We start from the raw sequence: 57507 nt of genomic DNA on the forward strand, positions 1-57507 counted from the left end.
TTCAAATGCAAGGCCTGTTTGCAGGGAGAGGAAACACTTCGAGGAGGAGGTTAACAGACCCTGTTGTACCCAGACCCAGAGTCACTGCAGGATCTGCACCAGAATCCTGGCAGTGGCACAGGGAAGAACGAGAGCAAGAGGCAAGAGTGAGAGGGCAGAGCAGGGCTCACCGTTGGCTAAGCCCAGGGGTTTGAAGGATGCTGTTGGAATAACTGTGTTGGTTGAGTCAATGAAGTTGAGAGAAGCACAGAATATTCCCGAGAGGATGTTGCTCAGTTCTTTCCAGGCTTTGTCAACACTGTGTGAGAACAGATACCAGAGATTGCTGAGCAGCTCAAATCCTTGGAACAACAAGCATTAAGTCAGTAACATTCAATAAACAGGACACTTGTAGGGAAGAGAGAGCTCTGTGAGTCCCCACAGAGCTGCTGCAGCTTGAACAGGGGCTGAGTGCTATGGGACATGGTGACAGATACTGGATGGGAGTGAAAGGAAGTGAGTCATGGATGAGAGGTCAAGATATAACCCCATCCCATTAGTGCAGTGAGGGGTTTGTCAACACAGAGCCACAAAGGAATTACTTTAGTGCCCTCAGCACCACATCCTGCCCTGTGCACTGAGTGGGATAAGTTCTGCTTTTTTTTAGAGCTACTCCTGGCATTCCGGGCCCTTTATTCCAGCAGATATTTTCCACCCAGGAGACCAATTCACACAAGGCACCTGCCTCCTGAGAGACGAGCCACAGCTCCTGGGATCAGGGGCCATGGAAAGACCCAGGGGAACAGATCCATGGCTGGGGTACCTACTCGGTGACCGTGGGCTGGAACCAGACCCAGAGCTCGGCGCCGGCGGGTGCCTGGAGGGGCGGCTGCCCCCAGAACCGTGTGCGCCAGAAGCCCTGGGTGAGGGCGAGGTGGAGTTCCCGCACACCCAGCGCCGCCACCAGCCGCCCCAGCGCCTTTGGGAACAGCCTGTAGTGAGAGACTGTGTGGGCAGCATTAGTCCCTGCCTGCGTCATCCCCCATCCCTGCCCCTGACGTAACACCAGGGCCTGGCCAAGCATGACGTCATCCCCTGACACTGCCCCTGCTTTCACTATCACATGCAACTCACTTGCACCCCCCATCCCAAGCCCCCTGGGGGTGTGACGTCACCGCAACTCTCGGCTTCCCCAGTCCTACGGTGCCCTGCCCTGCTAGCCTCTGACGTCATTCGCCCCTGACGTCATAACCTAATGCAAACCATCACACCGCCGTGCCCCGCCCCTGCGCCGCGCCCCAGCCAATAGCGGCCCGGTCCGCCCCAGCGCCAGCCAATAATAGCCCGGTCCGCCCCCCAGGTCAGCCAATAGCGGCCCGGTCCGCCCCGGCGCGGCACGCCCTACCTGCGCCCCGCTGCAGGTCCGCGTCCCACCGCGTGCGGAACTGGAAGGTGGCGGCCACGTCCCCGGTGGGCAGCGGGCTCAGCAGCAGCTCCTCCCGCAGCTCGTCCCGCCGCTCCCGTCCCGTGCCCGCCCGCCCGGGGCCGGGACACGCCGCCAGCAGCAGCAGCAGCACCGCCGCCGCCGCCATCCCGCGGCCCGCCCGCCCCGCGCCGCTTCCGTTTCCGCCCGCCAATGGCGCCGCTTCCGGCGGCCCGTGGAGAGTGGGCTATGGAGACCATCCATCCGTCCGTTCTCCTTTCCTCCCTCCCTCCGGGCCGCGGCGGCTGCCCCTGCCTGGGGCCGAGACCGGGGACCCGCCGAGGAGCTGCCGCACGGAGCTGGAGCCTCCGCGGGGGAAGCGCCTGCCTGGCTGTGCCTGCGCCCGCCCCCCGCCCGGCAGCGAGCGCCGCTGTTTGCACAGAATATTCGGAGCTGGAGGGACCACAAGGATCACCGAGTCCATCTCTGCTGGTCTAGGGAGTGCGAGGGGCTCCCGGGGGCTCCCTCCCCCCGCCTGTGACGTTGGTGCTGCAAGGGCAGCCCCTGAGTTTGGGGTTCCCTGCGGGGGCTGTGCCTGTCCCGGCTCCCTTGCTCGTCCCAGCCCTTCCCGCTGCTGGCGGCTCTCCCGCTCCGTGACGGCTCCTTTCCGGAGGGCAGCGTCTATCTGCGGGTGCAGAGCCATCCGGGAGCCCCCCCCTCCGAGCCCGGGGCCACCCCAGGGGGAGGAAAAGGGCAGCCACAGCAAGGCAGTGACAGTCCCGTGGAGCTCACACCGACTCCCGTTCTGGCTGGTTATTCCCCGTGATGATTTGAGAGTACTAATGGTTTGCTCCGGTAGGAAATAAGCATAAAAATTGTGACAACATGGGGTTGTCACTTACCAGGTGCCACACCTATTCAATTACCCACTTACTTGCTTAGATCTAAGGTCCTCATGCAACATTAACTTGGAATCAAATCCCATTGACTCAGTGTTTGTAAAGGATAAGGAGTTCCTTTATAGCTCTTTTTTTTCCCCCTCTTGCTTATTTTACAGCTTTTTTTTCCCCTCTTGCTTATTAGGGGCATCACATGAAGCCAAAAAGGTAGCATGCCCAGAAAAAAAACCAAAAAAAACCAAAAAAACAAGTCAAATTTCTTTACAATGTTGCTTGTTGGGTTTCTTTTGTTTCTTTTTTTCAAGCTGGGCAACTCCTTGCAACAAGATACTGGTAAGTAATAAAGGTTTAGATGCATTTTGGTAGGTAATTGAAGGTAAAAACATCCAGCCAGAGCTATTAATTACCCTGTACCTACTTTGGGAGTCCCTGTGGCAGGACCTGAGAAGTCTTGAAGCCTGGCCCTTGTTTCTCTTTTCAACCAATTTCCCATCTAATAAACAGCTGAAGGCAGAACATGCAACATATTCATGCTGCAATATAGACATGGAGCACTCCAGCTGGTGTCAGGTGGGTTGGCTGACAGGAGTGCAGGGGTGTCTGAACACACTGCAGGAAGCAGCCAGGATGAGGAGCATTCCCTGGCTCCTCTTGCTCATCTCCCAGGCTCCTTTCCCGGTAACTACGGCTGTGCTGACACAGCCAGAGCAGGGACAGCCCTTTCCTGGGCTGCAGCCACTGATAGTGGCAGTGCCAGCTTTGTGCCCAACTCCTCTTGGCCTGGCCTGCAGGGACCAAGCTGCAAAGTGGCTTCATGTTGATGCTGTTCCTTCACTCCTCCCGAGCAGCCTCCAGCCAGGGCTGCTGTGCTGGGGGAGCAGCAGCGTCTGGTGCTGCGTGTGCTGGAGTTCTCCACTCATCCCACCTGTGTGGGAGATCCCCAATGTGCTCCTGGTGGGTGGTTCCAGGTCACCATCCCCCCAGCCTGCTCAGGTTGTGTCTGTGCTGGCTCCCTCCCTCCTGGAGGCACAGCCCGGGTTCCTCAGCAGGGTGACCTGCTGCACTTACAGCCCTTCTCTGCCAAGGTCTGTGCTGTCTGCTCAGGAACCATCCCTGGGCTGTGCAACAGGAGGTTTTGTGTGCTCCTGCGTGGCACCCTTGGCACGCTGGCTTTGCACTGCTCTCCCCCCTGTGATCCCCTCCAAACCCTCACCCGGCGCTGTTCTCTCCCAAAGACACACGCACCCACTGCTTGGTTAGATCAGTGTTATTTCTCTGTGTGCAGTGTTATTTCTCTGTTGTTAAGTGCTTGTCTGGGAAAAACCTTTGTCAGTAGAACAGGGGGAACTGGGGTCCCAAGGGATGGCTTTCTGGGAATGGTGGGGCTGTGGGATGCTCAGCATTTTTTGGGGGGGTGAAGCAAGGAATGTTAGCAGCAAAGCCTGAAGAGTTAATTTTGGGAGCTTACAATACCCCTTTCCTTCTCCTTTTGGCTGCCAGGAGAACCCGTGGAGGGAGAGGAGGGGAAAACCATCTCTCCCCTCTGGCAGGGCAGCAGTCCAGGAAGGGGTTTGCTGAGCACCAGCAGCTTTCCTTCCTCTGGGCTGGCAAGTCCGTGTGGAGGAGGCTGGGAGCCGGGCAGAGCTGCCTGCTAGCTTCTTGCCACCTGCTCTTTGGAACTGTCCTCCTGCAGGTCCTCCTCATCCGACTGCACCACGGGGGTCTCAGCCCCCTCCTCACTGGTGTCCAGGCTGTTCAGATCCGTGGAGGCCGAGGACGTGGAGGAAATGCGAGACTTGCTCTCGGCTGCGTCGGGCACTTGCAGGGTGATCTCCTCTGGGCACTGGCTGGCATCTGCCCCTGGAGGAGAGAGCAGTGTGAGAAACAAAAAGCCTTCTGGAGGTTTATTGCTCCCTAGGCTTCATGGACAGCCCCTCCAAAACGCGTGTTTTATTCCTCGGCAGGCTGTGCATTCCTGGCTGCTCCCCGTGCGGCCGCTGTGGCCGTTCCCCACCTCACACCCCCGGCTTGGCTCGGGCAGTTGCTGCACATTCCTTCCCCGGTTTTGGCAGTGGAGCCGTTTCCGTCTCACATGAAGCACAGCTCAGAGCTGTGCTGTGTGAGGCTGCAGCAGGCCAGGAGATGTTTGGCCTGACCTCACTGACCTGTGTGCGTGGAGGAAGGTGCGGCCACCCTGGGCTCTCCCTGCCCTCTCTGGGGTCTGGCTGGGGGGTGGAGGGGTCCTGCAGCTTTCCCACTCAGCACAGTGAGCTCTGCAGCACAGTGGGGGCCTGGGGACTCATGACTAAACACTGGCTGCTCCAGAGGCGCTTCAGGACAAGGGAATTTGACCCATGGACGAGGGAGGTGCCTGGGCTCTCCTGTCTTCTGCAGCACAAGGTTTTTACAGGGGTCTGTATGTCTGGGCTGTGGAGCTGGATACTGACATGGAGCAGCCCGGGGTGAGATCCCTCCAACCTCACAGACCCCAGCACCAAGTGTCTCCCTTTGGGTGGGTGTGGATCTGCCTGCAGGGTGGCCAGGGCTGAGGAACCAGCCAGTGTGGGCACTGGGGGCAGGAAGGGCTTCCAGCCTGGCCCACAAAAGGCCAGGACTGCACATACCTGGCAGGGATCCAACAATGCCGCTCTCCTCTGTCCCACAGCCCAGAAACACATCCACTGTGTCCTGGTCTGACAGGTCCATCATGTCCATCTGCTCCAGCATGTCCACATTCACCTCCATGGAGGAAATGCTGCCTAAGGGAGCTGCAAGAGATAGAGTCCAGTGAAAAGGTGGGTGCTAGTGCCAGGTAAAGGGCACCATCAGCACTGTGTAGGCAGGACCCTGAGGAGGGAGACTAGCCTTGCCACGGGGAACTGAATTCTACTTGCTGGTAAGGGACCCCCAGGAAAATCATGTTTCCTTAAAACATCCCTCCTGAAGCCCCTGCTGTCTCATTGCAGTCCTTGTCCCTGCTCCAAACTGCTGTCTGGAGGAGCCTGCCCAAAGCCAGTGACTCTGCAGGGTACCCATGTGTGAGTAATGCACAGCACACCCACACACAGCCTGTGTGGTCCTGTCTCGGTGCAGGACATGTGTGTCCCCAGTGCCTGGGGATGTCCCACCCATCTCTAACCCCTGTGTCATTGTTCCCTGAAACCCCCCAGCCCTGTGCTGCCCACAGCACTTACGTCTCCGATGCTCTATCTGCAGGTGAGACATCGGGAAGAAGAAATCCACATCATGCTGGAAAACCTCCTCAAAGAACTTCTGCCGGTCCCGTAGTTTGAGCTGCTGCTGCTGCATTTGCTCCGCATCCAGGCTCCGCTGGGCCTGCTCCATGTCGGCTGGGGAGAAAGGGGAGGAGAGTCAGGCCAGGCAGGGCTGTCTGAGCCCTTCTGTGCCAGCTCACACCGTACAGCTGTGCTGGGGGGCTGGTGAGTCCCCTCTGCTCTGCTTTACCAGCACGCACTGAGTTAGTCACCGTGGGTAGATGTTACACACCGGCACAGCAGCGTCACCAGCACATGCTGTGCTGGAGCCTCACTCAGATCCTGCTCCTCAGGTGCAAGGCAGCCAGGAATAGGGAGCTCATATGCTCACGACTGCTGGAGGGAATTATCAGGGGGGAAAGGGTGCTGGTGTGAGATGAGCTGCGGTTTGCGCACATTCGAGTTTCAGTTTCCTTGCTACCCAACCAAGGGCTGTCTGTGAATGCTAATGAGCAGGGGAGCTCCAAGAGCAGGGGAGCTCCAAGGGACGAGAACTGGCATTAGTGCTCCAGAGTTTCTGGGCTGAGGGATGCATAAGGAACAAAAGCCGCTCGCAACCCTGTCACCCCTGCCCGTGCACACCCCCGCCGCCACCGTCGCTATAAATATGCTGTACCCACGCTAGCAGGCTCCCACTCACATCCCTGCTCACAGCCAGCTTGGCTTCTGCCTGCACAAACATTTTCATTCCTGCAATTCCTCACGCAGTTCACCGCCGGTGCCTGTGTCCCTGGCTCACTGGAGGGACTGGTGGGAGCCCTGGGGCTGTTGCTGAAGGAGCTCATTGCTCATCCCTGGGCCTGGTAACTCCCTTTTGGGTTGAGTACCCACAATAGCAAGGACCCAAGTGGCACAGAGGGTTGTGGCTGGTGGCCCCAGCTGTTCCCAGGCTGGTGTTTGACCTCAGCCATTCCATATTTCCTCTCTGCTGGTCTTGGCCCAGCCGGCACAAGGAAAATGTGATTACTGGAGCAGGCAGTGCAGTAACCAAGGAAACCAAACAAACATCCTCTGCTCTGCCTGAGCACGGCCCAAACCCTCTGCTCCCCCAGGCTGGGGAGCAGCATCCCCACCCTGTCTGGCAGGAGCAGGGGCGAGCACAGCAGAGGGGCTGGCTTTCAGCAGCATGGAGAGCACAGGGCCCAAATGGGAGAGAGGCGGTGAGCCTGGTGAGGTGTCCTGGAGATCAATGTCACATCTTCCTGAGAGCCCTTCCAGGGTTTCTCTGCACTCCGTTTCTGGAGCATCCTTCAGTGAAACCCCATCATCTGCAGGTGGCTGCCCCTGCGGGCTGGGTTGTGCTGGCAGCACTGCGTGGGGATGCACCATGACTCAGTGCCAGTCACCATCCGCTTTCTGGAAGAGGCTCTGGTCCTCCTCTGGCTGCTCAGCGTCTTCCTGCACTGCCTGGGGCAGCACTCCTGGCTGCCTGAAGGGCTCTCTGCCTTGGTATGTCTGACCAAAGCAGTGCTGCCGAGGCTTGGTGTGCTGTGCAGGACCCGGGGTAAGAGCCGTGGTGCCAGGGAAGCTTTCCTGCCGGGAAAGCTGCCTCACTGTCAGCAGCAGCCCAGTGCCACTGGGGTACAGCAAACACCTCTGGCCACCCTGTGCCATCTGCAGAGCAGAGTAGGGGACAAGAGGGGCTGATCAAGGCACCGATTACAAAGCTGACTCCCTTCAGCAGCTGGAATCAGCCCTGTGCTGACTGTCCCAGGCAGAGCTGTGTCCCCAGGCCCAGCTGTGCTGAATCCATGGCAAACTTCCGCAGTTCACCAACTGAGGAGAGCCCTAGGGAGGCTGGGCTCAGGGCACAGGCTGTGCTGGCTCCTGGATTCAGGGTGACACACCAACTCTTCGTGGGACACCTTGCCAAAGGGACCCCAATGTGAGGTAAGGAAAAGTCTCTAAATCCTCCTGCAGTGCAAAGACAAAATAAACCCAAATGCTCTCAGGTGCTGTCCCAGGTGTCATAAGTGTGTGCTATTAATGTTCTCACTGCCCGTGTCTCCCCAGCACGTGACCGATACTCGTAAAGGTGCTTGGGGAGAGGGAGGACAGGCAGCTGGAGGCAGCATTCCTGTGGGCGCCAGGGTTTCTCTAGAGGGAGAAATTAGCAGGACCTGTTTATGAACTTGTTTTCGAGCTGTCGCCGGGGAGTTGGGCACGAGCACTGAGATCCCATTATGTAAGGAAGGCCGGCAGCGGGAGGCAGCAGCTGGGGCTGTGCTTGGCCCTGCCTGACCCGTGACCGCGGTAAGAGCCGGGGACGGAGCCTTCCCCCCCTCCCGGGGCTCTTCCGGGCCCCGGGGGAGCGAACAGCCCTGGCAGTGTCGCTGCCTCTCAGCAACCCTTGCCGGGGAAATAAAGGAGCACGGCATTCCCTGCCGCGGCCCTTGCCCATGTGACGGCCGGTCACCAGCCGTGGGGATTGCCTCATCCGGCTGGCATGTTCCCACCGCGGGACACGTTCGCACACACAATGCGGCCCCTGTGCACCGTGGGGGATCTGTCGGTACCTGCTGGTGGCCTGGCTTTTATTGCTATTGTCATGGTTATTACCACAGCCCGCTCGGCCGGGGGGCTGGAGGCTGATCAGCATTCAGAGCCAGGCTCTGCCCCGCTGGCTGAACCGCCCAGCGCGGGCACCGAGACCCCGCTGCCTTCAGAGCCTTCCGGCTCTCACGGCTTGTTAGCCAGTGCAGCTTGGAGAGGAACCGGGGCCAAACACTGCTGCAGAGTTTGGGTGGGCAGGGCAGGGCAGGATCCCCACCAGGAAGTGCAGGTAGGGATTTCCTTCTCACCTGCTCCGAGGACGATGGCCCCGCTGGCCCCTCTGCCCTGCCAGGGCCACCCCTCACGCAGTGTGGGCTCGTGGCTACGCTGTGGTGGGGAAAGGTGTGGGAGGGCTGGCTGAGAAGCAAAGCTCTGCAAGCTGTCCCATCCACACCCTCGCCCGAGTGGGCTGGGAGAGGAGCAACTCCAAGGTGCAGTTAGCACGGGGCAAGGGTCAGGCAGGGCTGGAGGGTGCAGGGAGCACCAGCTCAGGGTGCTTCTGACCCTGCATCCAGGCTGGGAGTGGAGCACGTTTCAATCATCTGGCTGTGTTTCCACTGGGAGTGGATGCTCTTTTCATTCCTCCTTGGCCCATGGGATCCCCCCTCTGTGCTGGTAGATAGGAGGGGTGTATTTGGGGGGGGAGAAAGCTTGTCAGTGGAGGCACAAGGCCAAGAGAGGATGGGGATAGCCTTTTCCTGAGGCCACAGCTCTGCAATACCTCACAGAGATTTCAAAGGATTTAAAAATAATCTGGGCTGTGAAAGGGACAGCGGGGTGCTGGGGAGGTGAGCAGAGTTTAAGTAGTGGGTTGCTCCAAGCATGGGCCAGTTCCCTGGTGAATGAAAGAGCTAGAGTAGGCTGGCTTTTGCTCTTCTCCCTGAGCTTTCCTGGAGCCCAAACCTTTGACTCTGCTCCTCCAGAGAAGCCTAGAATGTCCCACTGCTGCCCAGCTTGGCAGAGTGCACCTTGCCCTCCTATCCCTACGTGCAGGGCTGTAAGGAGATGGCTGGGGGACGATGCAGCTCCTCAGCTGCCACAGCATCCTCTGGGAGGCTCTGCAGAGATGGCCTTTCCCTGTCACCCTGCCCCAGCACAACCCCCGTGGGACAAGGGTAATTCCCAAGGGCTTTCAGCTCTTTCAGTCTTGGAAGAAGTGGATGGTGTGGAGAGCTGGGAATGCCCTAGAGAATCACTCGGGGCCAGGCCGTGCAGAGACGGGATTCTGGACGCGCCGGCTGCCTGAGCGTTAATTCCTTGCACGGTTCTCCATCGGCACGTCTGACCTCGTGTTGCAGCACAGCAAAAAATAACCGTAGCCCTGGTGAGAGGAAATGCACCAGGCGAGTGCGAGGGAGGCAGTGGTTTTGGCAGAGCTGCTTGCCGGGAGAAGTGGGAAGGGGGGAGATACTGGAGAGGGAGGACATGGCACCTCGTAACCCCTGTGTGTGCCGCGGTTTCATTGCCTGCACTCCTCCGAGCGATCTCCAAATCCCCTGCGTCTCTGCACTAAAAATATCCCTCCCTGCCGCCCGGAGCTCCTTCCCCGGCAGAGGCTGTGTCATAAGACCCTGCTATTTGCGGGGCGCTGCTTCCTTTCATGCGAGAGAAGCGTGAGGACGGGGCAGCCAGGCGGGCAGCGCGGTGCCCGAGGCACGGCGGGCATGACCCGGGCACCGTCCCTGGCTGGCTGGCCCCCAGCAAGCCCCGGTCCCCCGGCTGCCTCTCGCCCCGCCGCTCGCTGATGGCTTTGCTCTGCTCAGCATCCTCATACCCTCAGCCCCGCGGGTGCGGGGGGACCCGCTCCAGCCGGGAGCCCCCCGCTCTCCGAGGGGTGCCGATGCCACTCCGCAACAGGTCCCCGATCTCAGCCCCTTCCCAAGGAAGGTGTCCCCCAAATCCCCCCGTTCCCCGAGCATCCCCGTCCCGGGCACGGCGCTCCCCGGGCAGCAGCCCCCGGTTAAAGCCGCCCGGGCAGCAGGTTGGTTCAGCGGCGGCTCGGGGCGGCCGGGCCGGAGGCTGCGGGGACGGCAGGGGGGTCACAGCGGCTTTGCGGAGCCTCAGGTAGGAGCTGCGGGGGAGGCGGAGGGGATGTGGCACCCGAGCCCTGCCCGCCCGGTTCGGAGCCCCGCTCCCACCCCGCCGAGCCCACCCCGCGGCCGGCACTTACCGGGCAGCCGCCGGCTGCGGCTCTGCGCGCCGGGCCCCGACATGCGGCTGCTGCGCCCGGGCCGTGCCGGCGACGGGGCTGGGCGCGGGGCTCGGCCGGGCCCCCCCGCCCCAGCGGCGCTGCGGGGCGGCGCTCGGCGCTGCGGGGCGGGCCCGGCGCGCCCATCACCGCGGCACCCGCTCCGCTCCTCCCGGCCGCTGCCCCGCCGCTGCCGGAGCCCCCCGGGAGTCCTGCGGCGGGGATGGGGTCTCCGGTCCCCATCTAGGATCACAGGCGCCCCGTGCGCGGCCCCTCGCCCCCGCGGAGAGCAGGGGCCCCCGTGCGCGGTACCCGCTCCTCGCGGAGGGTCTCCACGTTCGCCGGGACGCACGGAGAGCCCCCGGCAGGGTCCCTGGCCCCCAGGGAGGGTCGCTGCAGGGGGGTCACCCCTCCACAGCGCCTCGGGCAGAGCTCGGTACCCGCAGTGTCGGGCTGCGGGTCTGGCAGGGGCTGTGCCACGCGTGGCAGGAGGTTGGTGGGGGGAAGGCGGGGGGAGGCAGGGGCTCTGCCTGGGCAGGGAGCACAGTTACCATTCATGCTTGTTTTTCCTTTGCTTTTCTTTACTTTTCTTCTCTGAACGCCCAACTCACGCGTTCACACGGGAGAGGACAGCACACTGCACGGATGGGTAAGGGGCTCCCTCCCCAGCTCACTCATGGCCTTGTGAGACCCTCATCCCCAGCAGACCCCACTCTGGGGTGTTTTCTCCCACGTTCAGCCCTGCACATCAGGGCTGCTCCTTGGCAGAGGAGCGGACTTGGCCGCCCGCCTCCTTCCTGTGTCTCAGCAGGGTGAGTCAGTGCCTCGCAGTGCCCAGCGCCAGCTCTGCCCACTGCCTGGTCACTGCCAAGCCGGGAGGGGGGGGCATCCACTGTGCCCTTTTACTCTGACTGGAAGGGAGTTTCCAGTGTCTGTGGCGTGTCCCGCCTGTCCCGTTCTGAGTGTGTTCCTCTAACTGTCTGCATAACAAAAGATAACTCGGTATTGTTTGTGTCCCAGCTCTATTTTGGCTACTGTTGCTTTGCTGTCCCCCTCTACACCCCCAGGACCTTCTGCTGCCAAAATCCGGCTTTGTGCTGGGGACCCGGAGCCTGCACCCTGTGCGCTTGCCCGTAGCTGCTGCCTTCAGCAGGTGGTTTTGTCCACCTAAATGTTGATCCCTATCTATAAGCACCCTCAGATCTGCCTGATGGTTTCCACCACAGTGTGGGATGCCAGCACTGTGGCTGGCGGGGACCAGGCTGGTGTAGCAAGAGTGGGGATTTATGGTCTCTGAGGAGCTGCAGCAGCAAATCTCTGCTGGGTACCTGCCAGCGCTGGCTTGCTCACAGCTCCCTGTGGCCTCCGGCTTCCCCACCGTCCCTGCTGCCCCCCTGCCCTGCCCTGCCTTGCCAGCAGGGAGGCGAGCAGGCAGGGCCGCGGGATTAGCTCAGGTCTCTGCTATGTGACATGTCTGTGTCGATTGGCACCGGTTACTGCTGCGAGGCGTGGGGGCTGTTTGTGCACACACGAGTTTCCGGAGCACCCCGAGTTCCCTCGGGCTCACTGCATCCCGAATCCCCGCTGTGGGGACAGCACATGAGGGTGCTGCCCGTGCAGAGTGACACGTTCCCAGGCCCCTCACTGCTGTGGCCCCTCCGTCCTGCCTTGCTGGGAGGGTGTTGGAAAAGCAGTGATATCATCTGCACGGAGCCTGACTCATCCTGGCTCTCCAGCACAAGCCGTGCCGCTCAGCGGGGCACACATTTTATTGTAATTAAACCATTGCAGGCAAGCCAGCTCCACGTAATGATTTTTTTTTCCCTCATAGCAAAGCGTGCCTGCCCCCGGCCAAAAGGTGAGAGGGGACAGAGGTGACACTGGAGTCAGTGGAGAGTCTCCACTTCTGGTAGGGAGCCCTAAGAATAAGCCTTGCCAGGTACCTGCAGGGTCTGTCTCAGCTGCTGCAGCATCCCTGCCTCCCTTGTGCCTCCAGTGCAGACTCTCAGCACTGTCTTGTGTCAACAACCCTCACCCTAACCACAAGTGTTCAGGTCCTTGGGTCACCAGCCTGGGTTGGAATGACACCTATTGTCTCCACGACACAGAGCCCAGCTCCTGCCCATATCCCCAGGGGACCAGCATCGAAGTGCACCTGTCATCAGGAGAAAATGTAAGGTGACATGTTCCTCCTGACCTTCCCACTCAGGTTTTTCCCGTCTCTTAGAGGTTTGGGAGGTGAGTCAGGAGTTGTGGGGTGAGGATGGAGCTGGGGAGAAATTGGCTGCTCAGGGAAAGGCAAACCAGTTCCAGGCGCAGGTGAATCATTTGCTGGTGAAAATAGATCTTATTCTCTAGGAGGCGTGCGTGGACGGGGCTGGGATTGAGCTGCAGCTTGACTCCACCAGGAAATTGTGGAGTCAAGAGAAAAACAAGGGGCAAGGCAAGGCAAGGCTGCTTTCCCAGTAAACGAGGCGATACATCTGAGGGAAGCAGCCTGCAGCAGGCAAGGCTCCAGCAACTCGTGGCCCTGTGGCTCCCTTAAAAGGGGCGATTTCAGCCTGAGATGGTGGGGAGACAGAAGAGCCATAAACACCCTTGAAGGAATGTGGCTGCTGAGAAACGGAGCATCTCTGCGGGTGAGGAGCAGTGGGGGGAGCCTGGATGGCGTTCACAGCACCGCCCTGTGCCAGGAGCCAGCCGGCTCCTTGGCCATGCCCTGTCCCAGGAGAAGGATCCCAGTCCCAGTGCTAATGGTCTGGAGCCTGGGGGAGGCTCCTGCGAAGCCCTGGGATGTCGTGTCCTCACATCCTGGGGCCCCAACCCATGGTTGCTGCTGGCACGGGAGCTGCTAGAGCTGGGAGGGGGTGTGCAGGCAGCAGAACATCCAGCCCCAGCTCTGGGTGAAGAAGGGGCATTCCTGGAGCACTTGGGCAGACACTGAACAGAGTGAGGGAAGTCCTGCATCAGGCTGGGCTGAGGGAAGCCCCCTTGCCCTGCACTCTTGCCTTCTTGCCCCATAGTTTGGGCAGGCTGGCTCCTTCCCAGCCATGCTGCAAGCCATGTTCAGCGGTGATGTGTTTGCCCCCAGTAAATGTACCAACTTCACTGGGCCAGGCAGCTTTTTTTAATCCTCCTGCATCAACAGAGGTGACAAAGGCCTTGCAGCATGTCAGTGGCAGAGCTGGGGGTCACCTGTTCCAGCCCTTCCCAGCCATTGACCCCCTTTGTTGAAGAAGTCAGGTACTGATCCAGCCCTCAGGAATCCAGGAGCCACTCAGGGCTGGCCAGTTCTGCTCTGCAGGAACATTTGCAGGGCTCTGGAGTTGCTTTGGGTAACAGGGGCTGTGGTAGTGCAGAGGATGGTGGCTTGTGTTGGGAACTGCCACATACCCTGCAGTGGCACCTCTGGGTCAGACACTCCCCTGCATATCCCAGGCTGGTGGCACATGGAATGTGCATCAATAGCCTGACTGAAATAACTGTGCCACTTGCTTGTCTTCCAAGACCAATGGAGATGGGGCACGTGGTGCTTGTCTGTAAATAAATTTTTGCCAGAGTGACACGGATGCTGTGTCCCCATTCCAAGGGTTTGCTTTGGAGCCTGTGCTTGTTGGAGCACAGGGATCTCTGAGCTGAGATGGGGGATGGCCCAGGCACCCCATGGAGCAGCTCCAGGGTGGGTGACCAGCCCCTGCAGTGAAGCCCCCAAAGCAGGCAGGAAACCTCGTGCTTCCCTTCCTGTGGGAGCAAAGGGGACTCCTGGGGTGAGAGCCGGGATCAGGCCAGGGGGATGCAAAATCCCAGTGGATGCCCGGAAGGCCATGACAGCCTTGGGAATGGCTGGAGGCAGGATCTGGACAGAAGGTTTTGGAGCTGTAGGTGCTGATGTTTAAGGCTTTGAATCTCCAAGCTCTCCGGGCTTTGCTTCCCACCCAGCATTGACTTAACCTGTGCCAGTCCAGAACCCAAAGCCCAGCGAGGGATCCTTGCCCTGCCCGGATTCCTGCTGCTGGCAGCGGGCACGGGCCCATGTCCCCCACTCGGGGGGACACGTGGGGTGGGCGGTGCAGGCTGTGATGGGGAGGGGCCGGGGGGCTTTGGTGTGAGGGTGCTGTTTCTGGGGTGCCATGGGCCCCATGGGTGCAGGGTCCCGGAAGGGGTGCAGGGTGTGGGAGCCGTGGGTGCTGCAGAGAGTGCCGGGGAATGCGATGCTGGGAGGGGCAGGGGTGCGGGATCCCGGGGGTGCGGGGGCTGGGCCCGGGGGTGCCCCCGAGCGCTCGTTAGCCTCGGCCCAGCCTCCTCCTTAATTAGCCGCGGCCGAAGCCGCTTATTAGCGGCGACCGGGGTCGGGCGCCCTCCCCGCGGAGGCGGGAGAGAGGGGAGCGCTGCCGGCCCCGGGGGTGCGGGCAGCGGCACCGGCAGCGGGGCTGGAGCCCGAGCCCGGGCGGAGCCGGCGGCGGGATGGGGCAGCGGAGGGGTCCGGCCGTGCTGCTCCTCGCCCTGGGTGAGAGGGTGTCTGGGCTGTCCGGGAGGGGGTCGATGCCATGAGGGGTCCCTTCCTTCTCTCTCTCCTTCTCTTCTTCCCTGCCTCCCTCCTTCTCTCCCTCCGTCCCGGGCCGGGTCCTCGCGGCTCTCCCTGGCCGTGCCCCCCGCCGGTCCCTGCCCGCCGCCCCGGGCCGGGAGCTCATCCCGGGCAGACTGGGCGGGGGTCACCCCGTGCCCACCGGGCTCTCGGCGAACACGGCAGCGCCGGGCTCGGGCGGGGGCCGGCGGGGGCTCGGGGCCGTCCGCTGTGGAAGGGGCCGGGACACCCCGGCGCGGAGGTGGGCTCCATCCCCAGAGATGCCCTGCTCACTTGGCCCTCCGGTGCTGGCAGGGCACCTGGCCGGGCTGCTGGCAGCGGGACCCGCCTGTGCCGACGCTTACCGGGGCCTCTCGGACTGCGTCCTCAGGCTGGGGGACAGCATGGCCACCTACGAGGAGGAGGAGGGCATCGAGCTGCAGGGGCTGCACCGAGTCTGCAGGTGAGTACAGTGCATGGCCAGCGTGGTTTTTAGTATTGCCCTTGTGTGAAGTCTTTTCCTCCAGCCCTCCCGGGTCCTGTCGTGCCTGCACATACCCATGTGTTCCACACCTCACTCTGCTTTCAGATAGACCTGGTGAGCTCCCTTCCTTTGTCTGTCCATCTGTCCATCTCCTGCTTATCTCCCACTGGAGTTTGTCTCCCTGGTCAAGGACCTCCAGCCCCTAGAACTTGTCCTGCCAGCTTCTGCACTCCTGCAGCTGGGAGGAGCAGGGCTGGTGGGACCTGGCCCGCTCTGCTCCCCAGGAAAGTCTCCCCTGGACCCCGGGTCTCAGGCAGTGATGTGCAGGTGGCTGCTCTGCCCCAGGGCCCAGCGCTGCCAGGAGCAGCCTGCACCCAGCCCCTGGTGGGTCCTGCTGCCAAAGCCAGCCTTGTCCCTCCCAGCCCTGACCCTTTGTCCTTCAGGCTTGGATTTGCCCAGCCCTGGTTTTCCTGAGTTTGTAGCAATGCCCTGAGATGACAGTGTCAGGACGGTGTTAACTTGAGCAGAACTGAAGAAGAGCTGGGTAAGGAGGGGTGGTGGTGGGCAGGTTTGGGGAAAGAAGCAGCAAGGTGGAAGTGTCTGCAGAGAAGGAGGCAGCCCTGTGTCCCCAGCAGTGAGCTGTGGGGAGTGAACAGGAGTTACAAGGAAATGCAGACAGCAGTGAAGGGAAAACCCACATGCCTGGGGGCAGTGGAAACCTGGCAGGGCCAGGCAGAGGACTGAGTGCCCTGGGGTCAGGTTTTCCAAGCTGCTGGAAACCACCCTGCGGGCTGTGACCTGCTCTGTATTCCCCCTTCTCCAGGAGACAGCCTGGCTCGGATGAACAGTGTCTCTGGGACGTGCCTAAGGCTGGGTTGAAATGGGGCCTGCTCTGGTTTGGACAGCAATTGATACCTTTCTTGTTTTGTTAAATGAAGCTTCTTGGTATGAAAACACACCTGAGCAGGCAGCCCAGCCCGTGCTGCCATTGACTGCTGGAGGAGCGATTCCTTTGCTGAAGCTCGTGTGAAATGTGCAAATTGAGGTTTTCTGACAGCTCTGGGGCACAAACCACTGAAGAACAGGTCCTGGAATCTTCCTTGCTCTGCACCTTCAGGGACATGCCAGCTTCTTCTCCTGGTCCTAATGCACTGCTAGCCAGGCTTGCTGTGCCTGGAGGAGCAAGCTGATAATGTCCCTGCTCCCTGCCATACTTCTGAATTATTTGCCTTTGACCCTCAGTCTTATCCACTGCTGTTTGCATTCCTGGTGCTGTGGTCCCCTCTCCAGGAGTGTGGGTGAGGAACGGACACGGAACCAGGAGCTGCTGTGGGAGCTGGTGGTGTCTCAGCTCTGTGTGGTGCTGCCCTAGAGCAGCAACTCACTTACCAACAGTCTGCCTGAGCAGATGGGGGCTGTGAAGGGTGAAGCACTGGGAACTGCCATCCTGCTGAAAGCAGATCCAGGCAGGAGCTGCCACCCCCCTTCACCTTCCTCCAACCTTCTTTTGCCTGAAGACATGGGCCGGGTTTAACTCTCACCTGGCAGAGCTGCCTTCTGCTGCTGCAGCTCAGGAGTGCCAGAGTTTGCCTGGGTTGGCACCAGGTTTTCTCATTATCTGGGAACGTTTATTCTGCCACAGTGACTCGGTTTAATGAACTCTCTCACAGCTGGTGTTCTGATGTAAGCCCCTGTAGGACAGCTAAGCAAGCAGAGTGTTCATGTTTGCCTGTGTGCACAGGGCGTCATCTCCAGCACAGGGCACCCACACAACACTGAGCTGGCCCCTGCCAGTCTGCAGGGTCCCTGCTCATCCAGCTGGGCTGCAGCCCCTTCCCCAGGGGTGGCACGTGTGCCTGGTGTCCTGGCACACACAGGGAAGGTGACAGAGGAATTGCTCCTGTCCTCTGGGCAGTCCCAGCTTGCTGGGGGCTGGAGATGGTGCCAAGCCCCAGCCCATGTGGACAGGACAGCAGAGCTGAGGTGCAGGGGAGGGCAGGGGTGCCTGGGGCTTGCTCTGGGCTGGGGGCTGGCACAGCCTGGGAAGCCCCCTGGGGAAGCCTTTGGGGAGTCTGGTACAGAGTCTGGTTGTCCCATACTCAGCAGCCAAAAAAAACGAGGAGGGTGCTTGTTCTGGTCCTCCCTCACACCATATAGGGGGGACATGGCCCAGCCTGGTCCCTGCTGTCCTTGTCCCAGACAGCTGGAACCCACCCCACCCTGCTCAGCCTGGCACCGGTGGGCAGGGAGCTCACTGGAAAGGGCTCAAACCCAGCTGCTACAGAGCCCCCATGGGGCTTCACCAAAGGTAAGGAAGGAGCACAGGGAAGGGATAAAGCCTTGGCTGGCTGGATACTGCTCTGGGTGAATGCATCATGGGGTCACCCCCTGTGGCACCGGCCCCTGTGTGTTGGGATGGGTGGGGTGGTGTCACTGTGTCCCTCCTATGAGAGTTTTCTTGGGGGCTGTGGTTTTCAGCTCTGTTTCTGCTGGGGCTTTTCCCTGCCTGGTTCTAGTCTTGAAGAGAAAATAAAACCCAAGTTGCTGTCCACAGGAGAAGCAGGCAAAGGGGTCTTCAGTGAGCAGCTCCCAGTTTACTCCTGCAGGACTATGGGTTATCTTTGCCTGTCTTGCTTTTTTCCTCCCAGAAGCCTCTGTACACTGAACATCTACTGACACAGGCAATATCCAGCAGATAAACAGAGATGATTCTAATGAGAACACAGCGAATAACTCCTCCTGCCCCTGCCCATACCTCAGTTAATGCTGCAATGCTCTGTGGGAGCTGTTGTCCTTCTCTGTGCTTTGTGCTCCCATTTGCCCTTGACTCCTCTTGGAGAAAGCTTGGAGAAAGCAATGAATGAGATGCACTGGGCCTTTGTTTGCAGCCTGTGTGAGATACTCAGGGTGCTTGGTGCTGAAGGGAAACATTTGTTGATGGAAAATAATGAATTTTATTGACTTCCCAAGATGGGGGGGGAGATTAAATAATTTCAGTGTTTTGAGGTTTGGAGTTTTAGCCAAGATACTCTGGCAGATGATGGAGGGGATGAATAGTCTGGGCAACTTGCACAAAACACAGGGGTTGTCGCTGCTCAGAGGGCAGGATCGGGGCAGAGAGGCTCTGCCTGGCATCCACACTGTGGGAATGCAAAGGGACTGACAGTGTGGTGTCTCCCCTGGCTGCAGGTACTGGGATGAATTCCACACCTGTGCCCTGACGGCACTCTGGGAATGCCAGAAGGAAGCAGCAGCTGTCTGGGAGATGCTGAGAAGGGAGTCCCGAAAAAACAGATTTCAAGGCAGCTTGTTCGACCTCTGCAGCCCCAGCATGGCCCAAAGCTCTGCCTGGACCCACGTTCCCAACGTTTCCATCCTCAGTATCCCCCTCATCGTCACTTGGGTGAACTTATAAACTGCAGCTCTGTGAGTATCCCATCAAAAGCAGTGGCAGTTTGTGCCCTGGCATCTTTCTGATCCTTTTTCCAAACCTGAGGAATATCCTGTGTGGAGCTCAGAGACACTCGGCTCCATCCTGTGCCTGTGGGACATGGGAGAGCTTGGCAGAATCTCCTGGGTGTTCCTGTTGGTCTGTAATTTGGAATAATGCCTGTCCACTTCTGCTTCAAGACATAGACACAGATCTGGCTGTCTGGAGAATTTGGGAGCTTATAGGTATGGGGCAGAGGATTTAGGGAAAAGTGATAAATTCTGGAAAAATGGCAAATGTTGGACTCTTCCCACTCTTCTATGGCTACTGGAAGGAAACCTGTTTACTTTGCTGACTCTTTCCACCAGATCAACTCTCCAAGTTTTGGATTTGGGCACTGAGAACAAGATGGGCATTTTTACCACTGTTCTGTGAGGTGCAGGGGGGTGGTGTCTGTCCTGTCACAGGCAGAAGGGAGACCTTCTGCCCTGTATTGGCCCTTTTGCTTTAAGGACATGGTGAAACCCCTGCTGAAGAATAATCACAGTTGCATGACTTGTCTTGCACACATCTGGATTCCTGAGTAACTCCTGTGTTATGTGTAAATCCCTTTTCTAAGGACATAGAGAGTAAAAATATTTTGATTGAGGGAGAGTGTCAAGGCAGGACAAAAGGGATTTATAGCAACTCCTGCTTTGAAGCTTTCCCCAAGGTACCTGTAAGCAGCTCTGTGGGTAGAAGTGTGTAATTCCAGAGTATTAAAATGTGTTGTAGAGCCTATAGCATGGTAGAAGTTGGTTGTCCTGGCTTTTGCTTGACAGCACAATTTCTTCTTTTGTGGCTCAGAATGTTAGTTTTGCAGCTTCAGTACAAGCCTGCAAGTATTTGGAACAGAGGGGTGTTTGCAAGTGATTTCTGAATATGTTAGAGAAACACAGCAATATTCTTGGGCAGTCCAAGGCAGTCTGTGTTTTAAGGATGCTGCTGGAGCTCTGTGCCCTCCTGGCTGCATGGGGTCATGGGAGCTGTAAGTAGTGGGGGATGTACTCTACAATGTGAGCAGGGGACCCAGGGCCCTGCCAGCCCCACAGATCCCACTGGATGGATTCCAGGTGGTGGGCAAGCTTCTACAGCAAAGGATGTAGACCCAGTGGTGCTGGGTCATACTGCTCTCCTTTGGCACTCACGTGTTCTTCCTCTTACCTTCACTACCATCAACACTCTGCTCCTGCAGCAGCAGGAGGGAACAAATCCATTGAGGCAAATTCCAAGAAATAAGTCAGGGAGGAGCAGCTGGTGTTCAGACGGTGCAACTTGACTTCCTGCAAACAGAGTTGTTACTTATGTACTCAGTACTGAGCATCTGGGGCACAAAGCCTTAGGGTGAGCAGTGGAGACAGGGGAAACCAGAGCACGGCAAAACCTGGAGTGAACCACTCAGATGCTTCATTCTTTAATTCTTCTTCCGCTCCAACAGCAGTGTTTGTTGTTTGATCCTGTTCCCCCTGCCCTGTTATCTCTTGTCCTGCCTGTGGCTTGTAGCTGGGGAAAGCTGAAGCAGGTGAGTGTCATGTACAACCAAGGCTGGAGTGTTTTGGATCCAAATCCTGTACTTGCTCTTTGTTTAGAACAGTTGTTTAATGCCTTTAGGAAAACAAATAAGCACAGTCCCCCCCAATATCCCACAACTCTTACCTTCTCTTTGAATTTGGAGTTCCTCTCTGTTAAAACTTTCTACTCTAAAACAGCTTTGAGGAAAGGGAAGGTAAAATTCTCAGATCTCCAAGTCTTCTTTTTGCAAAACCACGGATGCCAATGGCTGGCTGACACTGCCACTGTCTTTGAGAAGAGCAGGTGTTGGGACATATCTTCCCTGGAAGCAAATCCCTCAACTATTGCACACAAAAAAACCCAAAGATTCATTAAGAAACAAAGACCATCTGTCACTGTTCTGGTATGGAGCAGCAGATTTTTTTTAAAGCCAAAGGTGCTTCTAAATCTGACTGAAAGCATGTGAGAGAAAATTAGGTCTCACAGTAAGGGAGTGATGAGTTTCCTCAATCAATATTTCATTTTTAGCAGAACTTCCTCTATGACTAGGACAATTACAGTAGAATTCCTTTAAAAAAAAGTAGTACCCAGATTCAGTCCCCCTGGGCAGTCAGCAGCCTTTCAGAAAGCATTTCTGACCCTACAGCACATTCCTGCTGATGCAGTGCAGCTCCTGGGGTGTCCTGCAGCCTCAGTGTGAAATCCACATTTGTCAAGGATTCTTCTCCTGGTTCAGAGAGACTCTCTGAGCCTCTCCAGATGCAAAGTACCCAGATTTCACCCCCCAGGGAGGCTGCTGAAGCAGTTACAGCATATCTTATGCATTCAAAAAGAAAGGGTAAGTGTTCCTTGGTCCAAAGTCTTCATCTCTGTTCTTGCAGGGGAACAAAGGGAGCAGCTCTGTTAATATGGGCTCACAGCAACTCGGGGATCAGCTGGAAGAATGTGGCTTTCTCTCCTTGGTCTCATGTTCACTGTAATTAGTCTTTAGCTCCCACTTACCCTAAGAACAACCCCAAAGAACACAGAGTTCACACCACACTTTGGTGTGGTGTTAAGCCTTGAGGTAAACCTGCAAACTTTCCCTGTCCCTGCAGGACTGGGATGTTCTTTCTCAAGAATAGCAATAAAAAGCAGGAGAGGACAAAATGACCCTGAGGGAGTCTTAAAAGATGACTAACAACACTGTCAGTGCTTGTCACCCCGAGGCAGAACTGCCCTCTGCTCTGCCCTGATCCCAACCACAGGCACACTCCTGCTCCTCTTTTCTGAGGGAGATACTGGCACCTACTGGAGACCAGTTTATATCCAGGCTGAGGTGACTGGGAGAAAGGCAAGTATCCCTGTATATGAGAACTGAGCTGATTTTGAGAAGGGATGGACTGTCTTGCTGTAAGGGCAGCCCTAGGAAGTGACCTCAGGGTGGCCCTCCAGGCTGGCTCCTGCCCAGAAAAACACTTGTGTAAACTCTTCCCTTTGAAAGGCTGCTGCTGTTTGAAACTCTGCTTACAGGGGTTTTGGTCAGGAAGGGCTCCTGGTGAAATCCCAGAATATAAAAAGTGCTGGTTACATTTGTTTAGACAGAAATCCTGCTCTGAGGCAGCCCTGCTGGGTATGTAAAGCACAGGATGTTATCCTGCCTCAATTTACAGTGTCTGAGTGTGAGAGCAGGGACTGAAATACAGCTCATTCCCCAAGAACAAAGTCAAAAGAGCAGCTTTAAAGAGTTTATCAACTTCTGTATCTCCACATCATCCCACCACTTTTCAACAAGTTGAATTAGCAAATAACTTATGCAAGTTAACATTACAAATATTAATGTACAAAGGGAAGTTACTGCAGTAAGATGCTGCACAGGAAAAAAATCTGTCTTTAGACCTGGCTTGGTCCTTGTTTGGGATTGCACAAACTGGTCATTCCTCAGCAGAATCCAGGCAGGATGTGGGTCTCCCTGCTTGGGCTGTGGGATCTGGAGGAACCACTGAGCCCTGGCCCCTCAGCAGTAAGGGGGTGTCACTGCCTGGTGAAGTTTGTTTGAAGTGTCTCTAAATAAAGGGACATTCTGTTATTTCGAGAAATAACAGCAGTCTCTTATTTAACATCACCTCTACCAAACCAGATCTGTTGCTAGAATTCTGAAGCCGGGCAGGAACACCCAGACAAGTGGGAAGAGCAGCAGGTGGCTCCAGGACACCTCCAGCCTCAGGTTGAACATGGAGAGACCCTGGACTGCTGGCACTGCTCCCAAAGTGGGATTATGCCAGCTGACTTCCAAGACAGCACTCACTGATGCCTTCCTTTCAGAGCAGAGGTATGCAATGTTTATTGTAGGAAATGTTATGTGCCCCAGACAGCGGGCATCTCACAGCCAGGTGTTCTCTGGCTGCATCCTTCTGTTGCCATGATACAGACACTCATGGTACTCCTTGAAGGGCTCAGCTTCCCAGGAGAGCCATAACACACACACAGCAACATAATGTTTTTATTATTACAAAAGGTTTCTTCAGCAAACTGCCCTCTGTCACCTCTATGTATCAAACATGGAAACAGCAAACAAACCCATCTAACGTTATAGGTTATTTAGTGACTCAGCTGGTGATTCAGGTAAGTACAACTATTTTCCTTTTCCCCATCCATTCACTTCTTTGACTCCTCTCCCAACCAAAGCCCAAATCAGTCACAGATTGGAAGCAGCAGCTCCCAGCCCCACTGCTCACCGTGCCAGCTCCCGCAAGAAGAGCTGACCATCGTGTTCCCCACACAGGGCACTCCCACATCGTTAGATTCCAAATGCTCCTCACGCACCAAGTTTTGCTACCTGGCTTTTAACAGTCTCTTGAGCGAAGAGTTGAAGGGCACACTCTCCATACAGTCACATTAATGCTTCGTGTTAGCAAAATAAACATCTGCTCCTCCCCCGCTGCCAGCTGATGCCAGAGGAGATGCTCACACTCATGCAGCCACCGAGGTCCGGGGAGGGAAAAAAAAGAAAATTAATAACAAAGTCTCAACAGACCTGCTGTGCTTCTTCAGGGATGATTCTGAGGCATGTCGGATGCATTGTGCTGCAGACAACGGCAGTGTCTGTCGTTGGGCGAGTCTATACGTTGGACTTGGGGGCGGAGTTGAGGGGGATCTCCCGCAGCTCTATCCGCATGCACAGGTACTCCCCGATGGCCGCCATCAGCGCCGTGCACACCACGTGCACCAGCCACCACGTCAGCGAAGACGGGAAGCGCGAGTTGTAGATCCAGCAGCCCAGGAGGTGGAAGAAGTGCACCGTGACCGTGAAATCCAGGCACTGCTTCCCGCGGCGGATGAAGTACAGCAAGGCCAGGGCGCTGCAAAGGTAAAGGCAGGAGGTGAATGAGATGCGCTGGGCCCGTGGAAAAGGGGGTGCAGCAAGAGCTGTCAGCAGTGCTGGTTATTTAGCAGTTTTAAAACTTCTTCAAATGTTTTAAGAATAGGTTGGGTTTGGCCTCTCTCCCGACCACTGCAGCAAGACTTACATTCTTACAGCTTTTTAATTACATGATGGCAGGGAAAAGAGATTTTAGTGCAAAAACAGGCAGGAACTTTTAAACTATCTCCCCCAGTAATCTCTGTGCAGTGGCAAAATTCATAAATCTTTACAGATCACTGTTTGCTGAGATCCATTAATTCTAACTTTCAGTAAAATCTCTCACAGAAGCAAACCTCATTCCCAGCTGGGAAATTGAGGCAGTGAAGTTAAATGACTTTTCCAGGTTCTAGAAAGCCAGGAGTCAGCAGTTCCCAACTGCCCTCAGCAGACATGCTCGACCAGGCACAGGGATTTTGGGAGATGCTTTCAGAGAGGCAGGACATCACACTGAATTCTCTTATGGTTCAACGTTAAGGAAGGACAAGACGCAGGTGCTCCAGCTGGCTGCAGACTTACCAGGTGAGTGCATTGAGGATGAAAGCCATCATGGAGAGCCTCCCCGGCGGGGTTGAGAAGCCTAAAATCTACATGGGACTATTAGTAGGAACCCGCGGCACAAATCTCAGCCCAAAATCTGCTCCCGTGGCCCAGCCACATCAGCACGGCCCCACACGGATCAGGAACTACACCAGGAGCCTGGGCAGCTCTGTCTGAATGTCTGGGGGAACCTATGGGAAAGGGAAAGGTCTAGTTCTATGCTGATGGGAACCTCTTAGACCGGGGAGGGGGGGTCCATACTGGGGTTACCTATATGGGCAGGGGCAGTTGCCTTTATACTGGGGTTCCTATACAGGGTGTTTGTCTCTATAAGGGGGTATCCCCTATACAGCGAGGTGGTGTTTCTACACAGGGGTACCAACCTATACAGGGTGTCTGTCTCTATATGGGGGTACTGTCTCTAACCCAGGGTACCATCTGCACATCGAGGTGCTGTCTCTACCCCGGGGCACCCCCTATTCAAAGGGAGAGCTCTATTCTGGGGGCACCCACACAGACAGCGGGTCTGTGTGCTGGGGGGCAGCTACACGGGGCTGGAGGACCTCTGCCCCCACACCACGGTGCTCCGGTGCTCAGCGGGGTCTGACTCCCTCAGCACACTCCCACCCCGCTCTAGAGGCCTGTGTGCCCACGGCGGCTTCCCGGGGCGCGCCCTCACCTCGTCGCTGAAGACCTGCTGGAGGGAGGGCCCGGTGCTGCCCAGGGTGCCGAGGAGGGCGAGCCAGAGCCCGAGCGAGCTGTAGTAGCCCGCCTGCAGCAGCACCATCTGTGCCACGATCAGCGCGGGGTCCCACACGTAGCTGCGGAACTGCGCCGCCATGGTCGGCCCGCCGCGCGCCGCCCGGGCCGCGCCGCCGCCGCAGCGCCCCCTGGCGGGCGGGAGGACCCGGCGCCGGCCCCGCCCGCAGCCCCCCGAGGCACGGGGCAATCCGGTCTCGTTTGTGTGTTCGCCGAGGGTTTTGTTGTTTTCGGAAAGGCTGCTTGTACTTAAGGGCTGTTATAATGAGCCACTTTGAGGGCACTTTGCCTGTTCAGCCTGGAGAAGAGGAGGCTGTGGTCTCCGACATCCTCACGCGGGGCAGCGGAGGGGCAGGGACTGATCGCTGCTCTCTGCTCGGGGGGTAACGGCCTGAAGTCGTGTCAGGGAAGGTTTAGGCTGATATTAGAAAAAGGTTCTTCCCCCGGAGGGTGGTGGGGCACTGACCAGGCTCCCCAGGGCAGTGGTCACGGCCCCAAGGCTGCCAGAGCTCCAGGAGCGCTTGGCCAGCACTCTCAGGCACATGGTGGGGTTGTTGGGGTGTCTGTGCAGGGCCAGGAGTTGGGCTGCATGATCCTTGTGAGTCCTTTCCAGTTCAGACTATTGTGTGTTTCTGTTTGTGAGCACTGGGGCTCACTGGGGGCTGGGGCATTGCCCCGACCCCTCGAGTGCTGCTCGGGTGACTGTGGTGGGGAGGGGACCCCGGGAGCCCCAGCACTGTTTGGTTTGTGACACGGAGAGGTTTGTCAGCAGTGGGTGGTGCCCGTGTGCTCTGTGCCTGGTGACCAACACTGGCTCTCTCACATCCACCTGCCCTGGGCATCCCCAGCCCTGCCCCCTGCCCTGAGCCAGTGCATTCAGTAACTTGGCTGGCCAGCCCTTGCTAAAAAGACAGTCCCTGATGCCCTGCCATACCCCCTCTGTGATCAATCCTTGGCCGCTGGGTCTTGTTCTGGTAGCCTCAGTGAGCTGTCCTGCTTGCTTGGCTTCAGATATGAGAATTTCAGTGTCTGAATAGTAAAATCCCCAAGGCTGGGTGGGACAGTGGAGCATTTTGGAGATAAGGCTTCCCCAGACCCCACTCCCTGCCCATCTGCGCTGGTGTCAGTGCGTTCAATAACTTGGCAGAGCAGCCCTTGCTAAAAAGACACAAATACCAAACATACAAGAAATTATTGTCCTGGGGTATTTCCTTTCATCTTTAGGGCAGTTCCTGTAGGCACCAAGGCCGTTTGGCAGCTGCTGCCCAGCTGTGCTCATTTTTTAGCTTTAGGCCACCGGGCACCAGGATGTTGTTTTGAGTCCTGGTATGCCCTGGTGGCACCTTTCCATTACAGGGCTGTGTTGTGTGCAGGGCTTGGCTTCTTTTGGGAGGTTTCTTCTGCTACATTGTGGCTTCTTCTCTTTAGCCTCATGAAATGGCCGGGTGCCAGAATCCCTCATGCTCTACTGTACCCCTTCTGTGGTCAGCTCTTGGTTGCCGGAGCTCATTTTGGTGGCCTCAGTGAGGCATCCTGCTTGCTTGGCTTCAGGTATGAGAATTGTGACTGAATAGCAAAATCCCCAAGGCTGCTTGGGACAATGGAGCATTTTGAAGATAAGTTCTTTGCTGGAAAAAGGAGAGGAGGCAGCCCCGGGGTGTTTCGGTGGATGGGGGAGTTGCCACAAGAGCCATTGTCACCTGGAAAAGAGAGGAGGAGGACCAAAGGGGATTCCAGCTTCTCTGGGAGGTGATAGGCTCACATCAGTCGTGGGTGTGGAATATTCTGGCTACGGGAACTCAGATTATGATCTCTGACAGTCTCTCATGACTTTTTTTCCATGCCTCATATGGGAAGTTCCCTAAGCGGCTTTGCTGCATGTTTTCCTTTCCTCATGCTGTGAATTTCACGGTGCCGAGGCAGTTTTGACACATTTTGTTCCTTGTTCCCGGACCTGCTCCTGGAAAGGATTGTGCAAGGCAGAGGCAGTGTGTGGTGGACGTGAGCCACTGCTGCTGAGTTCTCACTTGGGCCTTCGGAGAATTTATCTTTGCAGAAGCTCCAGCTCAGCCAGTGCAGAAATGAACACAGGAAAATCCCGGCCCTGTCAGGGCTGTCTACTGACAGCACATTGCTGAGCATAAATTGTGATACTCGACACTTCCTCTGCTAATTCGAGGTAGAAAATTGGTTTCCTTTCCTGAAATCTGCTGTGCTTGGCTCTCATAGATGTGCAAGCCAGCACTTAGATATTAATTCTCACTTACTTCTTTCTTTTATAGTCCCTTATAGGACTGACTTTCCTATGCCAGCAAAAATTTTGGTTGTTTAGTCATAGCTGACTAAAACTCCATGCTAGTGCAAGGTAGGACTGTTGGTATTAATTGCTGTGTGTCTTTCCACAGCCAAATAACTGATTTATCCAAAGGTCCCTGGGATCACAAGATGTGAGCTGGTGTTTTAGGAGGGGTTGACTCGAATTCCTTCTGAATTTGAGGTTCCTCCCTGTTTGGTTGCTGGCCTGTAACTGAAGGCATTGCATGGGCACGGCAGCAGCTGAGCTTGAGGTGTGATTTGAGGGTCCTTCCTGCCCTGGGCAGGCAGAGAACTCCTATGATGTGGTGAAGTACTGTGGCACAAAGACATTTGTGCTGAGACTCAGCTGCAGCCCAGTTTGTGAATTTGTTTCCTGGCTGACCTTCATGAGGGCATGGTCATTTTTGTTTGTCTGTGCTCCTGATTCAGCTGTCCCTCCTCTCCAGGCTGCTCCAGCTTAGGGAACCATACCCTTCTCCTGGAAAAGAGGGTGTTCTTCCCATGAGAAGCCTTACCCCACACCCCTGCTCTGTGGAAGAAGGTTTAAAGTGGACCTGGAAAGTAAACTGTATTGGGGCATTCTCAATTTTCCTTTTCTTCCTCTTTAGTTCAAATAGAAGTCAGAGACAGCTGTGAAGAGAACATGTGTTAAAGGGGAAAAGGAAACACTGAGATCATGATTTCTAGGGTGCTGCTCGCTTGGCTTCTGGTTAGAACGTCCTTTTTTAACCAGTGACTGTTTCGTGTGTGACACCTGCGTGTTGTGAAGAGCAGCAGGGGAAGGAGAAGTGGCAACGTGCCCAGGACATTGCAGATGCCCCCGGAGGGTGTACCCGGATCACGTGCAACTATTGTGGTCACTTCTTTATCAGGAGCCTGGAAAAAGAATGCCCTATTTAGCCAGGAATTCTTTCAGTAAGAAATAGCTGTCTAGGAGGGTATTGTTTTTCCTCCTCAGGAATCATGGCCTAAAAAAGGAAGCTGTTTATTTAGGTGCTCCATATTTTAGTAGCTGGTGTACAAAGGGTGGTGCTGTCTGAATGATCCTTGCTGGGGTTGTTTCCCTCTTGCCAGGCAGGTAGGATTTGTGCTAAGGTGACCTTTGCTGAAGGGACAGTAAGGCTAAGAGCACACATTTCCAGAATAAGTTGGCATGAAGTGGCTCAAAGTGCGGGATGAGAGTTTTCAGTCACTCCTCTTCCTCCACCCATGTGGTGTGCAGGTGTGTTTTTCCAAAGAGTACAGAACGGGCTTTGGGAGCTGAGATTTTTTTAAAACTCTACTTAAGGTTTCTTTGTGCTCAAGAGTCCTGCTCCAAGCTCAGTCTAAAATCTGCTTGTAGGAGCTGTGCTGAGCTTGGCTGGAGAATCTCTGTTCCTGGCTACTACAGCAGGATTTATGATCTAGAATTGTCTAAAGGGCCCTGTGTGTGGCCTTCTCAAGATTATCTAGACGTTTCTTGATGTGTCATGTAAAAATGTGATTCCCTCACCCTCCAAATGTGTTGTATGCTGACACTCCCTTCCACTTCCAGCATGTTTGCATTGTGTTGGTAACTGACAGCTGTTTATTTTTTATTTTCAACACAAGAGTTAGGTAACCCTTCATATTGAGCACTGGGTTAGGAACAATGGTGGCCAGCCTGTGTTATTTCTCTGCCAACTGCAATTTTTAAAGGGAGAAGGGAACTGACACACCTTGAATGTTAGAATTCGTTGCCCAGAACAAATGTGTTTCTCAACATGCATTTTATTTTTCTTCTGCTTCTCTCCCTTGTAGTTTAGTAGTTAGTCATTTCAGGAAATGACATTTCAGTGGTGCCTTTTTGCTTGCTGGGCCCATTTGTCCTGTTGCTCTCCATGAATGTGATATACCCATGGATTTTCTGCATTAATCCAGACAGGAGAATGTCGGCATTTTGAGACTGAACATTTGAAGGGCAAAATGAAGGAAGCCATTCTATGGCCATGGGTTTACAGAACCATACTATGATGACTGCATTTCCTCTGATTCTCTTGAGATACAGTCACAGAATGTTTCCACAGAACGTGGGGAAGGGAGGTGGATCTACACAACGCACTTTGAAAATGTCGTTAGTAAAGTTACATACATTTGTTCTCAAGGTTGGAAAGTACATGAGGGTCGAGTTTAATTTTCTTTTCTGTTTCCAGAAGCCCAAGATCAGTTTGCTTGAGGGACTGTGCATGCAGGTGTGACTTGGATGGACAATGTGTGTGGTCCCTGGGCCAGGCAGACTGACTCCTCTCCATTCTATCAAAGCAGAACTTCCCCAGGAGGGAAAATGCTGTGCCATGCAGGGGAAATTTTTGGTGGAGTGGGTGTGTGTTGAGGGGAATGACAACCAGGAGCAGTTCAGTGTAATGTGCTTGTTTGGAGAGGAAGTAATCAGGCGAGTGAGCAGGGTTTGTAGCCACAATACAGAAAGCTGGTTTTGAAAGCATCTTTGTGGTGGCTGCTTTACTTGGAAGGAGGTGTATAGAGGTCATGGCCATATGCACACAAATCCAGGTGGCATGTAGAGGGTTAGGGGCCATGGAATGCTTCTGGCCACCTTGTGCTGCCGAGGCTGTCTCCTGTCTGGCAGATGTTGTCATGGTATGAACCAGTCCTTGCACATTCTTCCTCGTCATCTCCTGCTGCCCACCTCAGCTGGGTGTCCAGAGCTGGAGATTCACTGGAGCTGGGCTCCCTGACCGCACCAGGAGTGACTTTCATCAGCTCCTCTGTGTGATGAAGTGAGAGTAATAAGGAAGGATAATAACTCAGCCCACAGCACAGATCCCTCCCTCGTGGCCTTGGATGCTGAGGTTAACTAGGAGGTTAGTGATACATGGCTGTCCTGAGCACAGAGGGTCATGTGCTACAGCAAACTCCCCCACAGTCTGCTCCAGGCTGGTTCCTACCCTTCCCTGCCTGTGTGCTGTCTTCAGATCTTACTTTATTTTTTTAAGCCCAGAGCAGTGCTCTTTGTCACTTTATATTATGCCAACCAGCTCCACGGCTAGCTCAGCACGGCGCTGCCAGGAGATCCTCCTGCCAGTGGTCATGTGTGCAGGCACGGTCCTAACAACACTGAGGACACCTCTAGACCTCAGCCCACACCCTCTGTACCTGTTTATTCCCAAAGGAACAGGCAATTGTGAAGGCTGCTTCGCTTTAGGGATCTTTTTGGCTTAAGGTGAGACGGGGGAAGGCTACAACTTGTTTCAGGATAGCTTTGTAGTGCTGGAGCAGGTGGAGGTGGTGTCCATACCTGGCAGGTGGGATCATGGCACATACACTTTGTAGTGTGTGAGTTGCTTTCCTGTTCAGAAAATGACTATACTCTGCAGACTTAAAGCCCAAGTGCAAACTGATGTGACTGCAGCGTGAGTGAGGGACAGAGGCCATACTGGTGGGAGATTTCAGGTACCCCTCGGGTTAAGGGACTGTAATAGATGCTTTCAAGCAAATTCTCATGGTCAGGCAAAGTTATTAAATGTGATAAGAGAAACGGAAATAATTAAAGTGTGCTGTTGAGTTTCCCTCCCTCCTCCCTTATCAGTGTGGGGATTTTGCCCTTGCCGCTTACAGAGAAGACGGATGGAGCGGTTTCGTGTTCCACCTCCGACGAGCCTCGAGTGATGTAACACCGGCGATCACCGCAGCGGTGACGCGCTGCCAGGCGCGGGGACTCGCTCTCACCTTTCTGTCACTTGTGGAATGCTGCGAAAGCGGATGCTGTGTGCCCGCTCCCCCCCTCTTTCCCTTTCCCTTTCCCCCCCCTTTTCACTTCCCCACCCCTTTCTCTTTCCCCCCCCTTTTAACTCACCCCCCCCTTCCATTCTTTTTTCTCTTTCCTTTTCTCCCGGCCCTTTTCTCCCCGCCTTTTCCCCCTTCCTCCCCCTCTACCCCTTCCTTCTCTTTGTCCCCCTCCCCTTTTTCATTTTCCCCCTTCCCCCCTTTCCTTTTCCCTTTTTCCCTTTCCCCTTCCACCCTTTTCCTTCCTCACCTTTTCCTTTCTCCCACCCCCTTCCCTTTCTCCTTCCCCCCTTTCCCCACAACTCAGTGACTGCCGCCGCCGGCAGGACGGGGGTCCCAACCACGCAGAGCGGGTTCCACACCCGCACAGACGGACTCGGGTTCCGCCGTGTCCCCCCCCGATGCCTCGGCCGTCAGCCCGGCAGTGTCCCCGTGTCGGTGCGGGGCGGGTCGCAGCCCCCCTATCCCGGCGGTGCGGTGCGGGTCGCAGCCCCCCGGTGCCGGCGGGTGCGGTGCCGGTGCGGGGCGGGCACCGCGGGCATTCCCGGCGGGGCGGGAGCAGCACCGCTCCGCCCCCACGGGGGCTGTGCCGGCCCTATAAGGGCCGCGGCGGCGACAGGAGGTGGCTAGAGCCCGCTCCGGTCGGATCTGCAGCTCCGGCGCCCCGTCTCTGCCGGTACAGCCCAGCCCAGCCCGGCCATGCCGCTGCCCCGTGCCCCGCTCCGCGCCGCGCTGCTGCTGCTCGGCCTCCTCCTGCGAGCCGCCGCCGCGGAGTCGGTGAGTCCCGCCGGGCCGAGGGAGACGGGAGGGAAGGGGGGGATCTGCCCCGCCAGGGAAGGGCTCCTGGTGCCGGCGGGTGGGTGACCCGCGGGTCTCGGGCCCCGCTCTCCAGCAGCCTGAGAGCCGATGCCACCGCTGCCCCCCCGGGGTCTGCCCCCGCCGCTTGCCCTTCTCCGGGGGAGGGGGGGCGGGATGGGTGGCCGGCGATAGGGCCGTTCCCGTTCCTCCCCCGGCTCTCCTGGCTCGCACGCTGCCTCTTCCGTCCGATGCCAGAGCAGCGCCGGCCGTGCCTGGCTGTGTCCCGGCGATGTCCCGGCCGGTGCCCGGCGATGTCCCGGCCGGTGCCCGGCGATGTCCCGGCCGGTGCCCGGCGATGTCCCGGCCGGTGCCCGGCGATGTCCCGGCCGGTGCCCGGCTGTCCCGCTGCTGTGCCGCTCCTCACGTATCCCGTTCTCCCCGTGTCTCCCCGGTGCTCAGGGCTGGTGGGGTTAGAGCGTTACGGGGGTACCTGGTGGAAATGAACTGCGCTGCATTGCAGCTTCGATCTCCAACTGTTCATCGTGAATTTAAGTCCTTGAATCCCTCTTTTATTGTGAATATGTGGCGGGTTGGATGCGTGCGGTGCGTTACAGCACCTGGATGGGCTTTCCAGCCTTACCTGAGTTTGGTTGTGCCGGTGCCTGGGGTTTTTCAGTGTGTATCAAACCTTCCTTACTTTCACATGGGGATGAAAAATGATGCATTGCCACGGAGGGTTTAAGAATCTCTTAAATATATAATGAGGTGAAACATTTTGGATGCTTCAAGCTGGCACGTGTGGGGTCTTCGTGGTGAAGCAGAGATTTTGAGATTCTGGCTTCCCCGCTGTTTGTTTGTTTTTGTGTCCGTCTTGCTGATAGTGCAATCAGGGCAGATTCCTCTGCTGGTCTGAAAAGAGCTGCTGAGATTAAGGTAACTGCAGGAGATCGGGGATCCTTGAAACTAGATTTAATCATCCACATTGGTTTGCTTTGGACTGAAGGCTGGGTGGGCAGATCTGAACTGATAAGACTGTGCTGCTTTGTAATAGGGGCACAGGGTTGGGGGCTTGCTGATTGTAGAGTAGGGAACTCCCATAGAGAGCATCTGTAGTAATTGCCAGCTACTCTGCTAAAACCAACCAGCCCAAATCCACTTTACTCTAATCTGGTGTCTTTATCCCTGCTATTAAGCACGTGAATCGGTCGTTTGGGAACTGGCCCAAACCAGTAGGGCAAACCTTTGGGGCAGACAGCATCTGGAAGTTGCACTGACCATGTTTGGTATGAAATGCAACTTGGTGTCCCTGGGGACTGGACTGGTCTGCAAGCATCGGATTTCTGCAAAGACAACAAATTTTGCACAGATGTGGTCTGTAAATCCTTATATAGAACTTCTACGGAGTATTTGTCTGTATCTTTTAAGCTACCTAAGATGGAGTGTGTGCTTGAGAAGTAACACTGGCCTACTATAAAACCTTATCCAAACAAACTGTTTGGGTTACAGGCTGCCGGGGAGGAGATGAGGATGACACACGGTTTGGGAGAGTTCTGCTGGCACTCCTCCCATATTATTTTTTTTAATAGCACCGCCAAAACGTGCAGGGCTGCACAGCATGTGGCTCTTGGTTTTTCTGTGCGGGCAGGGTGAAGACAGGTAGCTGTTTCTTAACAAGACGGGGATTGTATTTCTTGTGCTTATGTAAGAGCGTGGATTTTGAGAGCGATTCGGTGCTTGAATATTTCCCCAAGCCTGTACAAACAGAAATGCCTTGGCTCGTTTCCCCTCGCGCGGCTTTCTGGTGTAAATGGGATTTCTCTCCGTGTGAAGCAATCCTGGGATGTGTAAGAGGGTGGGGAATATTACTGAAGTGCCGAAGTGTGACGTTTGTGCTCCTGCTGCGGGTGGGTGGGTTGTGTTACAACAGCCCCGCAGCTTTGTGTGAGAACATCCCCCTCTTCCCCGTGGGGCAGGGGGAGCCTGGAGCTGATGCCTGATGTCACCAGGTGGTCCCCAGCCCTCTCTGGATGAGTGCCTTGGAAGGCAAAGGCTGTGTGGGTAGGGTGCTCCCCTCTGCTGTGTAAGGATGGGGGTCCTGCAGAAGATGCTCTAGGGGGGATGGACAGAAAGCCCCCAGTGCAGCCAAGACGTGGAATCAGTGGAGCTGACAGAGGACTTGAGGTCTGCCTACTTGAGCAGAGTGGCATTGCTGAGCTCTCCCTGTGCTTTTAGTATTTAAAAGTGCCCCTGGCAGCACAGGAGGAAAGCAAGGGGTACTTCCTCTGCTGCAGGCTTGGGCTCTGCTCAGTTTGGGCTGCAAAAGGGCTGAGTGCCCTGAGCTCAGTAGGGCTGTAGCAGTGCTAGTGGGCTGCAAGCCTATTGCAGATGTTTTACCTTTGAACTATGCAGAAAAAGTCTCCATGCAGCACCACATTATGTTCGTGGGTCCCCAGCAGTACAGATGAGCACAAATCCAACCCAGAAGCTGCTGGCAGAGGATTGCTCCAGGGGGAAGGGGGAGGCTTCGTGCTGTTAGTGGGCTCTGTTTGCTGGTTTAAAGCAATCATGCTCGGAGGCCTCCTGATTGGCAAAGCTGGTGTCTTGTTGATGATAGCTGTGTTTGGAAAGTAGTGCAGCATTATTAATGTTAAAACCGGTTTGGCTTGTCCTGCTGCCATTGATCCCCGAGGCCTGTTCTTTCTGCTCTTTGCCCAGTTTCTCATCTGTCCCTCCCAATCAAATCAAGACATTGCTATCTGCACGTTTTACTTTATTTTTTACCTGGACTTGGCAAGCTCGCATGTAGAGCTAAACCCTGCTTCAGCCTTCTTGAAGCATGGTGTTTATATAGTGTTTAAAGCAATGTTCCTTAGCCCTGAAGGGCCAGGAGCCCATGACTTCTGGTAGACAAATCTAGAGATGTCTGTTGGGAAGAGACGCCTGTAACACGTAGGAAGAAATAACCTCTCTAAGCACCTTGTACCTTGTCAAACTGCATGCACAGTTCACGGGGTGGGAGTTCAGGGCTCCGTGGTCCCTCCGTGGCTCAGAGCCTTGTTCACAATAGATGTGGAGGTTCCCAGGGGTGGGAAGTCACCCCTGCAGTGCTTGGGGCACAGTCAGGGAAACGGTGCTGCTGCCCAGTTCTCATCTGTCCGAAGTGCTGCCAGCTCCCATGCTGGAGAGCACTCTCCTGTGGTTCACAGTTTTCCGACCAGCTTACGCAAGAGGCACATCGGCGCTGAACTTGGTACTTTCCAGACTTGAGATACCAGAGGTTCATTTGCTCTGGGAAGTTAAGGCTCTTGGTAGCCAATGTGATTGCTGCCTTTCCTGCCTTTCCTATTGCTGTCTCCCAAGGCTTTGGCACTTCGAGGTCTTGCAAAGGCCAGTATCCAGTCCAGCAACAGCAAAAATGTTTTTCCTCTGTGTTTTTGCCTCTCCCTTCCCCTCCAAGCCTCTGTTAATGGCATTACTATTGCCTTGAGCTGCTTGAATGGTTGGGGTGGGGAGGCCATTTGCTGCTCTCAAATGCCTGAAATGGAGCCTCATGTGACCGTGCCATGGTTTTCCTGTAATGTCATACTGTCCCACTTCCACCACAAGCTGGAAGCTGCCAACTTGACTTTCCAGGTGATGATGGAGAGGAGGGACGCTGGCTGGCTGCTCAGCACGTGGACTTCAGCACAGCTCCTGCAGCTACTTTTCCCTTCCCTCTGACTCCTGGTGCTGGCAAATACTGTTAGACGTATCCTGGCTGCTTGAATCCCCTTGGCTATAAGTTACCATTAGGTTGTGTTACATTTTGTGCATGTTGTTCTTTCTCAAATGAACAGATTGATGTTTTTAGAGTTAAAGATAAACTTTTTTTTTTAATTAGTGATATTAACTGTACCTGTAAGAGTGGCATAACTGTGGTTCCATGGTCTGCAATGTAAATTACTTGGGTTGACTTGTAAGATTACTTGATTAAGTTATCGTGGCTCTCTGATCCCACAGAACTCCCCAGCTATGGCTTTGGCTAGACAAAAGGAGCATCCATCCTTCAAAACACTTCCTAGCTCTTGAGTTAACATTTATCCTCTTGAGCCTGCTCTTAGATCTTGCAGCTGCATTCTCCCCCTTCACTCGGTACACCCTGTTCCTTTATGCCCTGTAACAACAGCCGGGTTGTGCTGCTTTTGCAGCCTCAAACTAGAGGCTGATGCAGTTGAAACACTACAAAACCGAGGGGACAAACCCTGCACACGCCTGACCTCGGGCTGCTGTTGGGGAGCATGTGTGGCTGTTTGTTTGAGACTGGCTGGAATGCAAATGCTTGAGATTAAGGATTCAAATGATTTGCACTAGAATGAGACTCTTGTGATGAGACTGGGCTTGGTGGCTCTGAATAGACAGGGCAGCCTAGTTAAAGAGTTTAACTTGTAATAAGCCAATGCTCTGAGGGACTGTAAAAGATCCTACATTAATGAGCTTCTAGGGCTGCACTTCTAGGTTAGTTCAGGCTTTTATTTTTTTGTCTTTAAGCGTGTGCCTGAATGTTTGTCCAGTGAATGCTGCTGGTCAGAGGACCAGCTCTGCCGTGTGTCGCCATCGGCCCTGACTTGCAGCAGTCATGCTCTGACTCAGGTTTCTGGCACTTGCCTGGCATCACAGCTCCCTTAGACACTGCTGTCACCCTCTGAGTAACAGCCTGGCCCCTTACCCAAAGGAGTGACTCAGACAGACTTCCGAGGCTCTGCAGTGTGGAGGTGGATCTCTTCTCATGGGGTTAGGAAAGGGGTGACAGGCAGAACTAGGGCTCCTGCTTGGCACACGGTCTGTGCTGGCCGAGCGCCTTCTCTGCTGCCTCCTGTTTAATCTGGTTGTGGCTGTGGTGGGCACAAAAGCTGTCGGGCTCTGACATGTGACTGCTGCCAGTAGCTGAGCTGGTGTTGGCAAAGGCAGATCAGAAAATGTCCCTGTCTTGAGCAGCTGTAACTTGCTCTGGCAGTTCGGTGGTTCCTTCATTTCCAGGCAGAAACAAGAGCTCCATGGGAGAGAGGAAAGCAATGGTATTAGCCAAAATAAGTGAAAGTGTTCAAAGCAAGCTAAAGGAGCAGAAAGCCTCAAAAGAGGGGGTTAAATACTTAATCCCAAATCTGAAGAAAATGTCAGCGTAGGAGGGGAAAACATGCAAGATGTAGCTGTGTCCCTCTCAGTTTCTGAAGGCTGACTGACTTGAAAAGTATGCTTCTTGTAAAAGTCTTTATTTTTGCTGGAAATATGCACTCTTGTCAGTTTTGTCCTTAAATCCTTTGAGGCTGAGAATCTGCTTATAAGATGCCAAGAGGCTGTTGTTAGACAAATTATTGGGATAACTTAAAAATCAAAGCAGTTAATTAAAATCTCAGAGAGACACTCCTTGGGGCAGGAAGGAGACTGGGAGACCCATAGCACTGTTACCCAAGCGGCTGGTGTTATGTCAAGCAAAACCACGGCTGCTTCTTGCTTAAACAAATTGTGTTGTGTCAGGGACGGCAAAGCCTGCCATGGGAAGGATTTCTCTCTTCTGCTGTTGCTCTGCCTTAGCTGCTGTAGGGGAAAAGATGTCTCCACCACGGTTCCTCTAAAACTGTGCTGCTGTCAGACCTGAATACGAAGCGATGTGCCCTTGGCCAGCTTACCTTGCTGTGAGGCTCACCCTGCCTCCTGTCCTTTAAGCTGCTGTTACAGTCCAACTATAGCAATAAAAAGCAGTGCTAACGTGCATTAATGACTGTGAAAGTGCCTTGGACTTGCACTGAAGTGGCTTGCGCGGCACAGTAGCCAGAAATCTCTGTGCAGAAGGTGAGGTGACTGAGGGGAGTATGGCTGGAAGGAGGGCACCTGGTGTGGTGGGGTGCTGCTGTGCTGGCCTGGAGAAGAGTGGGACCCGTAGGTGGAGGGACAGATCCTGGCCAGTATGGTGCTAGGAGGATGGCAGAAGCCTCTTTAATGTCCCCCTTTAAAGATAGAGAAGCTTCTACTCTCCTCCAAATGGAAATACAGTCCTTACTGATGTCAGGAGCTTTTGCTTGGAATACTCTGTTCCCCAGCGAGGTAAATATTTATTGCAAATCCACAGTGTGCAGTGGAGCAGAGTCTGGAGCCAGGATCTTGCAGGAGACTGTTTATGTGCGGGCTGTTCTTGGCGCTAATTCCAAATTTCCTGAGGCTGAGTATGAGGAGCAGGTCCTGCGTGTTGGTTACTCAGACTTGCTAGTCCAGCTGAGCGTGGGCTTTGCAGCGCCAGGGAAGGAGTGACCCAAACAATGGCTGGGTCCCTCTGCTCCTGGCTGTGACAAAGTGGGTCCAGAGACATGGTCAGGGAGGGCTGGAAAACTGCTGCCAGCTGCTCACCCCCTGCTCAAAGAGGCGAGGGAGCCTTACTGGGAATCCAGAGCCTTCCAGAGAGAGGAAAAATGCCCCGGGAGTGACAGGTTTCCTGAAGTACAGCTGCATTATTCCCAATAGCACACACTGTGTCTGCTGCTTTCTGGGCCCAAGCCAAGGCAACTTCTGCACAAGTAGGGAACGTCTTTGTTAAAAAACAAACAAACAAACCCAACCCCAAACTCCAGGCACTGAAAACCCAGCCTCTGCTGCTGTAGCAGCTAGCTAGGAAAATGCCTGCTGTTGAAATGTTTGTTTGTATCAATGCTCACACGGGTCTGGCTGATAGTGGAGTGCTGCTGCTACACTGTCTCAAGTGCTTTTGTGCCGATAACTTCCTCTGCTGCAGTTCTTTGCTGGCACCTTTGCCAACGGAGCAGCATAACTGTGCTGGCAGAGCTCAGCTGCCTGGGCTAAGCCTAAATCTTTGGGCTACTACTTCTGATTAGATTAAAATGGATCGTGGGAGGGGAAGCATTTGTAGGGCGCAGCATTGGGAATCTTGACTGTACAAACAAGCTGAGATTAGCCGCATGGTGAGCCAGATAGCAAAGGCACCCTTTGAAGTTGGGTGTCTGCCTGGCTTAATTTTGTGAACACGCTGGCATGAGGGAGCACAAAGATCCCAAAAAGGCACGTCACGCGTTTCTTACCAAGTGGAAATTCTGCTTGTGTACGTGTTCGGGGAAATATTGGGGTGCAGCTGTGTTCTAGGAAAGGGCAGTGAGGGCAGGCCTCTTCCTGGCGTCAGGGGAAGTGTGATACATGAAATATCCCAAGCCTGAAGCATCAGCACGAAAAATCATCCTTGGTGAAAAAGCTGCTTTGCTGGGGCCTTTGTATCCTTTTTTCCTTCCGCAGACAAGGATGCAGTAGAAGTCTCTATTATAGAGTAGGGCAACTCAGAATGAGTCGTGAGCTGGAAAAACTGAATTCCTTTTTTTACCTTGGATTTCTCCAGCTTCTGAGCTGAGCCCAGGGCAGTGAAGTGTATGAATTGCCTACGATTAGGTTTGTAAATACAATAAAAAATATAATCTCTTTATGAACTAGGTGTGTATCACTGCTGTGACCAGGAGAACCCTTCAGGGGTGTGAAATCCTGCTGCAGTTGTTTTCCTCTGAAGTCACATGAGAGCTCCTGCTTTTTCCTCCTGTAGTTTTCCTCTGAACATTATCTCTATTTGCTTCAGGGCAAGTGATGGACACACAGCCATCTGCAACTGCCTGCTGAGCTTTATCTCCTCTAGCTGGATGGGAAGCAGTCATCTCCTTCCCGCTCTGGCTTTGGAGCTGGGCATGGAGTGTTTAGAGCAGCTCTTTTGCCACCATTGCAGTAAACAGATCCCAGCATGTGCCTGTCTGGCAAAAGACTCGATCTTTATGGCTTTGCTCGTGGCTGATAATCAGGGAAAAGCAGTTAAACAAGAGTTCATTCCTTGGTAATCCCTCTGTCCTCCTGTGGGCCGGAGGGAGCAGGCTGTGTGTGTAAGCAAGCGCGCAGCGGTTCAAAGGTAACCGAGGCTTGACTTTGTGAGCGCAGGGAAGCCTATTTTGAGCAAGCAGAGCCCGGGAGGATTCATCCCTGCTGCAGGGGAGGCACCCGTGACAGCGAGTGGCTCTGCAGAGCCCGGGATTACAGTGTAATTGTCACGGGGATTATGGCTCCGCTGCCGCATGAGCCCCCAGGAGAGCTGCTTGTGGCGACACGGCTTAAAGAATCACACGGGGAACGGGGGCAAGGGGGGAGCGGCCCGGGCTGGGGCTGGGGTAGTGCTGGCCGTGCCTTCTGCTCTTCACGTGGGCTGTGGAGTGTGAGCACAGGGGCTGGGGATGTGCCTGCAGGGAGATGGATACCTGGTTGGACAGGGACTGGGCAGGCTGCTGCGGAGTCACCTTGAACGAGTGATGCTTTCACCAGCCAGACAGTTCCCCAGCCTGCATGTTGCTCCTGCTCTGTCTTATTAAGCAAAATCCTGCTCCCTGCCTATCTGTGTTACTGAGCATAATTCAAAAAATAATGTATTTTTTCCCCCTCTTTGCTAAGAGGCACAAAGAGTGTGCAGTAAGTGGTGTGGGCACTGGAGATGCCTGCACGCTGTGGTCAGTGCTTCAGTCTCGGATTTCTCCCTTAGTCCTCAGGAGTGTCTTGGATTTACCTTTGTGGCCCACTGTGGTGGGAGTGCTGGATAGTGGCTGTCAGAGAGGAGATGGGCAAGGCTGGCTGTGGCTCTGCTCTAGGACTGCTTGGAAAGCGTTGAGCAAGGGTAGTGTTTAACCATGTCTGGAAGCCTCAGGTGATCCTGTCATGCAACTAAATACAAACATATGCCTGGATGGGAGATGTTTAACTTTTGTCCTTTGGCACAAAGGCCAATCCAGGCCATGTGTGCTGAGAGTTATGTGGGACAGACTGACCAGAAATGGGTGGTGAAATAGTACCACCAGGCATAGGCACAAGAAGCTGGGAGAAGTGTTTGTTTTTTGTTTTTTGTTTTTTTACTTTTTTTAGTGTGGCTGATATGTTAAAGGAGTTAGGTGTGACCTAGAACAAAATATTGATATTTGCTTTGCTCTCAGGACTAACATGACTTTTGTATGTTTATTTTTTTTTCCCCTAAACGGAGCTGGAACATGGAGGGAGTGAAGGGTATTTTGGGGGAATATATAGACCCTTTCCTTACTAGTCTAACAGGAGCTGTTGCTGGAAGCACCTGTGACTTCTAATAATGTTTTTTAATGTGCATTCAGATGGGAAGATAGAGCTGTCTTTGTCTGTTGCCTCACTGCACACCTCCCTCCTGTAGAGATCAGCTTTATTTGGCTGCTTCACACCAATTTGAGCTGTTTCCAGTGCTTGTCAGACTCCTCCACCTTCCTGCTTTTGGGGGGCTGGTGGGTTTTGAGGGGGGTGAGCTCACTCCTAACCCTTGCTCCTTTGCATGCTTGGTGTGAGTTTTAAAACCCACCTGGTTTGTGGGCTCCTGCAAGAGCTCAGTGGAAGAGAACTGTATGGAAATCCCCTCTCTTGGGCTGGGTGGTTTACAGAGCTTTGCATCCCTGCACTGGGAAGGGAAGGCCCTGTTGGATTCTGTGCTCTTTGGTCCATGATGCAGGACAGCAGAAGGCCCAGGGTGGGTGGAGGCTTTGCAAATGATCTCTTAATAACCAGGCTCTGAGGCTGGGCCATCCAGGCAGCTGCTGGTGTTGTCCAGGAGCCCTTGCTGGTTGAGCTGATGTGGGTGTGCGTTGTGGTGGTGTGAGGTGACATCTGTCCATGACAGCACAGGTCTGGAAAGGATATTTTGTGTAGCCCTGCTTGCTGAAGTGAAATAAGGTGATCTGTAGAACCGTCCCTGAGTACAGAGCACCTGAGAAAAGCCCTGGGAGCAGCTTACACCTGCCTGTCCCTGCAGGCTACAAAGAGTTAACAGGTCTGTGCCTCTGCCCCCACCTCCCAGGCTGGCCCAGCTCCATCTGCTTTTGTCTAGGAAAGGTTGACTTTCACCTTGCTCCTGTTTACTCCTGGATTTGTGTACATAGTGCTGGAGAGGGAGACCAGGAGCAAGCACTGGGTCTCCATGCCAAAATAATAAACTTGATAAAGAGCTCCGTGCGCTGTGGCTGCCCCAGTCCCTGCAGGTCTGACTCCCTTTGCAACTTGCTGGCTGTGACCCTTCAAAGGAGCTTTTAATGAACTCTGTGTTTGATCAGAGACAAGGGCCAGCTGTAAAAGCCAGTTCCATGTCTGGAAAACTTTGTCTCTGCCCCGAAACATCATTTGGGTTTTTTTAAAAGGGTTTGCAAAGGCTGTGGTGAGGACATGTGGGCTGGGGCAGACGAGCTGCCTGGGTTTGTTATTTCCCAGAACTCGCCAGCGGCTGGGGAAATTCACACTTTGCATTCAAACTTTGCTTGCTGCCTCAATAAATAGATGATCTTGCTTTGAGAAGAGCTGAAGAGTATCCTGGGGCTGTAAGGGAAGGCCCCAGGAGCACGAAATGGAGCGAAGTGGGCTAGGAATGGAGCACAGCAGTGCTGCCTGGGGTGCCAGGGGTGCAATTCTTGTACATCCACTGAGCAAACAGTGTCTGGCTTCATCCAGTAGTACAGCCTGCCTTGGGCTCAAACATGAGATCTCTGTGCCCAGCTTTTCCAGGAATGATGCTCATAGTTCACGTGCCTCACGCGCTGGTTGTCTGGCACGAAATCTATAATTTATTTATTTGTTTATTTATTTATCTATTGCCACTGGCAGGCGGGCAAAGCTTCTGCTCCCCAGCACACTCTTTAATCTCCCATGGTGCTTACTGGGGATAAAGCTGCTTAACATGAGGAAGAAATCTGGAACTAGACTCCCACAGGAAAGGTTGATTTCTGTACAGACCCCTCCTAGAGAGGATCATATTAATAGTAGGACTTGACTTCAGCTGCCAGGGTGAGGTGGAGCTGTGCAGCCACCCAGTCCGACTCTCCCAGCAAGTCCCTGGCCTGGCTCCAGTCCTGGGACAACAGGTGGTGGAAAGCAGACTCTGAGCAGCGCTGGTGTCCTTCTCCAGCTGGCAGTTGCAGAAGGTGTTAAGCTGAATGTGGCCAGAGATGACTTGGCAAGGGCTGACCATCATCCTGTGGCAGTCTCATAGCTTTTTCCTCTTGGCTGCAGCCTGCAAGCCCAGAGGAAGTACGGCTGCCTTCCGCAGTGCCCCTTCAAGTAGCAGAGCTGTAGGGAGGACTGGATGCCCTTGGAAAGGGGTGTACTTTTATTAAGCAAAGAACTCCAGGGAGCTCTTTATGTGGCACTTGGGAAGCCTGCAGCCCATGCTTGTAAGTCTGTGAAAGTGCCCGTGTGCCCTTTCACAGGTGTGTATGTGAGGAATGTGCCTGCTCCAGACCTGCCCTTCAAGCACCACCCTCCACTGTTAACTCTTCCCAGGCTGCCCATGCCCCAGCTCCCAGTTAGAGCCAGCTTCCTAGAAGTACATGCCTTGAAACCTGAAGGATAATTATGGAGGTGCCCAGCAGCCCTCTGACTTCCCTGGCAGATGAATCTGGAACGTGAGGCTCACTGCCCACAGGAAAAGTTTCCTGTACTGTTTGAGAAGCTCTTGTGGCTTCCAGGAACTTCCCTGTCCTTGCTCAAGAGGATGATGAAGAGTGAGTTCAGGGAACGCTCCCATATAATCTTATTTATCCTTGTGAGTCAGTAATTTCCTTATGTCCTGTGCTGGTAAACACTGCCTGTCCTGATTTCAATAGGGTTTTCTGATAGCCAGGCCCGGTGCGTTCCACAGCGTGTACTCATGGCTGTGGCTGTCTGCTCCTGGCTGGGCTGAGCTGATATGGCCAAGGGGCTGTACAGCCACTCCAGGGGACTAAACCCAGCTTTTCTGGAGCTGCCCTTGCTTGGACAGTACAGGCTGTGATTCATGGTGAAGTACAGGGTGAGCTGGCACCGGGGTGTGGCTCAGCACAGCACTTTTGCCAACATCAATCTGCCCAGTGCAGCAGCCAGATTATATGGGTCTGCAGCAAACGTGCTCCCCAGTCCTGGTGCCCTAGATTGGAAATTGAGCTCTTCCTGCCAGGAAGAAGTGGCCAGGAGCTGCCCTGGGAACAGCTACTGCATGCTGGCAGCAGTTTCCATTGCAGGGCTGGCTTTGGCTGGTTTTCGTGTATCCTGAAATGAATTTCCCTTGGAGCGAGTGATCCGTAACGTTAGGAATGCCTGGTTCCAGGCCGGGAGAGGATTTCTTCCAGGCTGACCTTCCTCCCAGCCCCCTTCCTGACACCTAGTGCCAGGCTTGGCATAGCAGAGATGGTTCTGGGAGAACTGGCCTCAGCATTTCATGCCCTCTGGGCTGTTCATCTGGTTATCGTGCAGCAGAGTTGCTGGGGAGACCCAAAATGCCTCAATAAGCAAAGAAAAAGCACATCTAGTGCCACTGCTCCTGGTGCAAAATGAGAAACATCTTGGCCTGGCCACAAAGCCTTGTCTGTGGCAAACCCAGTGTGCAAATGTGCTGAGGGGCAGGGGAATGGGCTGGAATCTGGGCTGGGGCTGTGGGCAGAGGAGGCTGACATGTGGCTTGTGGCTGATTGTTGGCCTTGGCGTGTGAGATCGATAGCGGATGTAATTCATCAGTCGTGTCACTGCTGGGCTGTGGGATGGGCCACACCTGGCCAGGGGAGCAGGAGGGCTGATCCCAGCAGCTCTGACTGTCCCCAGTCTCTGTTCCTTCTCACCCCTCTGAGGCTGTAGCTTATGGTAAGCCTGTACACTGAGAAAAGCCCCCCTGGATGTGGTGGACTGGAGTAAAGAGATGCTTTAAAAATGCTCTCCTGATAAAACCTTTGTAAAGACATCCCAGTCTTCCCAGGTGTTCAGGGTGAAAGAATGTTGCCAGCTTGGCCCCCGGCTGTGAGACCCATCCATCTGCCTTAGGGGAAGGGGTTGAGTCCTCCTCCACCGGGATGATTTCATGGCTGTGGAAGCACCTGGAATCTGTGGGCTGGTGTTGAGCAACCCCAGAGCTCATACCTGTGGTACCCTCACCGGGCTGGCCCCAGGGCTGTAGGGAGAGGAGAAATACTTCTGGGAAGTTGCATAACCTTGGTGAGGGCAGGAGGTTTGTGCTTGTGGCTCCTTGAAAGTCCCAAGTGCAAATGAGCTTTGGTGTGCAAATTGCCATTGTGGCCAAAGAGCTGATATCTGGGAGGCTCTCCAGCTTTTGTGCTGTAACTGCACTCCTTGGGCCTTTGGATCCTGGATATATTTTACAGGCTTGTTTGTTTACATGCTTTTTAAGAGGTGAGGCAGGGGAAGCTCTTCCTTCAGGCGAGTCATTACTGATAGTGAGTGCTCTTGAACGTCACACTGTATTGCACTGCAGTTCAGCTGAACTGACAGACCAGTTTTTAAGCCTTGGGTGATAAAATGGGTTTGTTCTCAATACAAGAAGCGAGGAATTGCCTTGGTTGTGAGGCCTTGGTGTTATGCAAGAAACTGACCTATAGGTGCCAGGCTTTTTCCCCAGGAATAGCAAGTCCTTCCAAGGTATTGCTTTTCCAAATGCTTTTGATGCAAACTCCTGACCAAGATCCTGTTGTGTTGTTTTCACCCTGTGTGTTTAGGTGAACTTCTTGAATCTGTACTGCTCAGGAAATTCCCCTCCCAGGCTGGCTCTCACTTCTGTTCTGAGAAATTCTAGGGGAATTCAGCTATTTCCAGGCTGATAACGATAATGCTTTTGGTGGAGAGGAAGTTCAGCATTTACTGTTTTTCTGTTGGAAGTGATGTGCTAAGCACAGGCTCTGAACCTTCTGTGAAATGCTTCTGAGGAGTTGCCTGATATTTAACACTTTTCCACGCCCCTTTGCAGGTGAGAGAAACTGAGACCATGGATGCTGGATGGCTTGACTACCCTGCCTCTGGGGATTTGCCAGATGATGAAGACATTGGTGAATTCAGGCCTCACTTAACTGCTGATGGGTTGGACATAGATGAGTCATCTGGATCTGGAGGTAAGTAGGGAAGGGGGAAAATGGATCTACCTCAGCTGATGCTGTGACATTTCTTTCAGCACCAGCCCGTGAGTGATGGGCCAAGTGCACAGCCAGAGCTCCAGAGGAACCACAGTGTCAAGTGGAGATGAGAGAGCCTTGTGAGTTGTAGTCAGTCAGATGAGAACAGTGAAAGTGCTGCGATGTTGAATCACTTGGGGAGGACAGATGGAGTGTAGCCAAGCTTGTCTTGCTGCAAGTGAAAAGGCATTGCACTGACTGGATCTCTTTCCTGTTGAACTCCAAAGAACTGCTGAGAAACTGAAAAAAAAAAAAAATCTATTGTTGAGGCAGTATTAAAAGGCTTAGAGTTAATATCTCAGCTGAGGCCAAACAAGGTGAAGGACTAACTGGTGTTCAAGTGAACTCTCTGTGACATGCAAAACTCCCTGCCCAAACCAGTTTCTGTAGCTCTGTGTCCCTTTATGTGAACATTTGTTCTCTAAAAGTAAAAGAACAAGTGCTGAAATCGGTGGCTGACATGTTTGGGCAGATCTGGAGGGTTGGTGAATGATCCTTTAGGGATGGGCTGTGGGAGCAATGCCCTCCATTGGCATTACCTTAGTAAGCTATGGCAGATCTGCCCTGCAGGGGCCAATGGATGCAGCTGAAGACCCCTCCCATAAGAGGTGTGGGTTTCAAGATTACATCTCATGGTCTTGTGCAATCAAAGTCATTAATGATAAAAGGACTATAGTAGATGAGAGGGAGTTGTAGAGGACAAGAATTCTAGTTTGTCTGCAGGTGCTGGTATTATGGGAAGTGTGAATTCTGGGAAAATGGCATGTAATGGGAATAAAACTTAGTCCTCTCTATTTTATTTTACCCCCTCTGCAGACTACTCAGACTCTGAAGAAGGCATATATCTGACCACCATGGATACTCCTCTGGTAGGTATTGCCCCTGTGTGTTTTTAAGCAACATGTAACTCCTTTGGTTTGTCTGAACTGAACTCCCTGAACACCCTCCCCCCTGCAAGACGTGTCATCAGGACGAACCCACCTGCAGGAACAGTGTACTTGTAATGCACTGAGCAAACTTTCTATGCCCTGCACACCCTCCTGGTTTCAGCTGTAGGTAGGCTGGGTGCTGCCTACTGAAGGGTGTGGTTTGTCTGTGTTCTGTAGATATCTGACAACTATATCCCTGGAGATACTGGGAGAAAGATAGAAGGTGAGAAGAAAAACACAATGGTGGACAATGAAATCATTCCAGACAAAGCTGTACCTGTCGAAGAGAACCTGTCCAACAAGATCTCCATGGCAAGCACAGCCAACAGCAGCATCTTTGAAAGAACAGAAGTCCTTACAGGTAATATTCCACCTTCTCCTGATAAATCATTAATGCTGAAAATCAAAATGCCTTCTGTTGTTCCCTGTTTCTCTGGGGAGCAACTCCCTCCTGACAAGGGGAATGAGTTTCATTGCCCCTGTGACTACCTGTAGCAGGGTGACTTCTGCTTTCTAGTCCTTAAACAACGGCAGAGCCTGCTGCTTGCCTTGCTGAGGTAAACAGCTTGTTTTTGAGCCTGCCAGCTGACTGTTGGCTTAAGTCATGTGGCAGCTGCTCTGCACCCAGATACTGCCTCAACAAGAGGCGTTTCTGGCTGTAAACCAGTGACATCATAGACTTTTATATCAAATAGAGGCATGTTCCTTCTAACCTGTGCCCAAGTCCTGCCTTTTCTGAGCCTTTTCAGGAGCCAAGCAACCCCTCTAAGGGGTTTGAACACCTGGCCAGCTGTAGGAATCTGAGTACTGATGTCTAGAGCAAAACCAGGAGACTGGCTCCCCTGCAGCAGGTGGGAAAGGCCTGTCTCTAGCACAGTGCTGCTTCAAGCACTTGGCCTGATAGTCCAGGTACAAACCTTGGCACACTGTGTCAATCCACAGCCATCCTTCCAGCTGGAGAAGAGACTGGAAGAGTGGCTTGGAAAGCCATCTAGCAAAGAAGCTGATTTAGTGCAAGGAGTAGGTGTCACAGCTAAAGATAAACCAGTCAAGTGTTGTGGCCACCCTTGGTGTGAGGAGAGAGGAAATCTTGGTGGTTTTTAGCGGGTTTGTGGGCATTGATATTTGGGGTAGTGGTTTTGGGTTTTTTTGAAGGGGAGTGGTGTTGGCAGTTGGATGTTGCTGATGAAATGGAATAGAGAGTCCCCAGGGTGTGCTCACACAGGGGGTTAACAAAGCACTCAGATTGGAGCTACACCATTTTCCTGTGGGTCGTGGTGGGGCTCTTTTTGGTGGATTTTTTTAGTTTTGCCTCCATGCAGGGAGGATATCTTCTTGTCAGCATTTCTTCCTTGGACTAAACTGGAAGATTAGCACAAACTGGTTAATGTGGAACATGTGAATATTCTGTGGTTGGGTTGGAAGCAGTCTCTGGCCTTTCCCAGTAACATCTGCTGTTTGCTGGAAGTGCCAGCACATATGGTGACAGGCACATGGACACTGACTCTGGAGGCAATTCTGGGGGCTGGTACTCTTGAAGCAGATTTTAAGATGTAGCTGATTTATTCCATGTTCTTTTTCCTCCCCAGCTCTCATTGCAGGAGGAGCAGTGGGCCTCCTGTTTGCCATCTTCCTAATCCTCCTCTTGGTCTATCGCATGAAGAAAAAGGACGAGGGCAGTTACGACCTGGGGAAGAAACCCATCTACAAGAAAGCCCCCACAAACGAGTTCTATGCTTAAAGCTCAGCAGCACCTTGTGCCCATCAAGGGACAAACAAACTGTATGGAAACACTGTGCCCTCAGATGAGATGTGCTGAACAAATGCTCTTTTTGGATTGAATTTCAAAGTGACTTTGAGAGAAAAAAAAAAAACAAACTTCCTTCGTGACCCTTCCCATCCTGCTCAGCTAACAAGGGCCCAATGAAATACAAAGAGTCTGAAAAAAAAAAAAAACAACTCAGTGTATTTTTTTTTTTCCTAAGCTAGTGTAAAAAGAATAAAGATGCCAAATTTTCTGCTTGGTTTTATAGAGGGTATATAAACACAAACCAGACTGTATGGAAGCAAACACCATGTGTTTGCATCCAGCGTGCTGTGTTGGGATTGGCTGCTTCTATAGAAGATGGCTTTTTTTATAAATCTCGCTACTAGATGTCTTGCAGGCTGTTGATGTGAAGCATTTTTGTGGAGAACTATTTATGAATCTCTTACACTACAGATAATGTTGCCTTATCAGGGAGTAAAAGGCCCACAGGGGCTCAAAATCCCTGAATGCCATAAGGGGCCTATGGGAATGTCTTCCCCAGGAGACTTCTGTCTCTTCCTGTTGGCCCCAGGCAAGGGTCATTAGTCCTTGAAATCGGGACAGCCAGTTGTGTTTGGCTATGGTGACACCCTTTCCTTGCCTTCAGTCTCTTACCTTTTTTTAAAGGATTGCTTGTAGGATTTTTTTTATAACAAAATTTTAAAGAAAATAGCCTAATGTTTATATAAAGTTTGTAGAAATTGTTTTGAAATAATAAAAAAAATAATCTACTTTTTTAATTTCCTCAGATTTATTTTTTCAATCCCTTTGTGTTTCCTTTGGCCGGGCATTTGTCTAGAGATGCTGTTTTATATGATTCATATTCTGAACTGAAGCAGAGTTAGCTACAGTGTGTTACAGGTTTCTTTTAGTTCTATAGCAGCTTCTGTAGAGGGTAAAGATATTTATGGTTTTCTCGTAACTTTTTTTAGGATTTTTTTTTTAAATAGAATTATTTATAGTTTCTGAAATGGCTGCTTTCTCATTTGGTAACTCTTATGCTTGTTATGTAAAACACTAATATAATGAGTCTCTGTGAAAACTATTTAAGCTTTATTCTGTGAATTTCAACTATAAATTCAAGGCAATAACTTCTGTATGCAAAGTTGGATGCATAATATGATTGAAGTAGGGAAAAGACAAGAGTATTTCTAGGCTGTAATATATTACAATCAGTCCTATAGAGCTATATATTATATATTTTACTGAGAAATATACAGTTAACAGTGAAAAGGCTGGAGTTAGTTCTTCAGCAGCCTTACAGTGTGTAAGAGGCTTTTGATCTTGTTTGTGCTGCTGTTTGTCCACTGTCTTGTGTGAAGCACAAGAGGCTTGGGAAGGGAGCTGGGAGCAGCCCTGGGGCTCCATCACCGTGTCCTGGCTGTGCCTGGAGGAGGGCTGGGGTTGGTGATGTGCTGGGTTTGATCCTCATGAATCAGTGCTGGGTTTGATCCTCGAGAATCAGAGCAGAGATCCCCACCTGGGTTTGCTCTTTGAAGCAGGCATTGGAAGCTTGCAGTATGGAGGTCATAACTTAATGTTTGGGGGTTGGCTGTGTGGCAGAGTCCTCTGTGGTGCTGTGCTGAGTCCTGCCTCTTATGGAAGGCTGGGTCTGGTAGCTGAGCTCTGCCTGAGCAGCATCTCCCACCTGGGAGCACTGAGCTTTCAGAGGTGCAAGCTCTGAACCCCCTGCCATGGGTCTTTGTTAACATATCCTGTACGTGGATGGCTCCTGCCTCCACTGGGAGTTGGATTGGACCAATCCCCCCAGTGCTCCCAGAGTGAAGTGTGATGTGTGTCTGATGCCTCTGTGTCAGGAAGGTCTTGCAGAGCTATGTGTGAGTCATGTCCTGCAGCTCAGAGTCTGGTGTGGTTTAAAACAAAAATCAGAGCGTGGGTCCCCAAGCTGAGTGCCTGGGTAGGCAGCATGAAACCAGGCAGTTGCAAAGGCTGTTCAGAAATCTTGTGGCTCCTGAAGCCTCTTTACTGAGGCTTTGCAGTGTAGGCTTGAGGCCAAAACCAGAGAGGCCATAGAAGAAAGTTCAGCCCCTTCTCAGGGTGAGGCAATCGAGGTGGGAACACAGGGAAGTGTGTGTTGGGACATGGGTGGGAGAGGAGAGCTCCTCTGGGTGACTCACTCGGTCCCAGTACAAGTGTGTTCAGGGAAATTGTGGGCTCTGGGAGGCTCTCAAAGCTGCACAGAGTTCACTGGAGGTTGGGCAGGAGAGGGAGGACTGTGCTGCCTGTGGACAGCACTACCAGGAAGGCAGGAGCCATGTCCGCTTCTCGGGATACTTAGATTCTCTTGTGTAATTGCTTTTGGGGTTTTTCCACTGTTACTGATTTTTATTTCTTTTTCCCCTCAAATAAATGGTACTTTCTAAAACTGGCTTTTTGGACTGTTTCTGATCTGCAATTTCTTTTGGGAGCTGGATAACTGGGAGCTCGTGTTTGTGTAACTTCTTGGTTTACCAAGAAGGGAGGCACGCTGGGACCTGGCTCGGTGGCTGCAGCTCAAAGAGGCTTTGTCAGCAGCTCCAGAGCTGCCTCCAGCATCTGCCCCTCCAGTGACTCCCACTGTCCCTGGGCTTCTCCAAGCAAGTGAAGCAGAGGCAGCCCAGAACCCTGAGGTGAGTCTATCCTGTCTCTGGTGATCAGTTTGTGATGGCACTTTGAGAAGGCTGTCCCCTTGCAGCCAGAAGGGACAGAGAGGAGTAGAGAGGCCTGTGCCTGTCCTCTGGTAACAGCAGCACGTCTGTACCCTCAAGCAGAACGATGTGCTGGGGGTCTTTCTCCACCAAGTTTCAAGCCAACCCTGTTTAACCAACATAGGCCTTCAAGTGAGGGCAGAGCTGTTCTGCTTGCCTGGGATCAGCTGCTCTGGGAGCAAGTCCACAGGTGACTTCATCCTGTTTTGGACTAAAACAGCTGCTCTTTTAAGCAAGATGTGGAGGAAACTGCTGTTTGTCCAAGCACCTCTGCTCTGCCAGCTTGGTGTTCTCAAGGGACAGGACCCATCTCTCTCCCCAGGCAGGTGGGAGAGGATGGGCTGTGCAGGGAGCAGAGCTGCTCGCTGGGAACGGTGCTGAGGCTCCTCAGAAGTGCTGTATTTAAATGGATTATTGTCATTGAGAAAAGCTAATTCCCTTCTCCCTGGTGGGAATTCCTGCTCCAGGGGGTTTGGCTTAGCAGGGGCAAAGGAAACAAATTGGGACTAACACCCAGGCTCTCTCAGGGGTGAGGGAGTAGCATGTGCTTGTTGCTTGCTCTGTTACCAGTGTACCCTGAAAGGTCCTTTGAGAATGTGATCCAGTCCCAGGAAAAGCAGAGCCATGTGCTCCTGGGGCCCTCCTGTGCTCCGTGGGGGCTGTTTGTCAGTGCACCAGTGACGTACTCTGCGATCTTCGAGTTCTTGTTCCTCGTGTGGCTGTGACAGGTTCTTGGATGTGCTGCTTGGAACAACCTGTGGTTGTCTTTTTGTTTTCCTCCTCCCCTTTCTTTCTCTCCTGGGCTTTGTCTCTGCTTTGCAAGAATCCTGTGTACTTTCCAAAACCGCCCCCAGTGTAAAAGTGCCTTGTTTTTGCAAAGCAGTCTGGACAAGGAGTCTGCAAATCCCTGGAGCACAAGACTGGCTGCCTGCCTGTCCTTGCAAGGCCCCAGTTCCTGGGATGGATTTGTCACCATTCCCTCTGTCTGCCTTTCTGCCCTCCCTGGCCATCCTGCCTGTTCCTGGTGTATCCTAAGAAGCACTAATGCCTTGTGCATTCCTGGTCTTCATCTCTGACCTAAGAGATGACACACTGTTGTTTTTTCTTTTTAGTGCTGCTCTGGTTTTAAAACCAAAACCTTGAGGATCTGCATCACCAGGCTTGAAAAAAACTGGAACCCTCCCAGGTACTGATGTGATAGAGTGCTCGGGGGCAGGTCTGCCCTTCCCAAATGCTCCCTGGCTGGAGGAGCACCGGGTAGCTGGAAAATGGGGTGTAACCTTTCAGTTCCTCCTTCACTATCCTCTGTCCTATCCTGGTGCCAGCTGTGCTGCAGGTGGTGATGCCCAAAACTCTGGTGTTTTTTTGGGGGGGCCAAGCCTGTCACCTGTACCAAAGCGGCTCCTTGAGGGTCGTGTTTCATAGAATCACAAAATCGTTTGAGTTGGAAGGGACCCTAAAGGTCATCTTCCACCCTCCCTGCCGTGGGCAGGGACACCTTCCACCAGCCCAGGCTGCTCCAAGCCCGTCCAAGCTGGCCTTGGACACTTCCAGGGATGGGGCAGCCGTAACTTCTTCGCCGAACACGCGACATCCCCCGGGACACCCCCCGGACATTCCCCTTTCCCGGCTCCCTCCCGGCCCGTTCCCCGCTCTCCGCGTGTCTGCCTCCCCCTCCTGGGCACACCCGGCACCGCACGCGGGACCCCCGGGATCTACCCCCGCTTCCTTTCCTTTTTTCTCTTTTCTCTTTTTTCTTTTTTCTCTTTTTTCTTTTTTTTTCTTTTTTTTTCTTTTTTTTTCTTTTTTTTTCTTTTTTTTCTTTTTTTTTCTTTTTTTTTCTTTTTTTTTTTCCTTTTTCCCCCTTTTGTTTTGCCTTTTCCCATTTTTTTTCTTTTCCCTCTTCCCCTCTCCTCCCCTCCTTTTTTTTTTTTTTTTTTTTTTAATTCCCTCTGCTTCCTCCCTGCTCTACCCCTTGCCTCTTTTCCCCGTGGAGTTTGGCAAGGGCAGGGATGGACAAGAGTGGGGATATCCCCATGGCTGTGCCCAGCCGGGCTGGTGTGAGGGTTCGGGGTGCTGGGGGTGCTCTCGGTGACAAAGGCACCAGCTCACCTGTGGGCACTGCCCTTACTACCACAGCATTTCCCTGCCAGCCCTGGACAGGGGCGAGGCTTGGTGTTTTGCCCAGTATTGGAGGGAAGAGACACGGTTTTTAATCACAGGGTGGTTATTTCGGGGAAGCAGGGGGTGCAGGAGGTGCTCTGCTGCTCCCAGAGCACGGAAGGGAACAATGGGGCCACTGTGTGGCCGAACGCCCCAGCTCCTGTCAGAAAGGTCCAGCGAGGGGTTTTCAGCACGTTTCTATTCCCCTGCTCAGGTATAATTACACAGGGGAACAAAGAGCCCTTCAAACCCACCCGCTCCCCCGGCGCAGCCCGGGGGCTCTGGGCACACGCACATGTCGGCTCCCGGTGGGGTGCGAGGGGAGAGGGGCCATGCACACCCACAAAGGCAGCCCAGAGGGGCTGGTGACACTGGGCAGGGGCATGGGGACAAACCCTGAGTGCATCTCGAGCTTTCCCGGGAGCCATGGCTGGAGTGGAGGCTCCTCTCCCAGAGTCACGCTCTTGGTGTGCCCCCAGGGCAGAAACCAATCTCACCCCAAGGCAGAAACCAAAGAGCACATCTCACCACATCTCTCAGCACCAATCCTGCTTTGCTGTTTGTTTAGCCATACGCTGGAGAGGGTTGGATGGAGTGCCTTTTCTTCTGCCTCTGGCCAGGCCTGATGCAGAGGTGAGGGGCACCAAGGGGAGAGTTCAGGCTTCACCCCTAAGCTGTCCCAGCCCAAAGTGGCCAGGGTAGGAGGCTGGATTGAACAGGACATGGGGCAGGGGGGTGCTTGCAGCCAGGGTGCTGGCATACTCTGTGCATGGCACTGCATGACACTGCCTGCTGCCCACGGTGCCCCGGGCAAAGCCACGCTGGGATCCTGCTGAGCCCCACAGCCCTGGAACTGTGGACGAGCACCAGGGGCACTGCTCAGCTCCTCCTCGGGCAGCTCCACTGACACTGAGACCTCACTGGGCTCATGGGGAGGGATTTATGCCCAGTCCTTTCCTCTTCAGTGCTGACCCATAACTGCCTGCCTGGTTTGCACCCTAATTACTGCAGCAGTGCATGGAAATCAGGCCTGGGCTTTTCAAGCCCAGTTGTTTATTTAAGCTGTTTAAAAAGCTACTTTCCCTCCCTAGTGAATTCTGAGAAAACTATCCATGTGTTTCTTTTGAGAGCAGGATGAAAGCAGATTGCCAGCTCCCTCCACCCTACCCCCCCTCCAAGCCGAGCTCCTCAGAGCCCTCAGCAGTGCTGCAGTGGGGGTCTGGTCAGAGGGAGCCGTGTCCAGTACTGACTCTGCAGCCCTGATCTGGTCACCAAGCCCCAGGTTCAGCCTTGAGGCAGCGGTCCAGTGATGCAGCCTGATGGGATACTGCTGGCCCCTGGGCTTGGTCCTTCCCTGAGCTGCAGGGAGTCCAGAACTTGCCAGGAATGAGCTTGTTTTTGACTCGTTTTGAGGAAAAAAACCCACAGAAAAAAGGAAACCTAACTTTCCGTAAGCTTTTTGGCTGTGTGGGCAGGGCTGAGTGCCCAGGGCTGTGGGCACAGGAGCGTGGCACTCTCTGCCCCTGAACAGCCCATCTCAGGACAGGGGCTAATAATACCTGCTCCTGGCACTGCTGGTGACATGGGCACCCATGGGTGTCTCCAGCTCACTCTGTCCTTAATGCTATTTGGCTTTCTTTTAAGGTCTGGCCAGCAGGACCTCATGCCTGAGGAGTTCCTGCTGCACTGGAAGCCTCTTGAGCAGGTAATTGTAATTCCTCAGCAACCCAACTCGGTTTATTTTGGCCCCAGCATAGTTTTGCATCCTGATGCCCAGCTGGGTAATTTATAGCTCTGTCAGAAAAAGGATAAAGTCAGCACGGGGTTTCCTGGCACTGCCCAAACCTGCAGCCCTGTGTGCTGGTGCCCTTGAAGGGATGCTCAGGGTAATGGGACCCTATTGGGGTCTGTGGGCAGGGCTCGACCAGTGGGGGGGCTTGGTAGGGGGGACATTTTATGGCTCATGATGCAGTAATTGGCCCCTTGGTTCAGTCTTGTTGCCAAGCCCTGTTTGTGCAGTGAACCAGCCCTGGGCTTCAGTCCCGGGGGCACCATGTTTCCAAGAAAAAGGGTTTTTTTTCTCTGTACCTTTCCCTCTGCTGGGCAGAGCAGCATCCCCACATTCCCCGTTCTGGGGGGCTGGGAATGCAGACACTTCCCCAGAGCAGCGTGGGCTGTGGCAGGATGGGTGCGGGTGGTGTGATGAGTGTGGCAGTGCTCAGCAAGCTGGGGGCTGGTGCTGGAGGGTGTGGATTGGAGGCTGTGCTCTGTGTGCCGGGGCTGGGGCCGGGCCGGGCCGGGCTCACTAGATGGCAGCAGCTTCTTCCAAACGGGCAGCACAGCGTCACACAGCCCGGGCAGGGAGGGAGACAGCCGGAACGGGCTTCATGTTCCTCTGGGATGTTGTGTCCTGGAGGAAAAGCCAAGCTTTTGTTTTCTTCTGCATGTTTTTGAAGGTAACGCTCGCTGCCGGGACCTCAAGTGGCTCCTTGGTGTGATGGGGCGCCGGGAAGCCCCAGCTACACCCTGGATACAGGGAGCAGGGGATCTCCATTGCCTTCGAGCCTCGCCATCACCTGGGGATGCTTGTGCAACACCACGCCTGCACATGATGGAGGTTATCCTGAGCACCCCTGAAGCACTTGATGCTTTTCCTGAATCCCCAGCTCCTGGAGTGATGCAAAGGTTTTTTCATGCTTGATTTTATACCCGTGTTCCTGGCTGCCTTGGGGACAGGGAAAAGCTCCGTGTACAGTTCAGGAGCACAGAGAAGAGCTGCCAGACGGGCTCTGCAGGCAGCCCAGCTCACCAGCGCCAGGGGGACGGTCCATGTTTCCTGAACACATGCTGGACTCTGGTAGGATCCATCAGGGACAGGCGCTGCCGACTCGCAAGCGAGAACATGGAACCGGCTGGCGCCTGTCCGAGACATTTGTGTTAATCAGTGATTATGCAAATAAACAGCTCTGCCACGCTACCAGCTCTGCCACGCGACGTGGAGCATATGTTCCTCGTGGCAGGCAAGTGCCTCCTCCAGGAGCTGCAAAGCTCCTCATTTCCACTGTGGGACCTGCTGTGAAAGGCAGATTAAGGCAGCCCGTGGCTGGTGGGGGAAGGCAGGAGCCCCTCGAGTCCCCTCCAGCCCTCCTGCCGCCGCCTCTCCCCTTTCCCCATGTGGCTTGAATTACTGCGGCCGTTTGCTTAATCCATCAGCCTTCAAGAATGAGCCGCTCGGTGCTTTCTTGGCCTCTCTAGCAAAGCACTGTGCTGTAAACATAACAAGGCAGGCTTGTTCCAAGCCCTTGAAGTCAACAGGCAGTGCTCCTCCTGCCCTTCGGGTCCAGGCTGCTGCTAAATATAGCTGAGGGTGCTTTCCATTCATAAAATGTGAATTATGTGCCGGCCTCTGAGGGAGGGAGCAGGCTGAGGAGCCCGTGGGCTCCAGACACTCCTGTGTGGGCTGCAGGCAGTAACTAAAAGGTTTGGCCCTATCCTTTCACAGCCCTCCAGCTCCTTCAGTAAATGGGGGAGGAAACACTTTCAGGGGAGATATGGGGGATCCACTGTTTGGGTTGATTGAAGTATTTTCTTGCATCTCACCCTCAGTTACATTAGGGCTGGGGTGGATTTGCTGGGGAGGTGAGTGCAGGGGTCAGTAAGAGTGGGGTAGCCCAAGCAGCAGCCACACAGGGGAAGTCCCTGCTGCCCCCACTCCTGTATGAGATACTCAAGCATTTCCCAGGAACAGGAGCAGTATGGTCTTGTACCACTGCTCCCAACTCCTAATGAGCACACTGGGACTTGCCACCTGCTCGAGGGACTTGCTTCCTTTTAAACCCCTGAGGATCTTCACGTGGTTACCCTTCCTCTGTCCTCCAGCCCTCTCCTCCACCAGCCCTTGGCTGTTGGCATGTGCTGTAATATTGTCCCAGAGCTTTTTCACAGCAGCTCCAGATGCACAGAGATCTGTCTGCCAACAGCTTTT

General features: G+C 54.0%; 5 protein-coding genes across 6 annotated transcripts in view; 2 read left to right on the forward strand and 3 right to left on the reverse strand.

The window, feature by feature from the left end:
• Window positions 1-1677, reverse strand: part of PIGT (phosphatidylinositol glycan anchor biosynthesis class T) — a 5117-nt gene extending 3440 nt beyond the window's left edge. The window contains 4 exon segments of the mRNA XM_064673620.1: window positions 171-298; window positions 807-984; window positions 1385-1583; window positions 1585-1677. Coding sequence (XP_064529690.1) covers window positions 171-298; window positions 807-984; window positions 1385-1583; window positions 1585-1662 — 583 coding nt within the window. The 5' untranslated portion in view covers window positions 1663-1677.
• Window positions 1678-3553: 1876 nt separating this feature from the next.
• Window positions 3554-10502, reverse strand: DBNDD2 (dysbindin domain containing 2). The gene is made up of 4 exons (XM_064673624.1): window positions 10300-10502; window positions 5496-5651; window positions 4926-5069; window positions 3554-4161 (listed from the first exon to the last, which is right to left on the reverse strand). Exons 1-4 carry the CDS (start codon window positions 10340-10342, stop codon window positions 3953-3955), a joined length of 552 nt encoding a protein of 183 aa, XP_064529694.1. The 5' UTR covers window positions 10343-10502; the 3' UTR covers window positions 3554-3952.
• A 3998-nt stretch (window positions 10503-14500) lies between these two features.
• LOC135423425 (neuritin-like) lies at window positions 14501-23323 on the forward strand. Its single transcript, XM_064673628.1, has 3 exons — window positions 14501-14824; window positions 15197-15344; window positions 18555-23323. The coding sequence occupies exons 1-3, from the start codon at window positions 14782-14784 to the stop codon at window positions 18778-18780; spliced, it is 417 nt and encodes a 138-aa protein (XP_064529698.1). The 5' UTR covers window positions 14501-14781; the 3' UTR covers window positions 18781-23323.
• SYS1 (SYS1 golgi trafficking protein) lies at window positions 22811-25151 on the reverse strand. 2 transcript variants are annotated; one of them, XM_064673627.1, is made up of 3 exons: window positions 24966-25151; window positions 24266-24333; window positions 22811-23687 (listed from the first exon to the last, which is right to left on the reverse strand). In XM_064673627.1, the coding sequence occupies exons 1-3, from the start codon at window positions 25125-25127 to the stop codon at window positions 23447-23449; spliced, it is 471 nt and encodes a 156-aa protein (XP_064529697.1). In that variant the 5' UTR covers window positions 25128-25151; the 3' UTR covers window positions 22811-23446. The 2 variants fall into 2 exon arrangements, with proteins under 2 accessions (XP_064529697.1, XP_064529696.1); XM_064673626.1 differs by lacking the exon at window positions 24266-24333 and having other exon boundaries at window positions 24966-25148.
• Window positions 25152-31733: 6582 nt separating this feature from the next.
• On the forward strand, window positions 31734-49391 carry SDC4 (syndecan 4). Its single transcript, XM_064673634.1, has 5 exons — window positions 31734-31900; window positions 45714-45855; window positions 46732-46784; window positions 47022-47205; window positions 48434-49391. Exons 1-5 carry the CDS (start codon window positions 31823-31825, stop codon window positions 48583-48585), a joined length of 609 nt encoding a protein of 202 aa, XP_064529704.1. The 5' UTR covers window positions 31734-31822; the 3' UTR covers window positions 48586-49391.
• Window positions 49392-57507: the final 8116 nt, after the last annotated feature.

This window comes from Pseudopipra pipra, chromosome 17 (genome assembly GCF_036250125.1).
Source record: "Pseudopipra pipra isolate bDixPip1 chromosome 17, bDixPip1.hap1, whole genome shotgun sequence".
In the NCBI taxonomy this organism is placed as follows: Eukaryota; Metazoa; Chordata; class Aves; order Passeriformes; family Pipridae; genus Pseudopipra; species Pseudopipra pipra.

Coding starts and splice junctions, on each gene's coding strand:
- LOC135423425 (XM_064673628.1), top strand. CDS start 14,782: ATGGGGCAGCGGAGGGGTCCGGCCGTGCTGCTCCTCGCCCTGG. Junction 14,825..15,196: donor CGTGCTGCTCCTCGCCCTGG/GTGAGAGGGTGT, acceptor CGGTGCTGGCAG/GGCACCTGGCCGGGCTGCTG. Junction 15,345..18,554: donor GGGCTGCACCGAGTCTGCAG/GTGAGTACAGTG, acceptor CCCTGGCTGCAG/GTACTGGGATGAATTCCACA.
- DBNDD2 (XM_064673624.1), bottom strand. CDS start 10,342: ATGTCGGGGCCCGGCGCGCAGAGCCGCAGCCGGCGGCTGCCCG. Junction 5,652..10,299: donor CCGCAGCCGGCGGCTGCCCG/GTAAGTGCCGGC, acceptor CTTTCTCCCCAG/CCGACATGGAGCAGGCCCAG. Junction 4,162..4,925: donor CATTGTTGGATCCCTGCCAG/GTATGTGCAGTC, acceptor TCTCTCCTCCAG/GGGCAGATGCCAGCCAGTGC.
- SDC4 (XM_064673634.1), top strand. CDS start 31,823: ATGCCGCTGCCCCGTGCCCCGCTCCGCGCCGCGCTGCTGCTGCTCGGC. Junction 31,901..45,713: donor GAGCCGCCGCCGCGGAGTCG/GTGAGTCCCGCC, acceptor GCCCCTTTGCAG/GTGAGAGAAACTGAGACCAT. Junction 47,206..48,433: donor AAGAACAGAAGTCCTTACAG/GTAATATTCCAC, acceptor TTTCCTCCCCAG/CTCTCATTGCAGGAGGAGCA.
- SYS1 (XM_064673626.1), bottom strand. CDS start 25,127: ATGGCGGCGCAGTTCCGCAGCTACGTGTGGGACCCCGCGCTGATCGTG. Junction 23,688..24,965: donor AGCAGGTCTTCAGCGACGAG/GTGAGGGCGCGC, acceptor TTACCTTTGCAG/CGCCCTGGCCTTGCTGTACT.